We start from the raw sequence: 69670 nt of genomic DNA on the forward strand, positions 1-69670 counted from the left end.
GGGATGGGCCGTGTCCCTCCGCCGGCGCCCAGAGCTGTGTCACTATTATTATTAAGGCCATCATTGCTCTTATTAGGTTTTTATTTTAATTTTCTTCGAAGACAATATATACATATGTTTTGTTTTGTTTTAAATCTGACAGTCCAGAGGCTACACTGCAAAAATGAGTCTCCCTTTCACCCACAGAGGCCCTTGGCCCGCACCAAGACCAGCCTCCCGCAGAGCCTGTAGGTGTGCACCCACGGCAGATGGGTCCCTTCCTCTGTGCTTTCCGTTCCACGAGCCACACCCATTGCTGCTCAGGAAGCCGGGCCTTGGGGTGGCTTGGGGTCTGTTCAAAACGTGACGTCACAAAATGACAGGTCTTCCCGGAACCAGATCAGAACACATCTGCCTTCCCAGCAAAATTAGTTGCATCAGACCCTTTGTGGTTCTGAAGAAAGCTCTAATCCGATCCCTAAAGTTACCCAGGGGCTCAGAAGGCTGGAGGGGATCATGGCCCCCCGACAAGCCCAGCGCCAGCCTGCACCCCCTCCCGCAGCCTCGTGGGGCCAGAGACAGGGTGGCCCCTCACCTGGGAGGGGCCAGTCCTGGGTTCCACGCTCCAGGAAGCAGGTCCTCTCGGGCCACCACCACTGCCCCAGGCTCTGGGGGACCCAGGCCCTGAGCCCTCCGCCCCAGCCGTGGCCCCGGCACCAGGCACGATCTCAGAGTTATATTAAGGAGTGACAGCGGCGTGGGGATGGGTGTCTGTAACCAGATAAGACCAGCAGGACACAGTTGTCAGAGGAGCCGGATTTATCCTGCCCCGGTCAGCTGATGGGTTCCAGTTACAGCCCCGGCGGCGGCCGGTGCGTGAGCTTGCGGTCCACACCCGGCAGCTGCAGGGGTTGATCGGGAGCGCGATTTTCCTGGAGAAAGGCACTTACCACGCGCAGGTTGAAAATAGCCACGAGCAGAGCACCGAGGGGCCGGGGCCGGAGAGCAGCCCTTACGGTCCCGCCCCGACAGGACAGGCCCTGGCCCGGCCACTCCCAGACCGGGGGTGGGAGGGACGCACGCACTCCTGCTGACCGGGGCCGTGTGGCCACATCACCACCGGCCGGTGCACAAAAGGGGCTCAAATGGCCGCAGCCTTTGGGAGAAGGCAGCGCCAGAGAGGGGAGGGGAAGGGGTGGCCGCCCAGGGCCCCCTCCCAGGGTCGCACACCGGCCACCCCCCTGCTTTGGGAGCCGCCAGCCCGCACCCGCCTCTCTGCTCTCCGCCGCAAGCTCCCAGCAAGCGGGAACCCGGGCATCCCGCTCTCCAGCAGACCAACCCCGCGTGTCCTTGGCTACTTCCCGGCTCTGCTCCAGGGCTGGCCAGCCTGCCCATGGGCAGTGGGAAGGGGCGGCTTTTTTGGGAAGTCTGTGCTGTGGGTGCTGGCCCTGGTGAGGAGGGAGGAGCATGGCGCCCGGTCACAGCTATTTAAAGGCCAGGGATGGACAGGTGCGGAGGCCGGGGCAGGAGGGGGGATGTCTGTGTCAGGTGTGAGGGAGGGGCTGGCATGCAAGCCTTCCCCCCAGGGCAGGAGGCACCCCAGGGGCTCCTGGGCACCCCCTGCACACTCCCCACTGGGGCCAGGGCGGTCCCGCTGCGTGCTGTGGCAGGAAGGGAGAAACCTCAGCGCCCACCGGTGAGGAGGCCCCGGGGTTGGGGGGCAGCAGCCAGGACGGCCTGTCCCCTCCCGGCTCAGCACCCGCACGGAAGCCAAGTCAGGCCTGCAGCGCAAGCTGGCCCAGGCTGGCCTGGAGGCCCAGAGGCAGTCTTCAGGCCCCCGAAAAGGCCAGAAACACTTGCCCCCAGGGTCAGGAATGCAAGCCTTTTATGTCGTTCCTAGTTGGGCTTCAGCCTTCCCGCTAAATCATCATCATCCTCGTGACGGTCAGAGGTCCACTCAGACCCTCCTGGGTCAGGCCATGTTCCCGCCACACTCGCTGTAAGACCCTGGGCAAGTTCGTTTATCTGAGCCTCAGTTTCCTCATCTTTAAAATGGGCGGATGGTGGCAGCCCTGCCCAACAGGTACACCGTAAACAGTGGCCACTGCAGAGCCCCTGGGAAGACAGAGCAGCCTGGCCTAAGTCTCACTAATATGTAGACGAGTGCCACAATCCCCCACTCTCCGGAAAGGGCCCCGGGGAGGCAGGCGAGGGAGGGAGGACAGAAAGGCTAAAGGGAGGGACTCTGCCCCGGGCACTGTGGGTCTCACCCCTGCCCCACCACAGCTCCATCGGGCTCCCCAGGCCCACTCTAGCCTGACTCGGGCCTGGTTGGGCTGGGGCAGCGGAAGAGGCTGAGGGTCCCACCCCAGGACCCCCACCCAGGTGCTCAGCGCCTAGGCTCTGCGGTGGTGACAGAGCACAGCTGGGCTCCACCAGGGTCCGCTAACGGGGGTTTCATCCTGCAGTGGAGGGGAGGCGGCTCCGAAAGCACCCTCGGCCGGTGGGGCTCCTCTGGGGGTGGGGAGCAGAGCACAGCCAGCCAGCCAGCAGGGCAGTGTCTCCACCCAGCTCCACACTGGACAGTTCGGGACTCGCTTGCGTTTGCAGTTGGCTCCTTCTGCAAAGAGGAAGTTGCCTTGTGCCTCTTGCCCATCGACTCCATTTCTGAGCTGATTGAATGCAGAGCCCAAGCTGGCGTCCAGAAGCCACCGGGCCATTGGGCCCCCGGGTGTGTAACGGGCAGTGGGCGGAGCTTAGCCTCCACATGGTTCATCTCACCCAAAGGCTGGCCCCGCTGAGATGGGGCCCCGCCTCCCCCTCCTGTCCCCAGAAACCACAGCCACTAAGTCACGTCCACACCCCTCACTAGGCAGGGCCCACCCCGGGAGCCCCCATGGCCCTGGCCGAGAGGGCAGGGCAGGGGTCCTGGCAGCACCCCGACTCCCTCCTCAGTGCCGTGTTCCCAGCTGTTTGTGGGGTGGCCCGGAGAGCCCTGAGGACCTGCTGTCCCCATCGTCCCGAGGGGCGGCCGCTGCAGCATCCACGTGCCCTGCCGGAGGCCTGAGCACTTCCGCAGCCCCTGCACCTCCCGTTCTGCTGCCATCGGTCTAAGGCTGCCCGGACAGGGATGGGCTGGGGCTGGACCTGCAGGCCAGCTGGCCAAGGGGCCCAGGATGGGGGGAGGAGTGGAGGGCCCCCGACCCCTGTGAGCACCAGGAAGCCGTCCCCAGCACCTCCCAGCTCTGAGGGGCACGGCCCAGCCGGTCCCGCAAGGAGGTGGCTCGTTCACCTGGGAGCGGGGACCCCTGACAGAGGCGAGGGCTCACCTTATCCACGGAGGGGGGTCAGGAGGCTGTGTTTGGAGGAAGGAGCAAGGGTCTGGGTGAAGAGAGGAGAAGGGGGGACACAGAGAGACCCAGAGAGCGGGGGGCGGGAGGGCATGGAAGGGGAGATAGAGCAAGAAAGCGAGCTCGGAAAAGAAGAAAGGATGACAGGAGACTAGACGTCAGCACCTCGGAGGCAGGAGCGAGTGAGGAGGACGGGGGGACGACGAGGGACGACAGGGGCGGGCACCCCGGGGGGCGGGCGTGGCGGGGGCTTGTTGCTCCTCCTTGGTGCAGTTAAATCGCCCGACTCCCGGGACAGACACTCCGCTCGGCCAGCATCACCAGGCCACGTGGCCATGCGCCCACCCGCGGCCCCGGGAACAGAGCCCAGAGCAGCTGGGGTGGGCGGGGGAGCCCCACATTTCACAGGAGGCACGGCCCAGCCAGGGGCGGGGTGTGGAAAGTGTGCCCAAGGTCACCGGGCAGAGGGGTCCCAGATCCTGGGAGGCCACTGGCCTCATGGCTGGGGGGGTGGGGGAGAAACAGGGGGGGGTGCTGACCAGACATTAGCCAGCTCTGCCTCGTCGCACAGAACCGCTCAGCCGGCTGCTATGGCACAGCCAGCAGCGCACAGCCCCGGGGAGAGCCCAGGGCCGGGCCCACTCCCCACCTGCTGGGGGCAGGGCCCGTGGTCACTCCCTCCAAGAGAGCAGGCGAGCCTACACCTGTGCACCCCTGTCCCCCAGCATCTCCTCAAAGACGGGGCACACGTGCACACACGGGGACTTTGCAGCAGCCTGTCACAGCCGTGCAAGCTGCACGCTGTTCTGTAAAGGACGGGCCAGCAGGAGTACGGGGGGAGCTCGAGCCAGGAGATGGGGGCGGGCAGCCCGGAGGGGCCCAGCACCACTGGTGGCTGGAGAGGAGAGGACCGGGGGGACACGCAGGGGGTCTGGGCTGTGGTGGAGCTCGAGACGGCCAGAGCAACCACGATGCAAAGAGGGAGCAGATACGTGTCCAGTGTCCCCGTCACCTGTCACCACCTGGCCGGCCTGAGAAGCCACCCTCTGCCTACACCCCCAAAGCCTTGGGAGAAATGGGCTGCCACCCACGGTGCTCTGGGAAACTGAGGAAGGGTCCACGTCCACCTCTGGGGGGTTCAGTAGGGGAAGGGGAGGGGGCTCGGGCTGTGAGCTAAGCTGGGAAGTCTGATCAGAGGGACATGGGGCTGGCGGGCCCCCCACTGCACCTGCTCTGCCCCAGCCTGTACCACCTGCCTGAGGCCCTCAGATCAGCACACAACCTAGCAAGTCAGAGACAAGCCCCCGGGGCCCTTCCAGAAAGAGCGGATGAGAACGCCGGCAGGAACGGAAGGCCCTCAGATCAGCACACAACCTGGCAAGTCAGAGACAAGCCCCCGGGGCCCTTCCAGAAAGAGCGGATGAGAACGCCGGCAGGAACGGAACTCCTGCTGGACACATCGTCGGCAAGTGGAAATGAGGAACCTCCCAAAAGGAGAGGCAAAGTCATGGCTGGAAATTAGGGGGGAAGGTGAGGGAGCCAGAGTCTCGACGCGGCCAGCAGGGGTGTGAGGCTGGCGGGAGGGCGGTGCCCCTTTACAGGCCGCAGGTCCCAGAGGCCGCCCCGGCCACGCAGCGCCCGCTCGCCCAGCTCTGGGAGGAACACATCCAGCCTCCGGGCCCAGCCAGGCGGGCCCTGCCTCCAGCCCTACCCGACCCAAACCCGCAGGGCCAGCTCTGGTCTCAGTTCAGCCTCTCTCTTCTTACCAGGCCCCTGCAAGTCCTCCCACAAGGCCAGGAGCAGGGAGGCCCAGCGACGGGAGGTCCCAGGCTGAGGACACATCTCAGTGTCCCCAGACTTGGTTCGGGGACCCATGGGTGGAAACGCAGCACTGAGGGTCCAGTGGAGGGAGTCAGGGTGGGCCTGTCCTTAGCAGTGGTTAGGGTCCCCCCAGGAGCTTTTCGCCAATGGAGGGCTCACCTGGCATGCCCGCTCTGACTTCCCCTAGTGGCTTGCTGGATGACTGTGTCCAGAACGATTCTGAGGCTGCGTCTGGGCTCAGCAGTAGAGAGTGGAAATCGATTGGTGATGTCTGACGAGGGCATAGGAAGAGCACAAGGGTGTGAGTGCTGGCATCCGCCATCTCCACACTAATAGGTGTCTCATCATTCCCAAACTGAGCTGAGCAAGTGTTAGGAGGGCACGGGAGCAGAGCCCTCTTCCTCTGACAGGCAGCGTCCTCGGCCTGCAGTAGCTCTGCCTTCATTCCGTTGGGGTCACACACTCCCAAGGACCCGTTCCTCTTCTTCCATTTAGACAACGGCTTCTCCATTGACTGGCTGAGAACCAGGCCATCAGCAGAACGCTTTCCCATCGAAGCTGTCCCCTCCCACCATCAGATCCCAGCGCTTCTAATAGAACATCAGAATGCGCCGTCCAAGAGCACGCCCTTGACCCCCACCTTCCATGGCTCAGGAGACTTTTTGGGGCATTTTTATAAAAATAACATGCGTGTAAATACAAATAAAATGGACTTTGGCTGTTGAAGCTGGCGTGGAGGAGGAGAGGACCAGGGCCCTCACCTGCGCGGTCTTACCCCCAACTTCCCCACGGTTCAAAGCTCCCAAGTGAGGGCCATGCAGAGTGACCCGCACTTACCTCCCACTGGACAGATGGGGAAACTGAGGCCTGGACAGGAGCAGGGATGGGGACGGGGGAGGAGACGGAGGGATGGAGGGAGGAAGGGCAAGGACGCCCATGCCCCCTCCCCCCGCCCCTCCCCCTCACTGCCTGGTGGACCACAGAGATTCATGGCCCTTCTTGTTCTACGAGCCGCGTTCCGCAATCAGCATGGCTCATCAGACAGCTTTCAAAAATCACCACTCATAGGACTTCCCTGGAGGGCCAGTGGTTAAGACTCCGCGCTTCCAATACAAGGGGCGCGGGGAACTAAGATCCCACATGCTGCACAGTGCAGCCAAAAAAACAAAAAAAAAAGATCACCACTCATAAATTTCCAGGTAAACTACATTGCTTTTAAAAAATAGTATTAATGTAGGGGGGAAGAAAAGACATACATGTAATTTCTCCCGATTTATTCTTGCCTGTCATGCTAGCGGTACAATCTCACCTCCAAGTCTAAACCCAATCCCGGCCTCTCTCAGCCATTTGTGGGACCAGAGCCTCCCGGGGCAGCACCCTCCCGGCCGGTGGCCGCACGGGGTCCGCGCTGGGGCAGGGAGCTGGGGCCAGCAGGCCTCAAGGCCACAGAAACGGACTCGAACGCAGCCCCGCTGCCCCGGGCTGGGCTCCTGTCCGGATCACAGAGGCGGCAGCAGGTTTGTTCCCTGGTGGGCGGTCGGAGGATGTGGGCAGTTGGGGGTGCAGGCGGTTGTTGGACTCAGGCCGGAAGACCAGACCCAACACTGAGACCCACACAGCACCTGGGGCCAAGGGAGAGGTGGTCAGTCTGCACGAGTCCAGGCACTTCCCCGGGCCACTCTGGGACCCTGGACCCACCCCCCCAGGGTGCTATTTGGGGAAACTTTGAGACCCTTGGAATCGGCCCCTGCTAGGCAGTGTTCTCTGAAGACAGAGTGTCTCACCTGAGACCAAACCCACATGAAATGGGCAAACTGGGAGGAACTGTCAGAGCGGCTTGGGGACCAGGGCTGTCTCCCTGCCAGGTGGCTCCACGGGCCAGGTCAGGTGGAGGGACAGGCCAGCAGCTGGGCCCCTCGTCCTGCGTCTGCCCCGGGATGAGTCCAGGCCTCGTGTCCAGGCCGGTCCAGGGCACGTGAGGGCACAGAGACCCCTTCACAACTGGTCCACATAAAGCCCGTTTCCTCAGGGCCTGGGCATCCAGCCCCTGCTCTCAGGCAAATCTGCTTTCCAGGGGCTGGAGGAGGGGACGCGCGCTGCGGAGGTGACCCTCCCCGGCTGCGCCTCCGCCCTCCAGGACTTTGCTGGTGACCGGAGCTGCGGCCGGGCTGTGTGGAGCTTGGCCCGGGAATCGCTGTGTCAAGAAGTTCTCGTCCAGCCTGGCAGGGCCGTGCCTGGAGCTGCTGCCAGCGTGCCCCACAGCCAGGCGTTCCCTCGAGGTGCAGCGGGGACATGGGCTGGCCCAGTGCCCTGAGGGGCCTCGCCTGCTCTTTGGGGAGGTCTGGGGGCGCTCAGGCCAAGACCCTGCCTCCGAGACTCCAGGAACCCCCTGCCGAGGGCAGCCTCTGGGCCCTTACTGGATCCCGGGCGGGCTTGCTGTCTCCCCCGGACTGCTCTTCCTGACCCAGCGCTGCCCCCGGGGCCCTCTGAGAAGGCCCTGGTGACAGAGGGTGCCGTCAGCGTCCTGCAGCTCAGCGGGAATGATGCCTGTCTGATGAGGAAGCCATGCCCCCACCTCTCTGCTCAACATTCGCAGGGGAGACAAGCCCTCCTCTCTGGGTTCCAGGTGAGGACTCAGGAAACATAGACTAATGGGGGGCACGTGGTCCCGACACTGCCGTAACACCATCCCCAGACCTGCTCTGTCTCCAGGTGGATGGAGCTAGCAGAGGGCATATTCGGGGTGTGCCCAGCGCCCGTTGGAAAGGCCTTGAGGGACCAGGGCAGATCCCTTCTCTCCAGCCTGTCTGCACTCTGTTGTATGAGCCGGACTGGACCACTCGGGGGTCCTCCCAGGCCCAGTGCTCTGAGGCTGACCTGGAGGAAGAGCCCACCATCACCCCACGCCCAGTGGACACCCCAAGGCAGGTGGGTGGGCTGGTGGGCAGCTGGGCAGCTCCCGGACTTCCAAAGGTCAGGAGGAGACAGAGGCCGGTGGAGAGAAGTGCAGGCGTCCTCTCTCCCTTCACATGACTCGGGCAGCAAGTCTCACAGGGCCAGGGAAGGGCCCCTTTAGCCCCTGTGACACAAACCTGATTGGGATGCCCAGGGAGCCAGTGGCTCCTGCACCCACGCCCACCTTAACGCCGCCAGCCCCCGCCTGGCATCCAGGATATGCCCCAGGCCCCTATAGGTGGGTGCATGCCCAGGCCACCCAGGAGGGAGGGCGGTGACCACAGGCCCCTTTCCCATACGGCTCCCACCCCCCCAGAGAGGACACTCAGCCCACTGGCAGCTCCTGCGTCTGTGTCTCCTGTCTGACACTTTTGTTATCAGAGGAGCCAGGGGCCGAGGGCCCGAGCCTGCTGATGGAGGGCGCTGACCCCATAGCGCCCTGAGGTCACAGCCCTGTCCAGAGCTCTGGAGGCCTCTGAGGAGGTGACAGCAAGGGCAGGACCAGGCCGCTGGGGATCAAGCCTTCCAGACGGCGGGAATTGCAGGTCCAAGGCCCGCGGACCAAGGCAGGAACGAGCTTGGGAGCGGTCCCATGGAGCCTGCCCCGGGGGGGCCCAGGATGCGGTCCTCCCCTGTCTGGTGAGGGGGTTACCCACCCAGGCTAGGTGGCCCTCGGGGTTGTCGGGAGCTGGGGGAGGCGGCTGGGGCACTGCATCCTACAGGGTGGGGGCAGCACCAGCAGGTAAATGTGCACTTCACCCTCTGCAGCTTGGAGAGCCCGGTTTCAATGTTTTTAGCTTAAAAATATTCCTATCAGGGCTTCCCTGGTGGCGCAGTGATTAAGAACCCGCCTGCCAGTGCAGGGGACACAGGTTCGAGCCCTGGTCCGGGAAGATCCCACATGCCACGGAGCAACTAAGCCCATGCACCACAACTACTGAGCCTGCGCTCTAGAGCCCACGAGCCACAACTACTGAGCCTGCATGCCACAACTACTGAAGCCCATGAGCCACAACTACTGAATCCCACGTCCCACAACTACTGAAGCCCGTGTGCCACAACTACTGAGCCCACATGCCACAACTACGGAAGCTCGTGCTCCTAGATCCCATGCTCCGCAACAAAAGAAGCCACGACAATGAGAAGCCTGCGCACCACAATGAAGAGTAGCCCCCGCTCGCCACAACTGGAGAAAGTCCACATGCAGCAACGAAGACTCAAGGCAGCCATAAATAAATAAATAAATAAATTTATTTATTTTTAAAAAAATATTCCCATCAGAAAGTCCTTTAAGACATGCATCAGTGACAGGGCCTTGTCATGTCACCCGCCCGGGGTCTGTCCTGGGATCCACCAGGGGCTGAGCAGGGTGAGGGAGGAGTTCTGTGGGATCAGAGGTCCCTGGGCCCCCCTACCTGGTCTCCCGCCCTTCCCTGGAGCTATTGTTACCCCCACTGCACACACCGGGATGTGGAGGTGATGCCCAGGGGCAGCCTGGCCCCTAAACGCTAGGTCACAAGGCCACAGAGCCTGGAGGGGCCAACCAGGTGACCTGGCACAAGTCACAGCCCCCACCCCCAGAGGGGCTCGCCCCTGTCCCGCAGCCATGCAGGAAGCATTTACTGAGCGCTCACTGTAAGCTCAGCTCTGAGCACACGACCTTCTTCTGCACACAGCACTGAGGCTCATGGGGGCCAGGCAGGTGGCCCCTCTGTGTGCCTCCAGCGGAGCGGGGACACGTCCCCGCCGAGGGGCAGGTGCTCTCAGAGCAGCCCTTCTCTGCTGGCTGCACCACATTCAACAGTTTCCCCTCCTCCACCTGCGCTCAGACCCCAGATGTGCAGCCCCAAGCACATTCCAGGACGTCAAGGGGCTGTGGGCAGAGACCCCTGGGGTCCTGACAACCAGTCAGGGTGGGCACGCCAGGGCAAGACCGTGAGACGGGGGTAGGAGTAGTCTCAGAGGGGACCCAGCACGTGCGGACTTACAGTCCCTTCCCATCGGCGAGGCTCTTCTAAATGGGAAGGCAGAGGGGCGCTGAGCCACAGCCTGGCTGGAGCCCCAGCTGAGCCCCATTGGCCAGGGACCCTCCTCCCCAGGAGTGCGGGGCTCCCACCCCGGCAGACCCTGCATTCTGCCTCGCCAGCCAGCTACTGAGGGTCCCGGCACCCCAGCCCAAGAGGGCACACCCTGGGGGCTCCTCCTGGTCAGGCCACCCCATGCTCAGCAAGTGCCCTCAGGCTCTGCCTCAGGGGTGCTCGGCCAGGGCTGGGGGCACTAACTGTGCCCCTCTGAGATCCCACCCAGGTTGCTGCTCGCAAACCCCTGGGAAGCATCCAAAGGGTGCTGGGGTCACACAGAGTCAGAGAGAAGATTCTGGTTCTGGGCCAGCAGCCGGCAGGTGGGCAGCCGTGTCCACTGCTCAAGGCTGGTTTCCACCCAGGTCAGGGGTGGGGGTCCCCGCTTTACAGCCGAGGAAACCGAGATGCCACGTGACACCCCAGCTACTCGGAGAACCGGGGCTTCTGGGTTTGCATGGGACTCGTGACTCCCATCCCACAGCCGTGCACGCAAATGCTCGCTCAAACACACACTCACACGCACAGACACACCCCCATGCACAGATGCACGCTCATTTCTACACTGATACTGTAGGACACACACAGAGACACACACAACTCACACTCACCCACCTTGCAGGGTAAGACGTTCCTGCACACGCATGAACACAGGGTCAACACTCAGACGCACACTCACACAGACACACACAGACACGTGTGCACACTCACGCTTGCACGCACTCTCGCACCCCCATCAGAAACAAGACCTTGGGGCGCCCCCTAGTGGTGACACCCACAACACACACCACCCCAAGGAGAAAAGTCCCACCTTCCCAGGGCGTTTTCTCAACCAGAGGGCAGGACACAGGACACCTCCCTGATCCGAGATCAGATGCGGGGGCACCGCTGTGACCCAACCCTGAGCTTGACCTGCTTCCAGAGCTCCTGACACCGCCAGATGACATTTGCGTGAATAAAATGATGTTTTCTCCCATAAAACATTCTTAAATCGTGTTAATATGTGAATAATGGAAGTACTTAAATTTATTTTCCCAAGAATGTCCTTGTAAAGAGGAGACACTGCCCCACCCAGCGACCCTCAATGTCTGGGCCTCGGGGGTGGGGGGCATATGTGCGGAGGCAGGACCGTCCCCATTGACTGTCAGCCAGGGTCCCCACGTCCATTCCTGCCTCCACCTCTGTGACCTGGACCCCCTCCCTTGTCTCCCCCTCCCCACTCATGTCCCCTGGGCCAGCTCGAGCCAACAGTAATTGATAATTCATAACTGCAGTCTCCTTGCCTTAAACAAAGATCAAGTGTATTTCAAAGCAAACTTGGGCTTCCAGACAAGTGGTGGAAAGGCAAGCTGCTCCCTGAAAAACACCTCCGTCACTCCCTCCAAACCCTGGTAGAAGCCCACACCACTGCTTCCCCCTCCCTGAGTGATGGCTCTTATTAAATGTCAGAGAGATGGCACCTTCTCCAGGCTCGGGAAGGGTCACGCGTCTCCCTGCCACCCGCCCCCCGCCCCCGTTCTCACGCCGTATCTTCCCCTGACTCTCATCATAGATAAATTTACTTCTTGCATACAGATGTTTTGCTGGAAGAAATGATTCCTCCCCCAGTGTCCCCTGAGTGTGTCTTGGAAGGAAGGGCGAGAGGAACAGGAGGAAAGCTCAGGCCAGGCAGGGAAGGGCTGACCCTCCTGGCAAGGAAGCCAGTGAGCAGCACTCATAGTGGGACGGGCCCCGGGCCAGGGAGGGAAGGCCTCTGGGGTCCCTTCCCTCGCTCCTGGAGCCCACCCTCCGCAGAGCCCTGCATGGGCTGCTCTGAGCTGCTCACATGCTGTTCCCTCCGCCCCGATGCTGTTCCTCCTCTCCCCACTCACTCCTCCTCAGCCATCCTCCGTCCGCCCGGAGACCCCGTCTCCTGCCGTCAGAGCTCGTCACGGTGTGAGACGGACGGACGTGTGTGTCTCATGAATGTCGCCCTGCCCCTGGCGGGCAGCCACAGTGGCCCTGAGCCCTCACCTTTATCAGATGAAGCTGCCCCGTGGACCCGTGACCAGGCACGTCACCAGGCCCTGGAGCCCTGAGCAACGCCCGGTGACTTTTCTCGACGGGTTGGGGTGGGGCTCTTGCCCAGGTCCCCAGAGCCCAGCTCTCCAGCACCTGGCTCAGTCTTGGGAATCCTGCTTTGAGGCCCAGGGCGGGGGTGACGCCTCAGGGACTGCCTTCCCTCCCTGGTCCAGGAGGGGCTGAGATGACAAAGCTGCAGGGAAGGAGAAGGCTCAGCAGCGGCCAGGCCGGATGGCGGGGAAGGAGGTGGGCGTGACGACCCCAGTGGCTCCAGGGAGACCTTTGCGGCCATGGCCAGTTCTGGATCCTGAGCACCGAGCCTGGAGGCCCTAAAGCCCTGGGGCCTACCTGTGTCTCGTCCAGCCTCTCCGCAACGCCCCTGCCCCAAGTGGCCACTAGGGGGCGCCCACTGCCCGACCGCCAGACCCTTGGCTCCAGGCAGACACCCCCAGCCAGGACAGAGGGGCCATGGGAAGGGGGCCTCCCACCCAAGACCCTGCGGGGTCCCCTGCGAGGTCGGCAGGAACAAGGGTGGGGTCTCCTTGACCTTGAACCTGAGGGGTCGGCCCGCTCGGCCAGGCCCTCCCCATGGTGCCTCCGTCATGGTGACCACCCAGAGCGCAGGTATAGCAGGCGACTCGCCCCGTCCAGAGGTAGGCCCGCTCCCGGAGGTGGGTGCCAACCTCGGGCCAAGAACCACCCTTCAGATGCTCCAGGCATCTGTGCACAGAAATCATCCCTGCTGACCTGAGTCACCCTCACTACCCCCGGGACAAGCCCTCCTGCAGGGGAAAGGGGGAGGGGAGGCGGGGCAGGGCCAGCATCCAGGGTGCCCACCTGCCCTGGACCTTGGACGGCCTGGGAGGGAGAGCACCGGGCTCGACCTTCCCGGGGCCCAGGCAACAGTCAGCCCCAAGGGGCCAGGTGACCCCCCCGGACAGGAAGCGTCACCGGTCAGTGACGGCTGTCAGTGGTCCCTGCTTGGGCGCCCCTCAGGCTCCCAGCTGCCTGTCATCCGTCATGTTGTCAGCACACATCCTGGGCCTTTCCAGGGCAGGCAGCAAGGGAGACCGAGTGGAGCCTGCCCTTGGTGGTCCACACTCTGCCCCGGAAGTGGGAAAGAACGAATGGCTGGGGCTGGGGAAGGGTCTATGGGGGCCAGCCCCAGCAAGGAGGGCTTCTCAGAGGAGGCGACACCTGCAGCTCGTCCTGCCGGCACAGGAGGCTTCCCTGGGGCCCTGACGTGCCTCCTTGCACTCCACGCAGGGGTCACAGAAGATTCCGGAAGACGAGGGTGCCATCATCTACCCTCAGCTTCAGCCACAGTCTGGCCACCCCAGGGGGCTGAAGACAAGCTCGCTGGTGTCTGTACTCCACAGGCCCCCCGGGCCTCTCCTGGGCAGGGGGTGTCACTGAGCCCTTGGAGGTGGGCAGTGACCCTCCTGACCCTCCCCCCGTGGCACATGCAGGGTGGGCTTGGCTTTCTCGGCAGACACTGTGCGCTGTGGAGCGTTCACTATTGGACACTCGGAATACTGTGTTCCGGGAAGTTCCACAGCTATATTTAGCCCGGTAGCTTCTATGCCCAAGGCTGCTCAAAGGAGAAGAACCAGGTCCCACACCCTGACCCCAAAGGCCCCATCTGCACCCAAAAGCCAGGGCCGGGGCCCCAGGGCAGAGCTCCCTCACTGGAGACCTGCTGTGTCTTTGGTGCGGAAAGTGGACACCAACACGCCCATTCCAACTGCAGCCCGTCCGCCCCCCAACAAGTCCTCGGTACCAGATCGAGGGGCGCCACGTGTCTGCGGTGGCCCCAGGAGCATCTTAATTCTGCCGTCTGGACGGCACCCCATGGGCGAAGGCACAGGAAACCCAGAGCCGAGGGAGGCGGGAACTCAGGGGCGCAGCTGTAGGAAGTAGGCTGTGGGGTGGCAGGCTTGGGGCCGGGGGGTGGGGATCTGCGGAGCCTGGTGAGGGACCGTCCCTCTCACCCCTCCCCAGGCCAAGGGGGCTGTGGGCTTCAGGAGTCTCTTAAGGAGCCAGACTCTCCGCTGGGCCCCTGGCCCTGGGCCAGGCACCCCACAACCGTCCTGCTGAAATGGCAGGGGCTCAGCACTGGCCCCCTCCATTGCCCCCACACTCCAAGGCCTCTCTCAATGCTCTGGACCCTCCAGCTCTCAACCCTCCCTCAGGAAGCTGTAACGTGTGCCTGGCTGGGCCTGCTGGGGGGAGCAGAGGCACCCACGCTCAGCTTGCCCGTCCCCCAGCTCCCCACTACCCCATAATCAGTGGCTCCTGGAGGACCCCCCCCACCTCCAGGGCCTGGGCTCCACAGGCAGATGGAGCTGGGCTGGCACTGTGGGGGTTGCAGGCAGGCGGGGCTTGGATCCAACTGGCCCAGTGCAGCTCCAGGACTGGCTGAGCTCGTAGGCTGAGCAGCGAGGGGCCCCCACCTCCTTCCTGGGGTCTGCAGGGTCATGTGGTGTCCTCCAGTCTCCCCTGCCCCTCCTCAGTCTCTTTCTCTTCTTCAGCTCTGTCCCACCCCAGGGCCTTTGCACGTGCTGTTTCCTCTGCCTGGAAGATGCCCCGGGTCTCCCCATCGCTGCCCTCGTGGTCCTGGTTCTCAGCACCGAGGTCCCCTCCTCCGGGAGGCCTCCGTGACAGCCCATCTCACGTAACCCTGTCCTCTGGTCCATTTCCTCCGTGACCTCCTCGCCCTCTGCCATGATCGGGTTCTGTCTCTGTTTCCTTGTTACTGTTTCCCCCTCCTATAAGCCCATGAGGGCAGGAGCTGGTCTGCCGTCCTCTTTCTTTCTGTCCCCCACACCTGCCACAGAACAAGGTCCACACCTGCAAGGGTCTGGAGGGAAGGTGCATCCTCCCAGCCCACCCCTCACCTCCCAGGTCTGGGGGAGCTTCAGGAATGGCCCGTTCCATGGGCAAGGCTAGTGCTCAGGCCCCCACCCTCAGCAAGAGGGGCCTAGGGGAGAGGTGGTCCTGTCCACCCGATAAAAATAAACAGATTCCAGGGCTCCAGAACCCCTGGGTCCTTAGGGAAAGAAATTGAGCCCTTTGGGGAAGGACAACAGAGGTTCAAGCAATGGGCCATTAGTAGGTGAGGACCGAGGTCCTGCCCGGCTGGTGGCCACTCCACCTCCAGGCTCCAGGCTCCTGCTGCTGCTCCGCTTTCTCCAGGAAACTCCTACTCAGCCTCCAAAGCCCAGCCCAGAAGCCCACTGCCTTGGGAAGCACCTCCAGCTGCCACACTCACTTGGGCCAAGTAAGGGAACTGGCTCAGAGCTCCAGCCTCAAGGTCAAAATCACACTGAGAGAGAATTCCCACCCAAACCTCAGCAATACCCTTGGCAGTTGCCAGAGCAGAGGTGCCCAGCAGGGACAGAGTTCTGAGCAGCGAGAGGCACTCTGGTTGGGACCCAGAAGGGCTTCCTGGAGGAGGGGACACCCAGAAGGGCCAACAAAGAGAAAAGGGGGAGACAGGGTCTTGGGGAGACATGGCAAAGTTTAGGGTGACACTCACGGGAGTGAGAAAAGGAGGGAGAGAGGGAGTGAGGGAGCAAGGGCAGGGTGGACACACCCCAAGCTGCCCCTCACAGTGATGGAGCAGAGAGTGGGGTGGGAGGCTGGAGAAGCCGGCAGGGAGCGCTGCCTGCCCAGGTGGCTGCAGACCAAGCCGGCAGGTGCAGGTTGGCACATGCGTCCTGCCCCCAGGGGCCAGGCCGACCCTGTGGACAGCAAGGCCCAATTCCTGGTTGGCCAGACCCCAGGGAGAGCATCGAGGGGTCCTGCAAAGGCTCCACTGGGCAGGCAGCTCACATGGCCACCGCCTGGTCCGGGATACCCCACCATCCAGCCCAGGACTGAGCCACCCAGGGTATCTCCTTCTTCAGAGGGACAGACAAGCGCCCCATAAAGAATGATCCTGTCACAGCGCATCACCCACCCATCCTCCAACAGCCCGGTGAGGAAGGGACAACCCCGAGCCCCACTTTGCCGATGGGGAAACTGAGGCACTGAGCGGCTCAGGAGGCGGTCACTGCAGCTCCTGAGTCCACGTTCTTAGCTCTGTCCTCGGCCCCGCAGGAGCCTGCTTCCTCCAGAATCGCCCAGGGGGCTGGATGTCCGTTCCTGAGCTCAGCACCCCACACTGGGCTCCCCCTTCCCCCTACTCTGTAACACAGGAGTGGGGGAGACGACCAAGGAGCCCTGCGCCCATGTCTGCTGTCTGTGCCACACTCCTCTCCACCCCGGGCCCATTTCCCCAGCCGGAGCCAAGAGCAGGAACGGGTGGGTCTGTGTGACGGAGCTGCCCTGTGAGGATGGAGCTCAGCTCAGCTCAGCTGCCGGGAGAAGCGGGTGTGGTTAGCACCAGGGCTCCAGGGAGCCCGTCAACCCGACTTTATGGCCAGGTGAGCCATGAGTCACTGCCAGTTACGGGCCATGCCATGTGCCGCTTCCCATCTGGGGCACCCCAACTGCAGCTAGCCCTCCGCCCCCCCAGTCTGCAGTCAGGGTGCTGCCAAAGGTCAGGACAGCCTGTGCTGGGAAACACCCTCTCCAAGGCACCACGGGCCCAGGCGCAAAGTCCAGAGCTGCCTGCCCGCTGGGCCAGGGCGTCTGTCCCAGACGCGCTCAGCAGGGCAGGAGGGGCCAGGAGCGACGCTGGGCAGAGCCCGGAGCCCGCGATCCAGAAAGGCCCAAGTGAACCCCAAATGGTCAGGTTGCATCAGGACAGCGGAGGCTTCCAGCTCCCTCCCTCACAGTCAGGGCGATTAAGGGTAAAACAGCCCCAAGGTGCATGCAGGACTTCACCCACCCAAGGGGCCGAAAGTTTCCACTGAAAACCTTGGGCTGGGGAGGGGAGGAAACAGGCCTCAAGAACGAGGCGGCCGCGTCCTTCGGCACTTCTGGAAAAGGATCTGGCAGCATTTACTAAAATAACACGTCCTCAGAACTGTCCCCAGCAAGCCCACTTCTGGGAATTTATAAAGGTTCCCAGACATGCCAGCAGGCCACTCGACACAGCAGGGTCCGTGGGCCAAGAAATCACCCTGGATGCACCAGAACGTCCGTCCCCAGGGGCTGGCTAAACACACCATCACACGTCCCACCACGGAATTCCGTGAGGCTGCTCAAAAACATGTGCTCACGTGGAAGGATTCCACATAGATGTTCAGGAAAAAATAAAGCTAATGGCAGGAGACGCAGGTTTGTTCAAAATAAATCAAATGAGCACATTTCAGGACTTCCCTGGCAGTCCAGTGGTTAAGATTTCACCTTCCAATGCAGGGGGTCCATCCCTGGTCCGGGAGCTAAGATCCCACATGCCTCGGGGCCAAAAATCCAAAACAGAAAACAGAAGCAATATTGTAACAAATTCAATAAAGACTTTAAAAATGGTCCACATCAAAAACATCTTTATAAAAAAAAAAAAAAAAGAGCACCTTTCCATAGACTGACATCTGTGTGTTTGTACAAAGGGGTAGACAAGTCAGGAGGGAGAGCAGATCCTGGGGTCTCCAGGGCGGAGGGGAGAGAGAAGACGAAATATCATTGGTTTTCTTTCAGAAACGGTTACTGTGGACATAAATTACTTTTCTAATGAATAAAAAAGGCCAAAAGGAAATCCTATGGAAGGCTGTGCTTTGACCCAAAAAATTAAAAAAAAAAAAAGATTCCTCTGCCTGACACACATGCTCCCCAGGTGTCTTCCCACCATCAGCCAACCCAGTTCCAACCACTTGCTCACAGCAGTCACTCTCTGTGTGCCTCAAAACCCTCTCCTCTGAAAGCCCTTTCCTCTCATGTCATTCAGCAAAGTCCTACTCACACCTCAAAGCCCTATCCAAATGCCCTCTCCTCTGCACGGCCAACAAACACACTTCTGTGGTGGATAAGCCGCTGGACCTGCCCTAGACAAACAAAATGAAGGATGTGCTGGACCTTGCTCTAGGTGGCCTCTTTTTGAGACTGGAAACAACACACATGTATTCAAAAACTGGCAGGTTGGGGTCCCAAACTCACTTCCTAATGACCCCCAGGGCCTCCTGGTTAACTGGTCAGTGGCCACAGGGTTGGGCAGCTCAGGGCCACACCTGGGAAATGGATGGTAAAAGGATGCCTTCCCTGCCCCACCCAGGGCCAAGAGGAAGGTGCCTGGTGGAGAAGTGCCAGCTGGCCAAAGGTCGTGTTTCACTTTTTCCAGGGCTGTTGCCTCAACCTACAGTGTTCAGTCCTCAGAAAGGGAGGCCAGGCCAGCGCCAACCCTGGGATGCCCCCAGCAAGGCCTCAGTGGGACGGGGGACAGAGTGCAGGCCTGGGGGTCAAGAGGCTGGAGAGAGCTGTACCTCCTTGTGCAGATTTGGGCCAGTTCACTTCTCTGGACTCAGTTTCCCTATCTGTAACACCAAGAGATGTACCAGCTCATCTTTCTGTGGATCCAGGCAGGCTGACCCTTCCCAGAAGCAAAATTGCTCCAGGTGCAAGTCTGGAGCTTGGGGACCACTGGAAACGACGCTCTGCAGCTACAGAGGGGTCTATGCAGTGAGACTGTAGTGAGTGGAGATCTGGGAGCTGGGGGACCAATGTGAAAAAGACCCTTGCCCCCAAAGCAAGATGTCCCTCCCCAGAGGAGCCTCCTCACCCCCCTGCGGCCCCAAGTTGAGTTGAGAAAGGTGACAGGAGGGAGAGGGAAATTTATTTTCCCTCCATCTCCTCCACCTCCATCTGAAACTGCCCACAGGGGCCAGGATGGGGGCAGGGAGGGAGGTGCTGGTGTTCTCCAGCCAAGGCCAGAGGATTACTCAGCCAGATAAGCCCCCAAGAAGACTCTGGCCAGAGCAGGCTCACTTATCAGACCTGGGCAAAACCAACAGAGGAAAATGCTACAACAGGGCTGGGCAAACACCCTGCCCTGCCCCTCCACTCTCTGCAGCCCTCTGCAGGGCCTTTGCTGCTCCTTGCCCCAGCAGGGGGACTGGCCCTGACTTCACAGGCTTATCTCCATGAAAAATATTCGCCTCCTTGAATCAACGGAGCAAACACTGCCAGCTGCCGGCTGCATGACTTATCAGCCCTGTAAGTGGGCAAAGTGTGAACAGCCTTTGAGGAGAAACCAGAAAGGAGCTCAAAGGAGGTTGCTCCGTGGACAAACTTGGGAGGTCCAGCACATCCTTCCACCTGAGCCCAGAAAAGGTACAAGTGGCGGGGGACCCCACTCCTCCCACCCTCCTGCTGAGACCTGACTTCCTTGGCCAAGAAAGGCCTCTGTGGGGCTGCTCCTTACTCCATAAGCTTTAAGTGAGCACCATTTACCAGGCAGACCCACAGAGAAAACAGACAAAAGCAAGATATGGCCCCTCCTCATAGGGGGAGCAGGGCAGAGGGTGTGACACACGTGCAAATGATAAATGCATAACAGACACGTTGTGCATGTCGTATTGCTTAGTGCAGCATTGCTAAAGAGCATTGGGGGAACATCAGTCCTGTGAAATGCTCCTCAGAAGAGGGCTCACTGGCCAGTGCCTCTGGACAATGCTGGATGCCGCTCTCCCAGCCCCAGCCCAGCGCTCATCAGCATATGAAAGGTTAGAAAGTCCTCCCAAATACCTTTGTAAGCCGATTTCACTTTGTTTCATCCTCACTCTTAATCCCAGACAAGGACTGCCTACCAAGCCACACGATCTTGCTTTCAGAAACCTGAAAGCTCCACATCCTCCGCTCATTCAAAGAGTTTAAGGCCCAGAGAGGGTGATCCTAGGTCTGTCCCCACATGGAAGGAGCTACAGATAGCCCCGAGGGCTCTCCAGGTCATCCCTAAACCTTCCAACTTCATGATTACCTCTTGATGGCAAAGCTATAGAGACCCTTCCCCACCCAGAGAGGGGCTATGCGTTTAGCATACACTGGTTGAGAAAATACTTAAAGACCCAAAGTTACAACTAATCAAGCCTCTCTCGAAGGGGTGTGAATTTTACGTGTGGCTTCAGGGGCACAGACGCAGTGGGAGTTGTGTGCACACAGGGACTTGAGGGCGCCGGGTGCTGTCTCTAGAACCACCTCCAGGCTGTGAGCCTCTGTGACTCTGCTGTCTTCTTAGCACACAGGTATTAGTCCCTTCTTTAAAGACGCTGAGGCTCGGGGAGGGACAGGGTCCTGTTCAAACCAATCAGCTAGTCAGTGACAGGTGTCCAGTCTCCTGAGACCAGGTCAAAGGAGCCTCTTGAAAACCCTGTGGGAAGTCTGGCCTTTCAGTGTAATAATGGCTGAATCAGGGGTCGGCCGCAAGGAGATCATGCAAGGAATGGGTGAGACAGTAGGGAGAGGTGTGGTCTGTGGCGGCTGGGAGTGCCCCTCGCCTTTTCTAAAGGTGGAACTCTTGCCTGGTGGAAATGCTATGATTTTTTTCAAGAGAAAAGAAATCTGGATTTTTATTTAAACTTTTCCCATTTTTAAAACATGGTGGGCAGCTGTGCATGGCTGCCTGTTTGCAACCTCTGATCTCAATGTTCTCAGACAAGAGGGAGCCATGGGCAGCTGGAGGTCCCGGGGACGGGGTGGCTGCTCTTCAGGCCCTGTCTGAACTCCCTGGACCCCTCCACACGGCCCCATCCTGGCGTGAGCTCCTGCGCGACCCGTGTGTTTCCTGTGTCTGCCCCACGCTGCCAGGCTCACCTCGGTGTCCCCAGGCCTGGCCCATCACAAACTTGACCAAGGCGTCAGAACGTGTTCCTCCTTGGCCCAGCCCAGCTCCAGCAGGCTCTAACCGGGAGACAGCGGCCCCCCGGAACAAGGGTGGTCCCCCAAGAATGAGTGCGGCCATGTGCCAGGCACCCCTCCCAGCTCTTTGCCCCAGACCGGTAGCGTGGACCACCAGGCACCCAGACCCAGGCCAGATGTGGGCCTTGGGCCCCGGGGCTCCTTTCTGTAGCCCCAGGGGAAAGAGGGGTGGGGGGGCTGCTGGGGGTCTCGGCCGCCTCTGGCACATCCCCACCATCAGCAAGCTACGGGGTCTCCAGCCCACGAGATGCCAACAGCCCCTTATCTTCTCTCCAAAGGAAGCCAGACCAGGGCAGGGAGATTCCGGGACCTGGGACGCCAGCCCACGTCTGCACTGGGAGAGACACGCTGGTTTCCCTCGGAACGATCCAGCTGCAGAGATGTCCCAGCTGCCGCGGCGGCTGCACGGGAAATTCTTTGCACGTGAGGCACGGGGCTGGCGATCTCTGGATGGGGGTTCAGAGGCAGGCGCAGGCTGGGACGGGACAGAGTCGGGCTGGAACCAGGCGGCCGCCCTCGGGTCAGCCTGGAGGGGCGTCCACCGAACTGCCGGACCCCCCTCCCGACTGAGGCGCCTCGGGACTGAGCTCCGCGCCTCGTCAGGCCCAGAACTGGGTCTCCCCCGGGGGTCGATGGGGCACCGCTGGCCGGCGAGACCTCCCTCCGGGCTCTGGTGGCCAGGACAGAAGCAGCGTCGCCTCTTCCCACCTTGCCGTCCAGGGCTGGGGACTTTCCAACAGTGGTGTCACTTCCTGGCTCCGCTCCTGCCGGCCAGGGCGCCTGGCGGGCACTTTCCCTCTCCTGACAACAGCCCCCCCCTCCGCACAGATCAGGAGAGTGAGGCCAGAAACATGACCTGACAAGGGGTCATGACCCCACACCCCAGGAGGGACCGGCCAGCCCCCAGTTCCCAGAGCTACCACTGACCCAGCCCACCCACTGGCCAGCATTCAGCAGAGGCAGACCCGGGACCCTCACCCTGAGACACAACCGCCCCCCCTTCCCAAGAGCAGGACCCAAGGCGGGGAGCCCAGGGGACAGGGCTGGGCCTGACCGCCTCCAACGTGACATCCAGCTCCCAGCTCGAAACTGTGCCCAGCAGCGGACCCCAAGTGCAGCCTCACACAGGCAGGTCTCCTGGGGTGCCCACAGGCAGCAGCCTCTGGCCGGGGCCCCAGCTGCCCTCCCCAGAGGACCTGGGCCCCAGAGGGGAGGTGGCGGCTCCCTCCTGCCTGTGAAACACCCGGGGAACCTGCTTGATCCCCCTAGCCCTGCCCACCAAGCCCCTGGACCAGCAGGACATAGTCGGGGGCACTGGACGAGGCCCCTCAACACCGAGGGGCCGGTGGGCTGGCCCCTGCGACTGGCTACTGGGGAACGCAGGGCCTCCACTGCCAGGAAGGAGGTTTCCGCTAAAGCAGGGCCTGCCTACCGTGCATGAAGTCCTTTCTCGGCCCCGGAGCCTCCTTTCCCGCCATCGGCTCCCTCTCTGCTCAGGCAGAGCAAACGTGTCCATCTTTCTGCAAACCCAGAGGGGGCTGGCACTATGCCTGACCCGAAGGCACCCTTGCACCCTCACTCCCCAAACATGTTTTCCTGCAGCCATTGGAGCTTCTTCAGCCAAACTCTATAAAATGTGATTTATTTCCCATTGCATTTCTGTTTATCTATTTGTTCATGGTGGAAAATATGGGAAATGCAAAAAACATAGAAGATGAAGATGAAAGGCACACGTGGTCCCAGCCAGCAATCGTCCTCTGCAATCCAGACTTTTTGACGCTTTCGGAGCCCTTTTAAGGCCCCTGGATTCTCACCGCGGTCCCCTCCCGCCAGCAGGAGCGAGGCTGATGGCTCTGACACTCCCTGAAGTCTGTACATTGAGCAGACACGGTTGGGACGCGATAAACTTTCTGCTCTTGGCTGGGGGACCCACCGTCCTGCCAGCAGAGGCAGGCGGGAGGCCGGCTCCTGGGCCGTCCTCCCCCGCGGGCCCTGGGGGGAAGAACCGGGAGGCAGGCCTGGGGCTCCCTGCCCCTCCTCGCAGCGCCTGGGGGACCCCCCAGCCCAGACGGCTGCCTCAATGGGGGATGTCCTCAGGAAGACAGTGGAGAAGGGCAGAGGGCGAGGGCCAGGGCAGGAGGCAGGGCAGGAGCAGAGAGAAGCAGTGAGGGAGGGGCTGGGAGGGAGGAGGGGAGGAGGGACAGAGAAGGAAGAAGGGAAGAAAAGAAAGGGAATTTTTTAAAGATGAGAGCAAAGGGCGCAAATCAGGGAGACAGAATGGAGAGGAATGGGCGCCAGCACCACCCCAAGCATCAGACAAGGCCCCTGCCGCCTGCCCGGGCTGCACCCACCTATGAGCGCCTCCACCTACTGGCCGCAGGTGCCTCCAAAAGCGAGCCTGCCCCCCAATCCTGAGACGGCCCACCTGCCGCAGCCAAGCTGAGTTACACAGACGGTGCCCTGGGCCGGGCTAGCCCCGCGGACCCCCTCCAGCCCCCAGCCCCTGGAGACGAAAGTGAGAAGTGAGTCCCACTCCCACAATAAATCCCCAGCAGCTGGTCACGGGCCGGGATCATCACCCAGCCCCGTCTGCATCCCCAGGTGAGTCTGCCATCTGGGAAACCCCGGTGGGGGCCAAGGCAGCTCACTGAGAGAGGCCCTGACAGCCCCAAACCTGCGCCTATTGGGCCGAGAAGGGAGATTCTGGAAGCTGCTTTCGGAGGGACAGCTGCAAACTGCAAACTAGCAAACTAGAAGAGTGTGCCCCACGGTGGGTTTCTCACGGACCTGTCCCTCCCCCCGCCCCCCGTGATCTGAATTCAGGCCTGGGCCTGGCCTCCGAGGGGTATCCGGGACTGGAGAGGCCTCTCATGGGGCACAGACAAATCAGGAGGTGCTGGTCCTACCCTGGGAGCCGGAGCTGCTTCGGCCTCCAAAGGGAGTAATCTACGGGGGGCGCAGGCCTGACACCGAGTAGGCACCACCACAGACCGCCCACCCGCCCACCTCCCTGGCCCAGTGACAACGGATGGCAGGGCCCCTGTCAACCCCCAGCCCCGCCTCTCACCCACCCAGACCAGCGAGGAAGGAGGTAACTTACATCCTGCAGGCTGAGGGGGAGGTGGCCCAAGGGCCCCCAGCCGTCCTGGCCTCCGAGGGGCAGACCCTGCCTGAACCGGGAGGGCTGGTTGTGCTGGGGCCACCCGCTCCTTAGTGTTGCCAGGTAAGACCCAGGCCGCGCAGTTAAAGGTGAGCTTCAGGTAAACCGCGAGCACATCCTCAGTGCACCTGTGCCCTGGGCATCGCATGAGACATACTAACTCGAAACGTTATTGTTGCTTATCTGATATTCAAGGTTAACTGGGGGCCCGGTATTTCTTTTTTTTTTTTTTAACATCTTTATTGGAGTATAATTGCTTTACAATGTGTGTTAGTTTCTGTTGTACAACAAAGTGAATCAGCTGTACATATACATATAACCCCATATCTCCTCCCTCTTGCATCTCCCTCCCTCCCACCCTCCCTATCCCACCCCTCTAGGTGGTCACAAACCACCGAGCTGATCTCCCTGTGCTACGCGGCTGCTTCCCACTAGCTATCTATTTTACGTTTGGTAGTGTATATATGTCCATGCCACTCTCTCACTTTGTCACAGCTTACCCTTCCCCCTCCCCTTATCCTCAAGTCCATTCTCTAGTAGGTCTGTGTCTTTATTCCCGTCTTACCCCTAGGTTCTTCATGACTTTTTTTTTTTTTTTCTTAGATTCCATATATATGTGTTAGCATACGGTATTTGTTTTTCTCTTTCTGACTTACTTCACTCTGTATGACAGACTCTAGGTCCATCCACCTCACTACAAATAACTCAATTTCATTTCTTTTTATGGCTGAGTAATATTCCATAGTATATATGTGCCACATCTTCTTTATCCATTCATCTGTTGATGGACACTTAGGTTGCTTCCATGTCCTGGCTATTGTAAATAGAGCTGCAATGAACATTTTGGTACATGACTCTTTTTGAATTATGGTTTTCTCAGGGTATATGCCCAGTAGTGGGATTGCTGGGTCGTATGGTAGTTCTATTTTAGTTTTTTAAAGAACCTCCATACTGTTCTCCATAGTGGCTGTATCAATTTACATTCCCACCAACAGTGCAAGAGGGTTCCCTTTTCTCCACACCCTCTCCAGCATTTATTGTTTCTAGATTTTTTGATGATGGCCATTCTGACCGGTGTGAGATGATATCTCATTGTAGTTTTGATTTGCATTTCTCTAATGATTAATGATGTTGAGCATTCTTTCCGGTATTTCTATTTGCTAACTCTGGCCACCATTACTGTGTCTCCTGTCTGGGGGCCCCCCTGGCCTCCACAATACCTCCTTGCCCAGACCCCAAGGGCCCGAGGGCCGCTGTGCCCTCAGTTCAGCCGCCAGACTGTGGCTTTCCCTCCATCCACCAGCTCTTCCCCTCAAGGAGAAGCTCCTGCATCTTTGCCGCTGTCAAGGGGGAGGGTGAAGGCAGGGCAAGGAGGGCAGGCGAGGGCCCGAGCCCCTGCCCCATGGGACCAGGAAGGGAGCTGGGACCAAGGCCTGGAGGCAGCCCTTCCCCAGCCCCAAGTGGGGCAGCTGGTTGCTCCCCAGGGTGGGGGGAGGGGGAGCTGTTATGTTGAGCCCCCCTCCCGGCTGTATGGCCGGGGCCCTGGGGGGGCTGACCCTGGGAAGGCTCTGCGCGCTCCCTCACGGCCCAACCCCCACCCGCCGCTGTGATACACACACCTCCCTCTCCCCTGGAGGAAAGTTCTCCCATCGGATGCCCATCACCGTCTTGCAGGGTCTCAGCGAGGGTGGAAGGGGGTGATATGGAGAGAGCTCAGTGCCCAAGTGGCACCAGGAATGCTCGGCAGCACAGGTGGGGAGAGCGGGGCCCCCACCCTCTTCCCTGGGAGCCTCTGGCTCACTCTGCACCCCCCACCCCCCAGACGTGCCTTCCCCCTCGAGGCTGGCAGCAGGAGGAGGCGTCCAAGCCCTTAGTCACTGTCATTCACCAGCTTCGGTGCCCAGGTCTCCTCCATCAATGGCTAAGCAGCAGCTACGGGCTATCGGGATGACAACTCAGTGGGAGATGAGGACAATCGGCTTTATCACCCACAAGAGTGAGTCCCACATGTGGGTTTTTCCAGGCCCCCCCAGCTGACGTCACTTCAGAAATGGGAAGGGAGAGGGGGAGGGAAGGGGAAGACAGGCGAGGTGCTTTCTGAGCCACCCTACATCTTCTGGGTGTTTTACCTCCTGGGGTTTCCCTAAAAGGCCTTCTCTCTGTGAAGATGGAAATATGCACGCATGGGGTGCTTGTGTGGGTACATGCGTGTGCCTGCGTGTGCAAGTGTGTGTGTGCATATGTATGGATCCATGTGTGTAACATATGCGTGTGACTCGTGTGCACTGATGTGCATGTGTGTGTTCCAGTGGGCATGCCAGCATGTTTGAGTGCGTGTGTGCCTGTGTGTGCAGGCGTTGCACACGCGTTTTCTCATACGTGTACAGAGCACCTCCAGGAAGACATAACGGGAACAGGCCACACGGGTGTCTCTGGGGAGGCCACTGGGGACAGAGGACCCCGGAGCGACAAGGCGGGTGGCCACGGGACCTGGGGACATGAGGGCTGGCCCGGCTGCGTCCTGGGTCTGGGCGCCGGTTACTCAGCCACTTGGCCGTCGTCAGCCGGTGTGCTCCACACCAACAGGAGCGGCGATCAGAGGTGAAGTCGGCGAGCGACCCTGGAAGGAAAGAAAGGGAGCGACCAGGGGCTTCCCTGGTGGTCCAGCGGCTACGACTCCGCGCTCCCAATGCAGGGGGCCCGGGTTCGATCCCTGGCCAGGGAACTAGACACCACATGCTGCAACTAAGAGTTCGCATGCCGCAACTAAGGAGCCCACGTACCACAACTAAGGAGCCCGCCTGCCGCAGCTAAGACCCAGCACAACCAAATAACTAGATAAAAGAAAGGGAGCGACAACCTCAAACCGCACCTTTGCTCCCAATCAGGTACAGCTGCAAGGAGAACCTGGAACCGCTGGGCCGGGGCAGCTGGACCAGCAGACGGAGAGCAGGTGAGCAGGTGAGGGGAAGGACACCTCCCGGGGGCCTTCTGAGGTGCTGAGTGATGCCAAGAGCACATACCCCTCTCGTCCCACTGTCCCCGCCTGCCCTGGACCTTAGCGCCACGTCTGGCCAGCCGACCTGACCAGAGGGTGCGCCCGTGCAGGTTCAGAGCCTGCCCGAGAAGGGGGCAGCGGCTGGTGGGAACTGGCACTGGAGTCCAAACTGTGCTTGTCGACGGTATCACCGCCCAGCCTGCTGGGCAGGGCAGCTGGGCTCTTCCTCAGGGGGGGCACAGCACCTCCCCGGGAACACACAGCCCAGACGCTCAGGCCCAGCCCTGAGAGCCCGGCCCTCCCCAGCAGTGCCTCAGCGGGGCTCTGCACACACGACAGGACACATCGCCGGAGCTGAAGGGACCACCGTGAGGCCCTGACCCTGCACCTCCCACCTGTGTGGACTTGGGGGGGCCAGTTAGTCCCACACTCTGAACCTCCGGAGAAGGGGATTAGAGCTGCCTTCCCCGCAGGAGGCGCAGCTGGGCTCCTGGCGGCCCGCTGAGCTCGCCAGCAAAGGCGCTGTGCTTGTGGACCCTGGCGCCGTGGCTCCTACCGTCCACCGGAACCTCGTGTGAACATGGGAACACGGGGTGCGGCGCCCTGGTACCCAGGAAAGCCCCTCAACAGCCCATGGGCTGCTGCACAGGACGCTCCTCCTGGCCACCCTGACCAGCCAGGACTCTCCACGTCACCAGAGTGTGTCCCACACGCCCTGCTCACCACCCCACTGTGAGCTGCAAGGGGCAGGGGCAGGGTCGGGCCTGTGCCCTCACCCAGGACGGCCGGCACTGGGCCCCCGGGGACAGAGTTGCAGGCTAATTTTCTGAAACCCCAACCACCTGGGCTGCTCCTTACTTCTACCATGTGGTTTCAGCATGCCATGCGTTCCCAACGCCCGTAGCGCCGTCCAGCAGGACGTGGAGGGGGGGTGTTTGCCCACCAGAGGGTATGAGCCCCATGGGGTCGGGGGAGATAAACAACGATCCTGAATCCTGAGCCGCTGGGGGCAAAACTGGGAAGGACAAGTGAGAAGCCCCCTGCTGTGGGAATGTCACCGGCCAGGGAGCCACAGGGTGGGGGCCGTGGGTGGGCACCACGTGGCAGCCAAGCACTGCAATTCCACAGCAACATCTGGTTGTCATTCTTATCTTCTCTGGCAAAGTCAGGGGCCCACAGTCACGGAGGGCCCAGGACCCTCACGACCTCGTTCAAGGAGGGGCCGGCGGCGGATCTGACGGGGCAGCCGTCCATCACCGAGGCCGGCATTGGTGTCACACTGTTGTTTTATTACCCCAGGCCCAGCCTGGTTACCAGGCACCCAGAGTGATGTCACTCGAGGTGAAGTAATTTACAGCTAATAGATGGGAGGGGCTGCCTCAACCAGCCGTCCGTCCATCTGTCCATCCTCACTCGAGCTGCAGGGGGGGCCAGAGACCCCTGCATCACTCCCCCTCCCCGGTGGTCAGCCGGCCATCTCCCTGTCCCTTTGTCTGCACTGTGGCTCCACGCCCTCCCTCTGCGGGGAGCTCCTAGGCCTGTGACAGGACATTTGCCAACACTGCAGTCACACGCACGTTCCCACCAACCAACGGAGAGATGAACCGGCTTGAGCGTGATTACGTCTCCCCGAAAACAAACTCGCCTGAGTCCCTCCCCGGAGGACCCCTCTCTACGAGGGTTGTCTGGTGACCTGGCCGCGAGTGCCTGCTGGGAGGGCCTTTGAAACCAGACTCGGTTACATAAATGATACGGCACCCGTGAACTCTGTTTTCGTTTCCTGCTCCCCTTTTCTCGGCAGCCAGCTCGAGGCCCGGCTGGGTCATCCACAGTGCGGGCTGTTTGTAAGGCCCAGCATCTCCCTTTCACCAAGCCTGGGGGCAGGGTGGGCGATGACGCGCCCACCCAATCACACAGACCCTCTAAGGGCTGCAGGACCTAGACCGGGAAGTCACGGACCGCGGTGGGGGGCAGCGGCCCAAGGAGCAGGCAGGCAGCAGGGCTGAGGAGAGGCCACAGGGCAGAGCAGAGCATGGCCCAAGAGTGCCCGGGAGTGGGGTTCCAGGCCTCAGCCTCTGCCAGGCCCTGGCCCTGGTTCTCTCACCTATAAAATGGGTGTGACAGCTCACAGGAGTCGCCCCAGCTCACCAGACGGCGGTGAGCTTTAAAGGAGTTAAAACAGAAGCTCCCGGGCTCAGCCAGGCATGTGAGGGACCCTCGGGAAATACCAAGGGATGATGGTGACAATGACAGTGACAAAAGCAGCCACAGCTCAGGGGCCCCTCCCCCTGGCCGTCGCTGCCCCTCGCCCCAGCTCCAGGCTCAGTCACCGGCCAGAGGGGCAGGTGGGCCGAGGCCGGCCTTGGGCTCTGGAGCTCGGGGGTCCCTGCAGGAGAGGTACACACACCTACGCGTGCACAGTGAGTTGTACACCTGCAGGGTGCCACATCCGGGCCCATCCCCCTCAGCCCCTCCCACTTGTATCCCCGGAGGGCACCCACCCCAACCTCCCTCGCCTGGCTGAGTTCTGCAGTTCCGGTTGGTGTCAGAGAGGCTCTAGCACCCTCCACCTGGACCCCACCTCATTTCCCCCAGGGGCAGCAGGTCCTGAGGCTCAGGGGTCGGCAGACACTCCGGGTCACACAGCCCTGCGAGGGTGGAGCCGAGAGGAAGAGGGGCCCCCGCCGGGGACAGCAGGCAGGGGAGGGGGCTTTGAACTGGCTTTTCCCGGCCCAGAACAGAGGGCACACGGGCTTACCCGTACACCTGGGGAGGACGCAGACCTCCCTCTGACCTCGCAGCCCGTCCCCACCCCAGGCCTCACCCGACACAGCCAGCCAGGGCCCCCTTCCCCAGGCCCCCACTACAGGAAGGGCGGGCCCCGGGGCTGCGGTGACCCAGACAGCCCTGCCCTAAGGGGCTAGTCCCCGGGCCCTGCACCCCTCCCTGGGGCTGGACAGACGCTCTACCTCCCAGAGCTCACAGCCCCCAGTGGCCACAGGTCAGCGTGTGCATAGCAGGCAGCCTGATGGAGCCTTTCTTGCGAGGGGGCAGACGCCTCTGGGGCTGCCCTGAGGCGTCCAAGGAGAGGCCTGGGTCCCCCTCGGGAGCTGGTCCAGAGGCCCCGACCCTTCCTTATCCCCCGGATGAGGTCTGTTCTTTTCCATCCATACCTGCGTCTGAGTTAGGGGTTCCCAAGCTCAGGGGCTGGGAGGAGGCAGCCGCTGGGCAAATGACACCCCGAGCCCAGCTGTGAGAGCCTGCCCCCAGCCACTAGGGCCCTGGCCGCCACTTCCCCCAAGGCCCCCGCAGGCAGCCCCTCACAGGCCTCGAATCATGGATCTCAGCTCTGCCTGGTCACCAGGGGGTTAACAAGCCAACCCTCTTATCTCCCCGGGGCTGGGGTAGGGTCCCCACCTCACAGACGCTTCCCCCAGGGCAGCCCTGGCCAGGTCCCAAGAGAGGGAAGCCTGGGGGAGACGAGCGGGGGTCACCCACGGCTGACCTCTGGGGCAGAGATTCCTTCTTCCCGTGCCTCTCTCGCCCATCCCAGTAGCCCTGCTCTCAGGGCCCCCACCTGGCTGCAGTTGAGCTCCTGGGGCCCCAGCCCTCTGCTCCCCTCACTTGGCCTCCCCTCAGCATCTGCCCAGTGCCCGCTGAGTGCCCATCCCACTAACTGCTCCCCAAGCCAGTGTGAGGGGCAGGCACTAGTGTCACCCCCACTTTACAGATGAACGGAGATACAGAAAGAATAGCAGCTCACCCCAGTTCACACAGCTTGAGATGGCAAGGCGGAGCCCGAAGGAGGTTGGACTGCTTTGAGTTCATGCTCTGACCTGCTTCCCCAGAGCTTCCCACGAGGCTCAGGGTCTGGTGGGGAGGCAGGGCAGGAACACACAACCACAAAACATGATGAGGTAGGAGGGAAGGGAGAGAGCAACTTATCAGGAAGGCCACAGACAGGAGGGGACTTGCAAGCTGGGCATTGAGGGATGTGTAGGAGTTCAGCAAGTAGAGAAGAGGGCAAAGGAAGGGTCCTCCAAGTTGGGGAGCAGTACGGGCCAAGGCCTAGGGGAGAGGCAGGCTTGCAGCTGGATGGGCTGGCAGGGACTGTGAGGTCCTGGGAGACTGGGACACCCGGCTCCCTCCCGGGGGGCCCAGCAGGCCTGGCAGGGGCAGTTGCATGGAAGGAGGAAGACAGGTCCTGTAGCATTAGAAGGTGACTTGGGGGGTAAGGGAGGCTGGGCAAGGTGCAGGTGGGTGGGGAGGGAACTTGGCTTTGTAGTTTCAGCTTAGATGCCTCTCTTTTTGGTTCAAGTAGCAGGGATCGTGAAGGGGTCCAGATGCTGTCACAGACAACCAGTGCCCCTCCCACCCTGTCACTGTACCCCAAGGCTGGCAAGCATCAGCAGGGTGTCCAGCCTGGTGGGATGGGGAAATAACACCAGCAGCCTCTGTTTCGACTGCTCCAGGGCCGTGAGCTCACATCCCACCTGGGGAGGCTACTGCACATGGAGACTCACCAAGTGACAGCACAGCCCTGCACACCCAGCAGACGGCCCTTCATCTGGTCCAGCCTGGGAGGAGCCTTCAAAGAGTAAATATCCTTCCGGAGAGACCAGGGATTTAGGGGCAGCTTCTGCCACCCAACCCCCACCTCAGGAAATAGTCTCAGCCTTTTAATTATTTTAAAAAAACACACATCCATTTTAGCGATTTGTTAATACGGAAAAAGTGACCAGAGATTGCCTCCTTATGTATATTTTGCATTCTTAGCTTGTTTTAATTACCTCGTTTACTAGCTGTGTGACCTTGGGCAGGTTAGCTAACCTCTCTGTGCCTTGTTTCCCCATTTGTAACAGGAGTAATAACAACATCCTGTACCTCATATGACTGGTGTGAGAATCAAACGGAAACATCACAGGGCAAGGCACAGCACCCACCTGACGTTGGGTCTCCTATTCAGGACTTCACCGGATTTATGCCAAGCAAAAAACACAAGTCCCTCCCCCCTCCCCTCCCCCACAGCCCCAACAGGGTCCCAGGTTTGCTGTGGATCTTCCATTTTTCCTTGGATCTTTTTTTTTTTTGAGTGGAGGGGTGTCTCAACCCCCATCGAGCTGAGACTCCCCTTTTACACTTCTCCTCACCCCTGGTGCTGGCGGGGCATCTTCCGGTGTCATTCAAACTCTCCCTACCCTGGGCTCTGAGGACCGCGGGGGCAGCACGGGTTCTACCGACTTCACGGTGCCACGGCCTCGGCGCCGGTTCTGCTGACGGACCTCGCTGGTGAGACCGCAGTCTTGAGCGCGCAGGGGCCCGTGGCACAGCGAGGTTCCAGTACCCTGAGCTCTCGGGGACCTCTCTCTGCTCTCCTGGGGCCCTGCCCACTGCGAAAGAGAGAAAGCCGAGATCCACTAGCGGGGTCTGCAGGGAGTAGGGCGGGGAGGGCCCGCTTCGGACCCCCAAGGGGAGCACATGGGGAGCAGGTACCATGGGAGACCATCGCGGCAGCGTGGACCCGGGGCCCTGATGGCGGGGGAGGGCCTGGGAGCGGTGGGTAAAGGGGATACTTGACTCCTACTCCCCCTCCCAGTGGCACACTGCCAAGGCTTGTGAAGAGTCCAGAGCCCGCCTGGAAACTTCCGTGGGGTCCCCAGCCCAGGGTGAGAGTGGGGGCCTTGCCTGCCACATTCCAGGGGCCCTGGGTGGCCCGATGTGCACCCCGAATTACAGTCTGGTGCCGGAGCACATGGAGAGGAGCGAGTGCCAGGCCTCCCCACCCCTCCGCAAGGCGAAAGTGCCCTGGCCCTCGTGGAGTCGCCTTGGCCCCAGTCAGCGTCCCGGACCTACGTACAAGAAGGGACTCCAGGGACGGCCCATTTCTGGCAACGAAAAACAATCACTGCCCCAAGCACAGCAGCCCGGGTCCCTCTGGTGAGCCCTGCTCTTCGCTGGCTCTGTGGGGAGGCTTCGGTCACCAGTAAGCAAAGCGGCTCGGGTGGCCCGTTTCACCAAGGTGCTGGCACCATCGGGCCCACCCAGGGAGTGCCAGGAGCCACCTCCAGGCCCACCCATCCCACATGTCTGGTGCCTGGAGGAGACTCTTTGGGAATCCCCCAAAGTGAAAGGCCCACCTAGGGGTGGAGGCAAGAAGCTGGGCAGGGACCTTGTGGAAAGGAAGTGCATCCAGATGGAGACTGCCCACCCAACCTGGGCCCCCCCCCAGCTGGGAATGAGTGCGGCAGTTGCCCTGCTTGGTAAGAAACTGAGGAAACCGTGGGACTCCCGCTGGACTTTGCGGGGGCAGTGGCCATGGTACAGCGGTTTGAGTTCAGGGAAACGGAGTCAAGCGGCCCCTTTGGAAGCGGGACCCCTGCTCTGGGCCCCAGACCAGGGGCGCATTGGGGGGTCTCTACCACTGTGTCCGTGGTGGCGAGGCCAGGTTCACGGACTCATCCACAGACGGCACCAGACACTAAGCCAGCCTTAGCGGAAGCCTGGGACTGGCGGAGGGAGGGCTGTGGATTTGCGAAAACCCCGAACAAATTTAGAGAAGCCTTCGCGCCGGGACTGCTCCGGGGCACCAAGCACCTGGCTGGTTCGTGCCGCCTGCGTTGGCCGGGACTCGGCGTTGGGTGCCCCGCGCGGTGCTTCCAGTCGCCTTTCTCGCGGAGCTCCGCGCGCCCAGCCTGATCCGGTCACGTGGCAACGCGGCCGCAGCCCCGGCGCTGACCCCGAGGGGAGGGCCCCGCGAGGGAAGGGGTGGTGCGGCGGGGGCGGGCCGGGGCGGGGCGGCCCGGAGGGGCGGCCGGAGCACCGGGATTCCCTGCGGAACCGCGCGGACCCCGACTCCCAGTCTCCAGTCGGCCTGTCGCCGCCTGCCGCGCCCGCGCCCTCTGCGCCCTCCGGTCCTCACGACCAGCCGGTGAGTACCCAGCCGGGCCTGGCCGCGCGCCCCTCCCCAGCCTGGCGCCTTCCCCCAGCGCCCAGACCCTGCGTCCTGCGGACCTGCCGGGTTTCTCCATCTCAGCGCCCACCATGACCACCCGGGAACCTCCGAAGCCCCGGCTGTGGAGGAGGTGAGCTCGACGTTCCCGCTGCACCCGGGATGCCCCCATGAGCCGCTCCGAGCAGCCCCCGCCCCCTGCCGTCTGTCCCCGCAGGCTCCAGGACCCGCCCCAAGAACCGCCGGGCTGGGGAACGAGGAGCGTGGCCTGAGCAACAGCACCTGCGGGGCACAGCGGCCGTGACCTCGACACCCGTCCCTCTTCCCTGCAGGTCAAGGCCGCGCCAGGGAAGATGTACCAGAGCCTGGCGCTGGCCCCGAGCCCCAGCCAGACCGCCTACGCGGATTCGGGGGCCTTTCTGCACACCCCGGGCGCCGGCTCCCCGGTGTTCGTGCCGCCGGCGCGCGTCCCCTCCATGCTGCCCTACCTGCCGGCGTGTGAGCCGTGCCCGCAGGCTCCCGCGATCGCCGGGCATCCCGGCTGGGCACAGGCAGCCGCGGCGGACTCGTCGGCGTTCGGCTCCGGCAGCCCGCACCCGCCAGCCGCTCCGCCGCCCGGGGCCACCGCCTTCCCCTTTGCGCACAGCACCCCGGGACCTGGCGGCGGCGGCGGCGGCGGCGCAGGGGCCCGGGACGGCGGCGCCTTTCAGGGCGCGATGCTGGCTCGCGAGCAGTACCCGGCTCCGCTCGGGCGGCCCGTGGGCTCCTCGTACCCCACCGCGTACCCGGCCTACGTGAGCACCGAGGTGGCCCCGTCTTGGACCTCTGGACCCTTGGACGGCAGCGTCCTGCACAGCCTACAGGCCCGCCCGGCTGGCCTCCCGGGCCACGGAGTCACCTTCGGTGAGTGCGGGACTGGGAGGTGGCTCCACTGACTGGGGTCCTGGGTGCTGGCCGTACTGGGGTGCAAACCCGCACCCTACGAAATGCACCCCCCCAGAGTCAGGGCTTTCCCAGCCGGGTCCGACACCAGCATGGGGCGGGCCCAGAACCCCCGAGACGCGTAAACCTGGACGGAACGCAGCGGCTGCCACCCCGAGATGAAAACACCGTCCTGAGTTTCTTTTTGCACACCTCTATATTTCTACTTTTCATTCATCCAAACCCAATATTCTGGGATCGTGCCATTTAGAGCCTACGTCTTAAACGTTTTTATGAAAAGTTTTGGAAATGATTATTTTTTAAAGCTCAAAATACCAGTTTATCTAAGTAAACCACCACATTCATCTCTGTTCTAGAATGTTTATGTATTCTAATTTGAGACCCAGTTGCAATCGCTCTCCAGGGTATAAATTTGAGTAATCGGACTCCAGGCCCTTAAAGCGGAGAGTTGCTCCCCATCCCTCCCTCCTGAGTCGCGGGCGCCACCGACTCTTTCTCACCCCACCCTCAAAACTGAGGGCCACGCCTTTTTTTGCTGCCCCAGTCTTTTAGCCTACACCCCGCCCCCAGCTCCTCAGCGCAGGAAGCGGGATCCACTTGGCCGGGCCGCCAGGGCGCCCCACGCCTGGCGCCCACCCCTGGCCAGGCGATGATTGATCCCCGCCCCGCCCCCACCCGGCGCCCAAGTGTCTCCAGCGCCTGGCCAGGTCTGGAGGGGGCCAGGAGTCCTCGCCCCAGCAGCTCAAGTGGGAGGACGGTGCTGAGACCGCAAAAGCTGACAGTGAAGGCACCGCGGTCCTCGTGGGATCCCGCAATCCGATTCGGCCTCACTGCCACTGCCCACCCTCCAGATCGACCCACTTTGCAGAGGACAAGGCCCTCGTCCTCTGCCAGTGTAGACGCTCCTGCCTCCCCAGAGAATCAAAATTACCAATGCTGGTGCTGGATCCTGTTCAGAGTGGGGCAATTCCCTGTCACCCGCCCCGAGGTTGGATTTATTCACCCTCCCCCCACCTTTTAAAGCAGCCCTGAGGAGTGATTGAGACCTGGCATGAACTTCACTGTATGTAAACTTAAACTTAGAAAAGAAAGTTAGGTAAAGTAGATTTTGAAGCAAAATAAAATAAAGGCACAAAAAGGAAGGGAAGGAGAAGGTGCTGCGGACATGGCGGCTCCCAGGAAGGGGCAGAGCCTCACCCAGCAGCCGCCCGCCTTCCCGCAGCGGCCGACCTCCTGGAGGAGTTCCCCGGCGAGGGGCGCGAGTGTGTCAACTGCGGGGCCCTGTCCACGCCGCTGTGGCGCCGGGATGGCACCGGCCACTACCTGTGCAACGCCTGCGGTCTCTACCACAAGATGAACGGCGTCAACCGGCCCCTCACGCGGCCGCAGAAGCGCCTGGTGAGTGCGGGCAGCCACAGGGCAGGAGGGGGCGGCGCTTCTGCGGCCATGGCCTGGGCGCCAGGGGAGCCCCAGGAGGCCCGGGCGGGGTGGCAGCGCCTGGTCCACTGTCACGGGCCCCCTGGGCTGGAGGCCACGCACTCGCCGTGTCTGCGGGGTCTCCCAAGCTCGGCCCTGAGCCTCCTGGGCAGGGGATCGCTCTGCCCCCGCTGCGGGCTCGGCCCTGTGGCTCCAAGGGGCTTTGGGCTGGCCAGGGCGGGGGGGCGCAGAGAGGCAAGGTGACCTGACCCCAGGGAGGGGACTGGAGGGGAAAGTGGCTGCTGAGTGCGGGCTTTGTTGGAGGACGTTGAATGTTTTGGGGGAGGGACCCTGGGCCCGCTGCCTCTGATACTGCGAGGATGGGACGAGACCAGGTCTGTAGCTGTTCCCTGGGCGAAACTTGTTTTCACTTTTGGTTTCTTCTGCTGTATGGCTGGGTGGCCAGCAAGGGACTGGGAGCCCGACTTCTGCCCCCAGCACGGCAGAGTCCCAGAAGCAGCGTAAAGGTTTCAAGTTCCTTTGTTCTCTACCATTTCACAGGCAAATCTTTAAATAGTTTTTTATTTTTTAATTTTATTTATTTATTTACGGCTGTGTTGGGTCTTCGTTTCTGTGTGAGGGCTTTCTCTAGTTGCGGCAAGCGGGGGCCACTCTTCATCGCGGTGCGCGGGCCTCTCACTATCGCGGCCTCTCTTGTTGCGGAGCACAGGCTCCAGACGCGCAGGCTCAGTAGTTGTGGCTCACGGGCCTAGTCGCTCCACGGCATGTGGGATCTTCCCAGACCAGGGCTCGAACCCGTCACAGGCAAATTTTGATGCTCAAGTAATTTTGTAAATAAGTGGCAGGGCCCGCCGATGTCGGCCAGCTGTCCAGTCAGTGAGGCCGCGGTGGCTCCCAGTTCCGGGTCCGGGCAGGGTTGTGTTTCTGGGCTGATGCTGGTGTGAGCCCTGTAGGGCCAGGCGACTGGTTCTGGTGTGTCGGGCCCCGAGGAGTGTGGAAGGGCTTTCCGTGGCTGATGCTGTGGGATGGCCGTGCCATGGCTGCTGGTCTGGGCCACGGGGCGGTCGGGTGCTGGCCTTTACTGGAAATTCGAAGGCCCGGCTATGGCAGCGCCGGGGCCAGACGCTTTGAGGCCCCAAGCTGGGTGGGCAGGAAGCAGGACTGACTCGGTCGGGCAGCTTGAGGGCAGCCGCTGTTTTCCTTCCTCTGATCTGGCCTGGCGTTTGGGGCTCTGCGGGTCCCCCAACCTCCCTCCACCCATGCTGTGCCTCTCAGAGGAAGGGGGAGCGAGTCCACATCACCCCAAGTCTCGTCTCTGCCCCTGTGATCATGCCCCCAACCCCAGGCGTGCTGCACCGGCCTGATGTCTGGTGTGGCCTCAGGGAAGGGGAAACTGAGGCCAAGGGACAGGGTCCTGGGGGCTGGGTGCAACCCAGACCTGACCCCGAGCAGCAGACCGGTCCTCTCCTCTGGCTCCCTGCACTGTCCCCGGGCCAAGCCCTAAACTGGGTGCCGAGGATGCACTGCTGAACGGGAGATGCAGGGCTCCCTGCCTCTACCCACACCCCTCGCAGGGCTCAGCTCCCAGCAGAAAATTCCTGACTTGGCGGGGGCGGTGGGCCAGGGCCACCATCTCCACCCTGAGGCGTTTACCGTCACATCAGCCGGATGACCACCCGGGGCTCCGAGACACTGAGTGACTTCCCTGGGCATGCAGCCCGCTGACGGCCAGCCCTGGGCTCGGACCAGGACTGTGGCCTCAGGCTCCCACGAGCGCCCCACTCAGGCTGAGCCCCCTGCCCCAGCCCTGGGTCTTCTTGCCCAGGCCGCTGCGAGATGAATTCAGGGGCTGCCCCCTTGCCTGCTGGGAAGGTCAATTAGACGGCGTGTGCAGAGCACTTGGACGGCCGTGGCCGGTGTGGGTGGGCTGGCGTCGGCCACTTGGCCTGGCGAGGCCCGTTTCGTAGTTGAGGACGTGGGATGTTCCGCTTTGGGGGGCCCCCAGGGTGAGGGATCCCTGCATGCCTGCTTGTCTCCCCGAGGCCACAGGGTCGGCCCGGCCCTGGTCACCCCTGAGTCCAGGCCCACGTGGATCTGATTGTAGAACACGCCCAGGAAGCGTTTGCCCAGTGGGGCTGGGCCCGGGGGCTTTCTCAGGGCCCCTCTGCTCCCCGTCCCTCCCTGAGCAGGATCCTAGGGGGTTCCTCTGACTGGCTGCGGGGGGCCCACCTGTCACTCAGGGCGGGCGGCCCCACCGCTTGCCCGGCGGCTGGTCCTGGCAGGGCCAGGCTCACTGCGAAAACCCTGAGATTCTTGCAGTCCTGAGACCAGAGCCCGGGCCGCGTGCTCCTGGCCATGGGGGCTGGGCCGGTCACCCCAGACTTGCCCCCGCTCCAGTGCCTCGGTCCCCCTCGCGTGTGGGCAGAAGTGATGCCCCGGGAGGGCCTCTCCAGGAAGAACTAATCCTCCCCTTCTTTCAAATAATTCCAAACGTCCTAGAAGCTTGTCACCAAGAATACAGGAATGTGACGGTAACAAGCGTGCCCGCGTTCCCGGTAGGAACCCGTGTCTTTTTTACCCTTTGCCTCCCATGTGCCTCCTCGGTCATAGGCTGGGGGGTTACACCTTTGACCCGAGGCTTCCATCAGTGTAGACGAGCAGGGAGGGTGGTCCTGTCCCTGCGGCCAGGGGCTCTACGAGCACCCCTCGGCCCGGCCTGACCCCAAAACGTCGGAGCCCAGCAGCCAGGGTCCGCGGACGGCAGGCCCGTTAGCCCGAGGCCGGTTCTGACGCCAGCTCCGGGACGTGGCCAGTGCCACGGAGGGCCCAGCATCCTTCGAAGGCTCACCGACCCATGTGCTCCTTCCTGCACAGCCCACCTCACAGACTTGTGTCCTCAGCACGCTTTGCCCCGAGCAATGCCGGGCTCCCACTCTCCATCAGGTTGTGTCCCCGCGTCTCCCCTGCCAAGAGCGTCCAGAGGACCCGTTTGAAACGGGAGTATCTTTGCGGCTCCACCACCTGCAACCTTTACTTTCCCAGCCGCATCTCCACCTCTCCGCCAGCCCCCCACCCAGCTCTGCGCTGCCCACCGCCCTGATTCCCCTGGATGCCCGGATGCTCGTGGAGCCTGGAACTCAGGCAGGCTCTGCTGCTGGCTTTGAAGTTGCACTTCTTTTGAAAAGAACAGACCAAAAAAGAAAAACGAAACGAAACCTGGAGAGGCCCCGCAGTTAGGGGCCCTGAGAGTGGCCAGGCCTGGCCGTCTGTCCCGACAGCGAGTGAGGAAGGACAGAGGGAGGCTCCGGGCGTCCAGGGGGTGCAGGCAGCCCCGGGGACGTGACCCCTGAGTGTGTTCAGCCAAGGAAGGAGGTTCTGTCCACGCCGGGACCACCCCCGCACCTCTGGCCCCTCATTGTCTGAGCCTCAGTTCCCCCCGTAAAACGCAGGCAGCTGAGGGGATGGAAAAAGATAAATGAGCAAGCACTGCGAGAATTTTTTCAAGGTCATTCTTTTTTCCCATTTTCTTGATTTTAATCTAATTTCCAGTTTCTCGATTTTAATTTATGCTCACTGGAGAGAGGTTCCAATGTGGCTTCCAGATTCCCCTGCACCCCCAGGGTCTGGGTGATGGGTTCACACCACCTGGGCTTGTGTCCTGCCTACACGCAGTCCAGCTGCTGTAGCTTCTCCCCAGGACCCACAGCAGTGCATGTAGCTCCGCTGCTTCCGCAATGCACAGGCGACCGTGGGGGACGCTTGGGGTGCACGTGTGTCTGCGGTCGTGCCCACGTGTGTGCAGCCTTGCGGTCGTGCTGTTGGAAACAGTGCTGACGTGAAGCCTTCGTGTGGGTCTCTTTACACCGTTGCGAGAGTGTTTCGGTAGGAAGGATTTTAGTAGGAAGTGGCCTGATGGCCGGCCAAGGAGACAGCATTCCTGTGATTCCTACAGGAATGATGCTAAAATTTTGGGGGAATGTGAGATGGCAATGTGAACTCTAAGGGAGCAGCTGTTGGTAAAAGACCCTGAGGGTCCCAGCTGGATTGGGAGGAGGGGCCTCAGGCCATGGTCCCCCCTTTGGTCTGAAGGCACAGCTGGAGTTGGGGACCGCGATGGGGCCCAAGAAGGTAGGTTAGGGTCACCAGATAAAATACAGAATGCACAGTTAGATGTGAATTTCAGATAAACAACGAATAGCGTTTTAGAATAAATATGTCCCAAATGTTGCATGGGGCATGCTTACACAAAATATTTGCTGCTTATCTGAAATTCACATCGAGCTGGGCATCCTGTTTGTTTGTTTGCTAAATCTGGGAACCCTGGGGAGGTCCCAAGGCCTCCTCCCACCTTAGGAAGATGGACGGACTCGGGGTCAGGGGATCCTGGGCCGGGGCGGGCAGCAGGGCTGGGAGTGGGCCCGGGAGAGCAGGGGGCCTCCGTGTGGGCACAGCTCCCCGCAGCCAAGAGGCAGGTGGAAGGGAGCAGAGAGGGGGAGACTCGAACTGTGTCCAGTAAAAGCAGCTGCTTTCTAGACAAGATCAGGATGTGGCCGCCGTCTTCCCAGGGAGGCCCTCCGGCTGGGGGCCTGCTTGACCCCAGGGCCAGGGCTGCTGCCTCAGAGTGTGTCCCACCATCCGTCCCTTCCGCTTCTGCTGGGCCTGGGCCAGCCGCCAGCTCTCTCCACTCCAGCAGGTGCACAGGTCCCACCCCTAGGAACCCTGGGGAGACCACTGGAGATGGGGCCAGGCTGGACATCAGGCTGGACACACAGCCGTGGCCTAGAGGCCGCCGGCCAGAGGATGGGGTCTCCCCAGCCAGGCCGGGAGCTCCCGCCCTGCCCTCCCTCTGAGCCTCCAAGGCCTCGTCCCTTCCTTGTCTTGTGGCCCTTTTGTCCCAGATCCTGGGGCAGAGTCCTGCCTGGAGACCGGAGGCCGAGCCTTAGATTAAACAGGGCGGAATTCCCTGGAGCCTCTGGCGGCCGCCTGGGCCTGGGGGAGGGGAGGGCGAGGAGGCGTTTCCAGGTCTGCGTTTTCTTGGGAACAGCTGGTGCCGGGGGCTCCAGACGGGCCCCACTCTCCCTCCCTGGCCAGTCACGGGGAGAGCCTGTGCCCTTGAACGGCTGACAGCCTGGGGGAAGGGGGTGGGCAGGAGACGGTCGGCAAGTCTGGCAGCTCGGTCAGTGCAGAAGGAAGGACCCCAGAGACGGCAGACAGACGGGGCAACTGAGGCTGCCGCCGACAGCTCAGCCCTACCCCGGGACAGATTCCTTTTGTGGCTTCTTTCGTCCATCTTGCTTTTGGTTGCCCTCTGGCTCGGTCCTGGGCTGGAGAGTACTGAGGAGAGAACACACGTCCTTGGGACGATTTTGAGTGTGGAGTCTCACGGGCTTCTGTCCTGGTGCCCCGGGGTGCCACTGAAACACCGTAGCGGATGTGACTTGGTCTGACCGCGGCTGCCACGGGGAGGTCGGGGTAGAGACCCTGCATCACTGTGGTCCGGGTGAGGGGGCAGGGGACTGGACCAGACAGGGGCCATGCAAACGAGGGAAAAGGTCAGACAGATTCAGGGCATCTGAGGGCAGGGGCTGGGGAGAGGAAAGGGCAGACCCCCGAGGATGAAGTCTGGGGGGATGGGGCTGGGGAGGGGTGTGCCACCTGCAGGCTGTGCTGGGGGGAAGGGAGGGGCTTTGGGCCTGAGGTGCCTTGGGGGGCCCTGGGCAGCAGAGAGTGTCTGGAGCTCCCAGACTGCAGGGGACAGGACCCCATGCACACACCGAAATGTGAGTCGGGCAGAATCCTTGCCTGGGAGAGAGGGGCTGGGCTCTGGGAGCTCGAGGACCTTGAGCTGGTGGGAGGACCGGGGTCAGGCCTCTGACAGCTGCTCCCCAGCCAGCCAGCCAGCTCGGCAGAGCCCCTGGACCCCCGGGCTCGTTAGGCCCCGATTCCTGGGTGAGCACTGTCTGGGGCCCGCTGGGCCCCCACGTGCAGGGAGGTTTGGGGACCCTGGTTGGATACGGACCTGGGAGGTCGGCCTCTGGAAGGTTCTGGAAGGGCCGTCTTGCCCCAGTATGAGGCATGTGAGCAGCAAGGCAGGGGTGGGCATCGGGGACCCGCAACCCACAGTCCGCTGCAGAGCTGCTGAGCTGAGCATGGGCTCAGAGCGCCAAGTCTTGGGAGGCAAGGCCCAGAGGGACCGGCAGACCCCCTGGATGTTCAGCCCGGGGCCTGACCCGAGGGCGGCACTGTGACTCCCAAGGCTGTGCTCCACCACAGAAATACGGGGCTAAGGCCCAGCGTTGGTTAAAAAGAGGCCGCAACAGACACCCAGCTGCCTGTCTGTGCTGGGCTCTTCACGAGATCCTGACCCCACAGGAGGCCTGTGGCAGGTCTACTGTCACCCCCATTTTACTGATAGGGAAGCTGAGGGCCAGAAGGGTGAAGTGACCTGTCCCAGGGCTAGCAGGGCGCCAGGTCGAGGCTCCGAGGAATCCCGGGCAGGCCTCAGGCCCTTAGCGCCCAAAGGCCTTCTCACCCAGCCCCACGCGGCCCCCAGCCCCGAGCCCAGTGTCCATCCCTCCCGCCCAGGTGCACCTGCCCCGCTGAGCCGAGCAGCAGGGCCCCAGCCCCCAGCCCTGCTCAGCCCAGCCTCCTGTCCACAGTCCTCCTCACGCCGGGCCGGTCTCTGCTGCACCAACTGCCACACCACCAACACCACGCTCTGGCGGCGCAACGTGGACGGCGAGCCGGTGTGCAACGCCTGCGGGCTCTACATGAAGCTGCACGGGGTGAGCGGGACCCTCCCTGGCCCGAGACGGGGCTGAGGAGCAGGGCAGGGGTGTGGATCAGGCTGGGCCTGAGCTGAGCGTGTACACGCCTGTACACACGTGGCCCCACTGCCTGCACGTGCCCGCGTGTCACTGTGAGGCCCGTGGTACAGATGGGCTCACAGAGGCCGGAACATCACTGTGGCTTCCCCGCAGCCGTTCAGCCTGGGGCAGAGGCTGGACACCCCCAGAGCCCTCCTGGCCCCCCGGCTCCCGGAGGCTGGGGTGGGACGGGCCTGGAGGAGAGTGCCAAGCCTGGGGGTAGCAGCTCCCCAAACAGGGCCGCAGGAGTGACCAGCTCTGCAGGGCTGAGATCGGGGCAGGTGGCCATGCCAAGAGGCCCCAGGGGTGAGCACAGACAGGGAGCAGCCGTTCACCACCTGCCAACCCCACCAGGTACCGCGGCCCCTGGCGATGAAGAAGGAAAGCATCCAGACACGGAAACGGAAGCCCAAGAACATCTCCAAGGCCAAAGGCTCCTCAGGTTCATGGGCCAGGGCTGTGGGAGGCCGAGAGGGAGCCCAGGCCCCCAGGCCCTCCAGTGAGGCACACCTTCTCCCTATGGAATCACTTTGAGTATCTCACATTCCACCATTAGAGATTCACATGTTTGGTGCAAGCATCATCGTCCTGAAGTGCAAATAACCCCCATTGTCCTGGGATGGTCTGGTCTGGGGAGGGGCTGGGGTGGCAGGAGTTCACCCAGCCGTGGGGCAGGAGGTCCAGTGGAGGAAGCCACACCCAGCACCTCCAACCCTCCCCCCCCACCTGCCCCCGTGACCAAGGCAACCAGATCTGGCAGCTTCTGTAAATGCCCTGCCTTCCCTCCCAGGATCCGCAGGGAACACCACAGCCTCCCCACCGGCCTCTGTCCCTGACCTGGAGATCTCAGCTGCCACTTTGAAACCTGAGCCCAGCCTGGCATCCCCTTCGTGCCCCGGGCCCAGCGTCACCTCCCAGGTAAGGAGGTCAGGGTGGGGTGGGGTGCCCAGAGCTGGCTCCCAGGCACCTCCTGGGGGAACCCTGGCACCCCAGCCAGGTCAGGGCCCCCATGGGCCCCTGCCAGAAGCTTGGGGCTGGACACGCAGCTGGCCGCTGGTGCCAGGAGCTGACCTGTGGCCGATGCCGGCTGAGAGCCCCTGTTGATCCTCCCAAGGGGTCCCACCCCCATTCCAGGAGCTGAGGAGGCCCCTTAGGGCAAATCGCCCTGTCACAGGGCTCCCGACCTCAAGGGAGCCGGCCACTGTTCCCGAGCCTCACGCGTGCCGTGTCCTCCCTGCAGGCCTCCCCGCAGGTGGACGACACCCTGGCCCCCAGCCACTTGGAGTTCAAATTCGAGCCCGAGGACTTTGCCTTGCCATCTGCAGCCCTGGGCCCCCAGGCCGGCCTCGGCGGGACCCTGCGCCAGGAGGCCTGGTGTGCGCTGGCCTTGGCCTAGGTCCCCGGGCCCCCACCAGGACCCACCTCGCTACTTCTTTGCTCCAGCTCAGCAGAGAGACCGCCAGGCCGGACGCCGGAAGAGACTGGAGCCAGCCGGACCTGGAGGACTTCTGTGCAGACGGCAGTCGGGCCCCAGAGCAGGAGGAAGGCTGGTGGGAGAAGGGCTTGAGCCCCTCCCCGGACAGCAAGGGACCCCCAAATGTAGGGCAAGGCTCTGAACCATACCAGCCACTCTGGCCACGGCTGACTGGGGCTCCCACACCGACTTGACTTCTGTCCTCAAGGCTCACCATCATCATGTTTACAGGTTGCAGCCGCTGGAAAAACCCCACCTTCCTGTTGTAAAACCAGGATCACAGGTGAAATCACTGAGGCCGGGCAGGTAACAGGGATGAGGAGGGCAGCCAGATGCGGGGCCTCCTCAGGCCTCGGGCTGTCCATTTCCCACGTTGGACCATAGAGCCATGGCACAGAGACCTTGCCCTCCTCGGAGCACGGGATGGCCAGAGACAGATGTGCAGGTCGTGCACTGTACCGGGACGCCACCCCAGGGGGAGGCCGTTCACATCGTGGTCATCGTGGGCTTGTATTTATTTGGACGGTTTTCCCAGACCGGGCAGTAAAGGGCCTTGTTCTGACTGAATCTGTGGATTGTAACCATTTCTGATGGGCAGAGTACCCGGGGCCCAGTTCTGACCCACGCGGGCACTCTCGGGGCTGGTGGTTGGGTGACCACAGGTCCTGGCTCACCTGGGACTGCCCCAGCAGAATTATCAATAACACCCCCTTTCGCGTACAAAGCCGTCCCCTCCCAGGGCTGGGTGATAAATTAGTTAGTCGGCGCACTGGCTAGGGGCAGCTGTGCCCACGGGGCTGATGAATGGCTACTAACAGCCTGAGGGCAGAGGCAGGGGGGAGGGGAGGGGGCTGCCCTGCAGAAGGGCCACAGCGTCCCTCCGTCCCATTGCTGCCCTTCACCGACAAGAACTTCGGATTTTTCCACGGAAGCCAGAAACCTGGCTTTTTTTTTTTTTAATGTAAAGTCTTCCAAATGAAAGCTTTCCCCCCCCCAACTCCCAATTCGATTCAAAAATCTTTCAAATTTTGCAAGCCATCGAAACCAGCCACCATTGCGCCTTCCTATTTAAAACATCTCTTTCATATTTAAAAATCCTCCTCCTTGGTGGCAGCTTCCCGAATGTGTTCCTTCATCCTGAACTTGTACCTCGAGATTCAACCAGCTCAATTTCCACGTGTTGTTGCCTTTTTTTTTTTTTTTTTAAGACAAATGCCGCCATAAGAAAAAAAATGTAAAATAAAGATTTCAATTTTGCTTGCCTCTCCCCATCACCTGTGGGATTCCCGGCCTCGCCTAGAAACGCATCTCTGGGGGCCGGGCTGCTGGACCTCACTGGCCGCTCTGCGTCACGTCAGGAGCTCTCAAGGGCATCAGTAGGACTTGACGAGACCCGTGAACACTGGGTGGCTTCGAGGTCACCACCAGCACGAGGGCAGGACACTGGGTGGGGCGGGCAGGGCCCAGCCTGGGGACCACACTGTGAGAAGTCATCACTTCAGGGTCAGGCAGACTCGGGTCAAGTCCCTGTCCTGCCCCCTACTGCCCTCCTGGCCCGGGGTAGGGGGACACAGAGCAAGCCAAGATTTGGGCAGTGGTGGCCCCAGTGGCCCCATGTGGGTCTCGTGCCTCTGACTGGGGCACAGCAGGTAGCGTTGGGTGAACCCTGGGGACGCGGGGGCACAAGGCATGAATCAGGCCCCCTGTGTTGAGGGCACCGGCCCCTCTCACCATCTGGGTGTCCCCACGAAGCCACAAGCCTCTGTGCCTTGGTCCCGACTGTGATCGGGGACCCCCACCCTCCCACACGGAGGGCTGCAGCACGGACCACCCAGATCCGGACGACCTGAGGGGCCAGTAAAATGCAGACACTCAGGGCCGGGGGTCAGATCGGTGACGGGCGGGACCTGGGGACCTGCACGTTCACAAGCTCTCAGGTCCCTTGGCAGCCACACTGAGAGCCACGTGACCAGGGCCAGGCGGCAGAGGAAATGCCTCGGGGACGGGGTCTGGAGCAGAGCACAGCCAGCTCTCTCCCGAGCGGGCTGGACAGGAGATGGGAACTGAGGGGCCTGCAAGGGCTGTGCCTGTGGGTGCCCGTGCTGGGTGGGCCAGAGGTGAGGCCGCTGCCATCTCGTCCCCGCGCCACAGGCCTGGGGCCACCTTCCCAGCAGCCCACCCACAGATGAGGAAAAAAGCACAGAAAGGGTCGCCCCGCTCCAGGGGGCAGAGCCCCTTGCCACCCCTTATCCCGCCTCCTCTCACCCCTCTCAGGGCTCGTGATGGGGCGTTGGGCCCCGAGCTGAGCGGGAGACCAATTATTGAATTATTGAACAAGTGGCAGTGGCCTCCGCGGGCTGCCCCACCAGGCACCCCCGGAACCTCTCAAAGGCAAGACCAGCCCAGCCCTTCTCAGGCACCCAGGGGAGAGGGTGGGAGGGGGCGCAGAGGGGAAGCAAAGGCCCCGGAGGAAGGAGCCACAAGGACAGGGACAGACGAGGTGGCCGGGAGCAACTGGCGAGGACCACGTGGCCACGTGACCACTACTGCAGTCACGGAGGGAACGGCCCTCCGCCGGGCAGGTGCCACTCCCTGTGTCGCCCGGCGCGTCCCTGGATCTTCCCTCCAAGGGGGGGCACCAGTCTCCCTCTTCCCTGACGAGAGAAACCCAGGCACCTGAGAAGTAACCCCCGGCTCAGAGAGGTGACACAAGGCGCGGGGCTCCAGCAGCGCCCTGACCAACCCAAGGGATCTTCCTAGAGGTGCCCACGGTGCGACGGGCAGAACAGGCAGGGTGGGCAAGAGGGGCTGGATGCCCCGCCCACAAAGACGGGTCCCGAGGGAGAGGGTTTGGCAAAGAGGGAAGAAGCGAACTCATCCTCCGTTTTCATCCTTTTTAAGGACGCGCCCAGGGTGAGGGGGGCTGAGCCTCCACCTCTGGACCTGAGGAGCTCTAGGCAGAGCTGCTCAATTGAAGCCCTTCTCCCCAGTGCCTCTGCGGGTCCCGGAAGCTGTCAGGACCTGGAGCCTTAATATAGCCGCCGGGCAACCCCCTTCCTGCAGCTCTTCCTCCCACCAGCCCGCCTCAAGGCTCTGCCCGGCGCCCATGAACAACCGGATGGACTGGGGAGGCTGGTGGGAGTGGGCAGTTGCAGGCCGCTTATCAGACGACAGGACGGAAAGAAAGACCACTTCATCCGCGCTGCCTGGCCGCCCGCACCTCGCTTCCCACATCTTTCAAGCTAAAGCAGACGTCGGGGGCGTGGGGGAGGGGTGCCATGGCTCCTCCAGCCTGCAACGGTCCCCTCTGTCCGCGGGAAGTGTCTCCTGAGCCCCCGCTGGGCCCTGTCCTGGACGACTGGAGAAGGGAGAAGACACCCAGCGCCCCCTCGACTGGGGTTTTTTGATCCAGAACTGTTTCCAAAGCATCCCTTCTCCTTCCCACTTAAAGCCCTTAACCCATGGCCTCGCTCCAGACGCGGAACAGGGAGGCCAAAAGCATCCCAGGGCAGCCCTGCAGCGCTCACACCTGGAAGCAGACGCAGCCACCCCGCCTGTGCCTCCTCGCAGAGGGTGTCAGGGTGGTGACCCCAGCGGCTCCCATCACCCTGGTTTTCCGAGTCTGGCTGCCGTCAGTCAGCAGTGTATCCACTGCCCTCAGCAGGCGCAGGTTCATCCCACGGACCCTTTCCGTGGAGCGTCACCACGGCCTCCCGCAAGCCGCCTGCCCCAGCTCAATCCCTCAGGGCAGCCGGGGCCACGCGTCCAGCTGTGCCCAGACCCAAGAGCTTCCCGGCGGGGCTGGGGCTAAGGGTAGTTTCCCCTTTGCTACCGAAAAAGATGGCTCTTTAAAAACGGGGGCCAATTCTCTAAGGTGCTTGTCTGAAAATGTAACGTGCTTATTAAGAAGGGAAAATCGTTCTTTGGGGAAAGCAATGCAGGTTACCAACTTTTTATTTGACCAAGTAAGGACCTTTCTTGGAGAAGACCAGTTGCTGCTGTCACCAGCATCAAAGACAGGCCATTCTGCCACCAAGCACGAGGGGCCAGCAGGCTCAGGGACGGGGCAACGGATGTGCAGTCCTCCCTGCCCTTCCTCTGCCACAAGTCCGTGGGCAGTTCATGGGGCTCGGGGCGGCTGTTCTCCAGGGTGTGTGGACAGGCATTCAGCAAGAGGCTGACCGGGCTCCCCATTCCCAGCCCCCACGTGGACCCCCATTCAGCAGAGAAGAAAGGAGGCCAGAGAGACCTGGCACCCCCCGAGGCTGTGAGGCTGCAGGCCCTGGGGTGCCTCCCCTCACGCACCTCGGTAGGGGCTGAACCCACCCCAGAGAAGAGGGGGCTGGTGAGCCCCACAGTCCCACTGGAGCCGGGGCGGGGTGGCCGGCCCTCCATGGCTACGTGGAAGCCACAGCGGGCAGCCCCCCCTGCAGTGCCCTGCGAGGCCCGCCAAGATGTTGACACGGACGGCTCCAGCCGCCTTATTTATTATCTGATAAAGGGTTCTCGGCACCGCGGGTGGACGGCGTCTGGCCGCGCTGGGGCCTGGGGGAGGGAGGAGGCTGGGTGGGGGGACGGGAGGCCAGAGCAGGCCTCCACACTGGACTCTGGGGCCGGACACACTGAGGAATCTGGATTTTCCTTCTCCTTCTCCGGCCAACAGCCTGCCTTCTCCACTGCCAACGAGCCAGTGAGCCAAGGAGAAGCTCTGCCCTTGTGCGGAGCGGCCCGGGGGACCTCCTGTTTGGACGTCACACCCCCTGAGACCCGCGCCCCCCGTGCTGCTAGGCCCTGCTCCCCCTGGTTCCAGGAAAACCCCGAGCTTCGGCCCTCCTCTCCGTTCACCCCACCCCCCCACCCAATTACTGCTGCAGCCCATCCCGCACCCCTCTGCTTGGCCTGGAGCTCAGACTTTCCATGATGCAAATCTGGGCCTGTTTCTCCTTTGCTTCCAAACACTCGGCCCAGGTACTGCCCCAGCAACTGCACAGATGGCCCAGCCATGACCGCCTGGTGGCCCCAGGGCCCCCTCTCCTGGCACCTGCATCCACTCTTGGGTACGGGGACCCTTGCCAGCATCCAGACACGTCACACCTCTGGGTCTTTGCACGTGCCGTTCCCTCTGACTGTGACGCCTTCCTCCTGTGCGCCTAACCGGTGACGTGGTACCCAGGGGTCGAGACCCCTGATGCCCCCCTCCTTCACAGAGCCTTCCTCGGGCTGTTCTAGGAGGGTCGTAATCCACAGGTCTCCACCAGGCAGAGTTGTCACAGAGCGACCCAGATGACCCACAAGAGGGGATCCGTTAAATGGCCGAGGGAATGCGTGTGGTGAGCCCTTAGAGAGTGTTTGACAATTACAACTTATTCTAATGTTTTTTCCCCGAACCTTCTTCGAGTCGGCTTTTATAACCACGAAGAAGACAACAAAGGCGCCCTCCACGGGCTCTCCATGGCCGGCCCTGCCCACCAGCGTCACTGCCTCTTCGTGCACTGTGGGCCTTAGGGGACGCCCGCAGGAGGCTGCATGGGAGGGGGTGGGGGGGGCGCTCCAGGACAGGTGGGGACCATCTGAGGCCCCCTGGGTGCCTGGTCATCCTGGAGACCAGCCTAGAACCCACGTACATCTCTCCGCACGGGGACCTGGGCAAGGCAGGCGGCGGTCACTGCCCCAGGCGGCCTGTGCCTCCCCCTTGGCAGTGATACCTCTTGCCCGGCCAGTCGCTTCTTGTCTGTCCATCCTCACCTTGAAGGTCAGGGAGGCCCTGCTCGTCTGCACCACTCCAGGCAGGGGCCCCCGCCCCCTGGTGCTTCTCCCCGGCACATCCTGCGGCCTCCCCGGCCCTTGCCCACCCCGTGACCACAGATTCGGATATTCTCGTGCCCTCCTGGTCTCGTCCACTAGAAGCAGCTTCCCTGAGCGCAAGGGCCTCATCCAGCCCGTTGCCCCGTGTCCGGCGATGAGCCCAGTGCCCGGCCGACACTCAGTGATGGAGGACTGAATGCACGGGTGGACCATGTGCCTGGCCCCTGCTGACTTGTAGGGGTGGGCTGGCAAGTCACGGCCCCCCACAAAGCCCATCCATCCACCCTGTGGGTGGCGGGCTTCTGACTGTCTCTGTCACCCTTCGGGGCTCTCAGTCCTGCTGAGGATGCCAGGGACAGGGAGAGAGGGGGTGAGGCGGGGTCCCCAGGGGGCCTGGGGGAGGGGCGTCCCCAGAAGCACGTCCCCAGAGGAGGATTTGTTGGGGCCGGATCCATGAAGGCCATGTTCCCAGGCCCGGACAGCCGTGTGCAGGGACCGGGAAAGGAAGGGGCCACTCAGGGTGCCACACGGCCGGCAGGCCTCGCCCCAGAAGGCCTGTGGACACTGGCCAGGCTGCATTAGGCTGGCTTCTGGTTCCCAGAAACTTGGAATTGACTCCAGGCGGGGGAGGTGCAGGAGGCCCCAACGTGCTCCGAGAGCTTCACATCTGACCTCTGAACTAATTACTTCTGAGTTGTGTCTCCTGTGTGTAAAATGGGCCAAGCGGCTCAAGGTTACACAATTTTCAAGTTCAGTTCTGGCATTTCTTTGCTTTTTAATATGCAGAGGACCTCAGAACACGGCCATGGACAGGGACCCTTGATCCTGACCTCTGGGAGACCCTGGTGGCAGGAACACCCACCGCAGGCCGCGTGCACAGAGGGGGGCGAGGCTGCCCACCTTTCCGGGGAGAGAGGAATGAGGCAGTGAGGGGCAGAATGGAGACAGACACAGAGAGACAGAGGACAAAGTGCGACGTTGACCCCTGACCCCAAGCGCCCTCGGGTCCGGCAGCCACAGCCCCCCTCTCCTGGTGGCCTGTCCTGGGGCATGTGTCCCTGGGGCGACACTGGGGGCAGGGAGGCCCAAGGAACACCCGGGCCCTTTTGGCCTGCAGAGGGAGTGGCGGGGAGTGACAGAGCCCCTGCTGCAGGGAAAGAAGGTGAGTTTTCCCAAAGCTTTTGAAGGACGTACCCCAAAACCCTTCATGCGGGTCGGACCCCAAAACCCTTCATGCGGGTCGGCCAGGACTGCTGACCCTGGGCCAGGACCCAGCTGCGTCCCTCACATAGGAGTCCTTCCAGCAAGTCCAAAATGGGCCGGAGGTGGGGGGCTGGTAGCCAAAAGAGTGTGGGAGGGGCCCACAGTGCTGGGCCGGCCAGCCAGGAACCCTCCCACCTCCCCACTGGGGAGCTTCTCTGTTGGGGCACCACCTGACCGCCCCCCACCCCAGGCAGAACTCAGAGGTCACCCAAGGGCACGGGCCAACTTGAGGCCAGCAAAACGTGTCCCACGGGCCCCTGGGGCTGGGCACTGGGCTGGCGTCCCCGTGGAGGACGGGCAACGGTCCTCAGCTTGACTGTGGCCCCCACTGGCCCATCTCTCACCCTTGGGGGCAAGGGCTCAGGGAAAAGGGACAGAAGAGAGCCTGGGGGTTGGGCAGGCAGGCTGACCCTTGGCTCTGGTCACAGTGGGTGGCATGATTTCCTTAGCCAAGTCCAGAAGTCCGTCCCTGACACGTGGGAACAAAATTAGCTGAGATGAATGGCTTTGGGTGCCTCCCCTCCGTGACCCCCTGCTGGGCTCCAGAAGGATGGGGTGGGGACAGTCGCCCCCCGAGAGCTCCTCTGAGTCCCTCAGTACAGAGTCCAGAGCCCTGAAATCACGGCCCGGTGGTTAGGGAGAGGGTAATGTGTCTCTCTGAAGCTTTTAAACTAAACACAGAAAACCCTTAATACGGCAGCCTCCTTAAATCAACAGCTCTGAGCCAGCGCGTGCCGCCTGCTGACGACCGGGAGGTTCTCCTCGAAGCCGTGCCAGGATTTTCTGGAGAAAGATTTAAGGCCCGCCAGCCCAGCCCCGTGAACCTTCCTAACTAAAATACTGGGCCCATCCGCTTCCGGCCTGCACGTCATTTAGAAGCAGCCACTCCCCAGGTCACATTCCGAGCGGTTTCCTGCGCTGTGGCCCCGGGACTCTGCGGAGAGCCTGCGAGAGTCCCAGCCACGTGAAGATAAATCTCCCTTGTTTACCTTATGAACGAGAGGGGACATTAAATACTCAAACGAAGTACATCTCCGCACTCCAAGGCCAAGAGACACTTAGAGCGCCAGCCCTTCACGGGGGCCCTTAGAGCATTCAGAGCCAGGTCCGGAGGGGCGGGGCGGCCCCACAGGGTCTCCGGGCGGCAACAGACCCACCCCTCAGGCCCACAGGGTGGTCTGCAGCTCCCAGGACCGGACAGGCAACCAGACCAGCACTAAGCAGGCTGGCGGAGGGCAGGCCCCGGCTAGGGAATCAGTGGCTGACATGGGCCCCAGCTGTCTGTGAGCAGGGGTGGGGACGGGCTACGGTGCGGGTGGTGTAAGCACTGCTCAGGGCCCAGCTCCCACCCCTGACCCCCACCCCGTCTACAGGGTGACAGCGCGGGGGCCCATCCTCCACACCCTCTCCACACCGTCCAGGGGGTTGCAGGGACCACGCAGCATTACTGCCACCAGACAAAACACAGGCCAAGCCCCACAGCCTTCTCTCCATCTCCCTCACCCACCGCAGGGCTGGTGCTGGTCTGGCTCTGGGGCGGAGAAGGAGCCCCTTCCTGGGTCCTCCCTGTGGGCCCCCAAAGGGAGATGCAGCCCCTGGGGACCCAGGAAGAGAGAGGCTGTTCTCAGACCCTTGGGACACCCCTGGCCTGCTCCATCACCCCCTCACATCCCTCTACACCACTCCCACCCCCTCCCTGACTGTGGGACCCCCCTGCACCCCAGCCTCAGCCCTGCTCAGCCCCTCCCTGAGACTCAGCTACCCCACCAGCCCGCCTTCCCCAGAGCCCTCACACAAGTGGTTGCTCCTCTGACAGCGCGGTGGGCTCCCAGCCTCTCGCCCCCTCCCGCCTCCCCCAGGTCACAGCTCCGGGCTAGGCATGCAACAAGTATTCCATAAAGACCAGTCCTGGGGGCTTCCCGGGTGGCTCAGTGGTTAAGAATCCACCTGCCAATGCAGGGGACTCGGGTTCGAGCCCTGGTCCGGGTAGATCCCACATGCCGTGGAACAACTAAGCCCGTGCACCACAACTACTGAGCCCGCGTGCCACAACCACTGAGCTCATGCACCTAGAGCCCATGCTCCACAGCAAGAGAAGCCACCGCAACGAGAAGCCCGCACACCACAACAAAGAGTAGCCCCCGCTCGCCGCAACTAGAGAAAGCCCGTGTGCAGCAACGAAGACCCAACGCAGCCAAAAAAACACCAGTCCTGGGCAGTGGGCAGGCAAGGGATCAAAGGGGCCCGGGCCCGCCAGTCCTGTGGAGAGGGGGCTGGGCGCCCCTGCCTCCCCCAAGACCCTGACAAATCTCACGCTCCCCCCCCCAACCGAGACACATCTAGAAGAACCCTGTCAGGGCTGACAATAGGCTCTAAAAATACCCGATGGCAGACAGGATTTCCCAGGAACATCGTAAGTTCTGTCCAGCGGAAGTTATAAATACTAAATAATGTTAATTCGGAGTCATTAGTCATCCAGGGACAGCCTTGTCCTTTGTGGCGACAAAGGATGTTTTTCCAGATTCATAATTTATTACTCTTTACAGTTAAATCCAGCTACAGGCAAAACAAGGGAAAATGAAAAAAGCAGGGTCTCCCCTGGAGCCACTGGGAGCCGGGGCCAGGCGGTGCCTGGACCACCTCTGTCCTGGCCCCCAGCCTGTGGGCAGCCCCTGCCTTTGCCCTCACCTGCCCCAACCCATCAGCAGCCCTGACTCGGGCTCCCCCAGGTCTGAGCGGTGCTTGACCTCCCCAAAAGGCCAGTCCTGGTCTGCCTCCTAAGTGAGGCTCTACTTCCTGCACGTGACTCTGCCCCCCTGGCCGCAGGTGACCTGAAGCCTCCTCCTGCCTTCCTGACCCCCCTGACGTCTGCCCCCCCACACCCAGTCCTCCACGTAAAAGCCCTACGGCTCCCCAGGGCCCAGCAGGATTCACACTCTCCCGCCCTCTAGCCTCTGCCCGGCGCCCCGTCTCCCACCTCCCCGCCCTTACACTCCCAGCCGGGGCTCTGGGCTGTCCCCTCCTCAGACTGTCCCCACTGGGGTCCTATAGCCCCCTGCCGTGGCCACCCCTGCATCCGGGGCCCAGCGCAAAATTGGACACCCTCGGTCCCCCAGGGACACGACGGCTAGTGCAGCAGCCTCTCCAGGGGAATTCAGAGGCTGCCTGCCACCACCTGGGGAGACATGGGGGGGGCTGCAGGATCCCGACCACACAGGCCCAGCCCCCCTCCAACACTGGGACAGGCATGGGTCAGTTAAGAGCAGCCAGGTGGGGCTTCCCTGGTGGCGCGGTGGTTGGGAGTCTGCCTGCCAATGCAGGGGACACGGGTTCGAGCCCTGGTCTGGGAAGATCCCACATGCTGCGGAGCAACTGGGCCCGTGAGCCACAATTACTGAGCCTGCGCGTCTGGAGCCTGTGCTCCACAACAAGAGAGGCCGCGATAGTGAGAAGCCCGCGCACCGCGATGAAGAGTGGCCCCCGCTTGCCACAACTAGAGAGAAAGCCCTCGCACAGAAACGAAGACCCAACACAGCCATAAATAAATAAATAAATAAATAAATAAAATTTTAAAAAAAGAGGAGTGTTTGCAACTTCCTATACATTTAAAGAGCAGCCAGGTGGTCAAGAAAGGGTGGCCCACATCCCAGCGCCCTGGGCGGGGCAGTGGGGGCTAATGGCCCTGGGGACGTGTGCCACATGCAGGGTGCATGGGGATACCAGTGCAAAGGTCCCAGAAAAAGAAAAACAGCCATAAACCAAAGGGCAGCGTTCCACCGAGCAGAGGGTTCAGGCGGCGGCCGGTGCCCAGGGTGGCAGGAGACTGTAGGTGCTGGGACCTCCCAAGGCCACCGGGCTCGGGCAGGCGAGCGCCAGGTGGGGACACCGGGCCAGAGGAGGCAGCGATAACGAAGCAAGGGGGTAACCCAGCCTCTGCGGGGATGCTCACGCCTGTGGTGGCCAGGCAGGACTTCGGGTCAGGGTGATGGCCGTGAGGGGACAAGCCCGGGGGCAGGCAGGGCCGCACATGCACCACTCACGCCAGGGGCTCCCAGGAGAAGCCCACTCAGGTTCGAGGGGAGCAGCAGAGACCCCCTGCTCGTGGGAGGAGGGTCCCTGCCCCTGTGCCCAGGGAACGAATTCTGAGTTTCTGCTTCCTCTCTGGGCCCCTTCACAGGGTAGCCCAGGCGAAAGCGATGGGCGTGGGATAAAGGGATGACCCTCCATTTCCCACGAGGGGCCAGCGCCTGTGCGCCGGGAGCAGGTGCAAAAGGCGGACGGGCAGGCATGGCAGGGGGCCGCCCATCTCCCCACCGCTCGGAGTGGTGGCGCCATCAGCTCACAGCCGCACCCCCTCCAGAAAACGGCCCTGGGCAGGGGGAGCCAGGACCTGCCTCACGATGATGCCCATCACGCGGGGGCAGCCACGGCCAGGGACAGATGGACAGGGGCAGGGGGACCACCCCTTATCGGTGGTGGGACTGCCTCTGGGCTTTTCCTGCTCCGGAGGGCCCGCGACCCCCAGGGGATCAGGCTGAGGCTGGTCTCCAAGACCAGCCAGGACCGCCTCCTTGCTTGGCGTCCCCTGCCTCATCCTGCGTCCCGCTGGCCCTTCTCCTGAGAGCCCTCCCAGAGGGTCACCACACAGGGGTCTCATCTCAGGCGCTGCTTCCAGGAAACCCGACCTACCGGGTCCCAGGAGTTGGAATAAAGCCTGTGGGAACCAGGGCTACGTCCAGGACCAGGTGTCCCGGCACAGGCTCTTCCTGACCCTGGGGGTCCCAGCCCCGTTCTCTGCCAGCCACATACACAGGTCATATCCGAGGCCCCCTGCACACAGGGTCCAGAGCTGAGGGCTGCTGAGTCCTCCCACCGCCCCAGGTCATGAGCCGAACTGTCGCCACAAAATTTACATTGAAATCCTAAGCCCTGTATCTCAGAATGTGACCTTATTTGGAAACAGGGTTTGGCCAGGTGGCCAGACGGCATCCTCCCCATCCCACAGGTGAGGAGACTGAGGCCCAGAGCCCGGAGGGCAGGGGTCCCTCACCCAGGCCCGGGTGGGTTGGCAACAGTTCCCAGGGCCCCGCCCGCTCTGGTCGAGGGGGCCCAGGCTCCGCTCTGCAGCTGAAACAGCAGCCCCCTGACCCCGGCTCTCAGGGGTCGCCCGTGCGTTTCCGTCAGGCCGGTGCTGCGAGCTGAGACGTCCCCGTCTCAAGTCCACTGGCTGCGTGTCTGCCCGCCGTCCAGGCTGGCGCTGTCCAGTGCGACTGCCACTAGAGCCACACGTGTGGTTTCGATGTGCTAGTGGCCACGTCAGAAAGGAAAGAGAAGGGGCACGATTCATTTCCGTAACACGTTGTAGCCCCGCGATCCAGTGCTCGGCACACGGTCACACAGAAAGCGCAAATACGATCTTCCGCATCCTTGGGCTCCAGCCGGGCCTCTGTGATCCGTGTGTATCTCACACCGACCACGCAACAGCCACGTGCGGCTCTGGGCCACTGTGCTGGGCCGTGAGGCAGACACAGCTCCAGGGGGCTGGGCCCCTCGCTCCTGTTTCCTGTTTCCACCCCCAAACCCAGGACAGAGCGAGCGCACACCATGGACGCTTGGGCGTATTAGCTGAACAAGTGAGTGGCCCGTGGCTGAATGTGCAGCCGCCCAAGCTGGCCTCGAGGCCGGGGTCTGTGCCTGCGTGGGAGGGGGGCAGCCTGGCAGGGTGTGGCTCGGGGAGGGGGGCGCCGCACCTGGCTCCAAGCTGCAGACGGGACACGACCTGGGCACAGGGAGCCAGGTGCGGGGGAGGGAGCTGGCCCTGCCCCCCTTTGCTGGAGGTGTGGGAGAGGCAGAGGGGAGGGGGAGTCGGGGCCCCTGGGTCCCCTCCATGACACTGGGCGTGGCGCGGCTCCATCCCAAACCCCGGCCAGCCGACTGCGTGGTTACTTTCCTCCCCAAAGAGGAAGGCTGAGACAGGGTTTGCAGACAAGCCCTCTGAGGACAGAACCCCCCGGCACAGCCCCGCCAAAGTGCCCTTGTCAGTGACAGATGGGGTGGATTTTCCACGCAGCCTCCTGGCGGACACCCCAGAGCGGTCCAGCCACCTGGGTGGGGTGGGGGTCGTGCCAGCTCTGCTGCCAGGCCGAGGTGTCTGCTGATGCCCCCAGGGAAGGAAGGGCCTGACGGGGAGCCAGAGGCCAGGCGAGGGGAGACTCACATTTTCCGATGAGAGCTCTACAAGCAGGGCTGCCGGAGGCCCGGCTGATAAGGGGAAGGGGCCCCTTAATCCCCTCCTGCTCTGCCTCTTTGCACGGTGGTCAGTCACAGCCACGGGATGGGGACGCAGGGCCTGCCCAGGGAGGTCCAGGCCAGGAACCAGTGTCACATGTGCCCCCGCAGGGCCCTGGTCAGCTCCAGGCTCCAGAAACAGGCCATGGGTTCCTCACCCATTTCTCACCACCCACACGGGGCTGAGCAAGCCGGGTTGCAGAGAGGATGAGGATGAGGGCTGCTTGAAGGGAGGAATGAACGGATGGAGACGCTCGGGGCCCCAGGGGAGCACCTGCTCTGTCCCATGGAGCCAACAGGTCCTGCCGTCCAGGCCCAGCGTGTGCCTCACCAACGGGGCCAGCAGCCACCAGGCCTGGTCCCACGCATCCTCCAAACAACCAGCAGCAAGCCCGGATGCACGATCCCCACCCCTACACGTAACATGTCATCAGGGAGGGGCAGGTGCCGGCTGGTCAGGAGCGAGGACCCAGGCCACAGCACACGGGTCCCTCCCAGCTCTGCACACCCTGGCTGTGCGGCCTTGGGCGAGTCACTTAACCTCTCTGTGCCTCCGAGCAACCCTGCTTGTTACTGCAGAGATCAGAAGCCCTCCCAGGCTTTCAGCGGGGGCTGGACAGAGCACAGGCGGGGGCTGGCCACGTGGGGACATCTCCTGGACACTCCACTTCGTGCAGAACACCAAGCTTCCAAATGAGGTGCTCGTCCAACCGCCACTTCTCGGGTCCGCGTTCCCGGGGCTGACGCATGGGCGACGTGCTGGAGGGGTGAGGTGGGGGAGGGCTGGTGGCGAGGGCCGATGAGTCCACGTGGTGGCCACGTCACCCACGCTGCCCTTTCACCTTCCCAGCAGCCCCATTCCATGCACGAGGGCACGGAGGCCCAAGGCTCGGGCTGACATGCCCGAGGCCCCCAGCACCGGGTGTGGCCCCCCCCTCACTGTCCCCTGGGCTCCAGGTAACGTGTGTGCACACGGCAGGCACATTTGGGAGGCCTGTGGGCGGTCTCACCCCTGGCAGACTCTGGGGCACCGTGGACAGGAGGGGAGCCTTGGGGAGGCCGGGCCCCTCCTAGCAGCCCAGCGCCGCCCTCCTGGCCCCTTCCAGCCAGGCTCTCGGACACATGGGGCCCCCAGCCAGCCAGCAGAGCTGGACACATGGGGCCAGTAATGAGCAGCAGGGCTCCTCCCCACAGTCACAGGAACAGCGGCTGCCCCAAGGCCGAAGAAAGGTCTATTGACTGGAACATTCTCTCTGAAACTCCCGAGCCAGGCCGGGGTTTGTCACTGTCCTGAGGAATCACGAACCCCAGGTGGGAGGGTCCTGGACCCTGGAAATGGGCTGTGCTGGCCCCTCCCCTCCACCCTCACCCCACCTGCCCCTTGGTTCACGTGCCTCAAGTTCAAGGGGAGCAGCAGAGACCCCCGGGGGAGGAGGGCTCAGGTGCTAGGCCGTGTGTCTCGGGAAGGCCTGGCTGCCCCGGGTTAGGGTGGCCCGAGGATTCTGGAGCCCGAGGGAGGCAGTGGGGGTGAGACCTGGCCAGGCCGATGGGGGCAGACGGTCTGTGCCCGAGGGAGCGAGACCCGGGAAGCCCCGGGCCGAGAGGTCAGCTTGGACCCTTGCCGGCAGAGGCTGACATTTCCTCAGTTACTAGTTCAGCCAGAAATATTTACAAGTGCCCGTCACGTGCTGTGTTAGTGTCCTGGGCAGCTGAGGCAAAGGACCACCAACTGGGCAGCTGACAGCTACAAAAATTCACTCTCTCACAGCCTGGAGACCAGAAGTATGAAATCAGGGCCTCGGCAGGGCTGCGCCCCCCTCCAGGGGCTGCAGGGGAGGGTCCTCACCCCCTCCCAGCTCCTGGTGCTGCGGGCCGTCCCTGCGTCCCTGGGCTTGCGGCCGCATCACTCCGATCTCCACTCGGTTGGCCCGTGGCTGCTCCCTGTGTCTCTCGTGGACGTCTTCTTTTGAGGACACCGGTCATTGGATCAGGGCCACCCTTGTGACCTCGTCTTGACTCCATCACATCTGCAAAGACCCTATTTCCAAAGGAGGTCACGTGCACAGGTTCTGGGGGTCAGGACCCCAACATACCTCCTGGGGACACAGTTCACCCTCAACAGCTGCCAGCCCTGCTGGGTTCTGAGGGGGAGGCCGTGAGGGAGGTGGAACCCCTCCCCTCCTGGAGCCAATACTGGAGCGGGGGCAAGACCGACAAGGTGGGGAACAGCTGCTTGGCAGGTGCAAAGGCCCTGAGGCAGGTGCAAAGGCCCTGAGGCAGGCACCCGGCTGGCGGGGGGGAGAGAGAGGGGAGGGGGCAGGAGAGGAAAACAGAGGGTGAGGGGCCAGTGCCAGCCTCCCGGCTTCTCCTCCAAGTGAAGTGGGAGCTGAGGGGGCGGAGGCGAGGGTCTCAACCTTCCATTACGGGGCCTCTGCTGCAGAGCTGAGCAAAGGCTGCAGCAAGGTGATCTGTGCACAGAGCAGGAGGCGGGGCGGCCCGTGAACCCCGCCCCCTGACCACGGGAACCGGACAGAGAAGGGATGTAAGTGCCACCCGTGGGAAGACTCAGCACAGTTCTCGCCACACACACAGCCATGGGCTAGCGAAGCGTCTCAAGGGCCACCGCAGGTGTGACTGGGATGCCCCACAGACCCACAGGTCACTGGGCCTTGGGGAGGGGGGTCCCCAAAGCTGAGGAGTGGTCAGGGCAGTGGCCTCCCTCATTCGTGCGTTCAGCCCAGCCCTGGGCTACTGGGGCCTGGAGGGTGAGAGGGGTCCGTCCGCGTCTCCCCAGGGCTCACGGGAAAGCAGGTGATACACCTGCCTCTGTTGCGTCGCCCCGTAAGGATGGGGGACCCCCACGCACCTGTTCCCCCACACCCCACACGGTCCCCTCAGGCTCCTGGGCTCCAAGCGGCAGGACGCGGCTGCTTCTGCAGGGGCCTCGCTCTGGCCCAGGTCGCCTGGACCTCACCGACAGCTCCCAGCCCCAGGGTGGTGCCAGTGGCGAATGACACCCAGGTGCCACGTAGGAAGACCCAGAGCAGGGTCCGGACGTCCGGAGCCCCACACGGACACAGCACGTCTTCCGAAGGACGTGGTGTACACGCTGGGGCAGCGGGTTGGCCTCCGCCAGTCAGCTCCCTGGCGCCAGCCATGGACCCCGGGGCCGGGCAGCTGGCAAGGCGCCCAGCAGCTCGCTGGCACTTGCTGACCAGCACAGACCCCACCCCGACGGCCCTCCCTAGAAGGCACGGATGGCAGCGGCGAGTCCTAAGAAGCACCTCCAAGCCAAGAACCCGAGGGGCCCTGCGCAACGGGAAGGGGCCCTGCACCCGCGACCGCCCGGATCCCGCGCTCGCTCGGAAGGCTCTGCCTTCAGCAGGACCGGGATGGGTTCCTCCAAGTCCTCTTTTCCTCTAAAGAGGTCTTTGCTCCTGCCTTTGATCTTCCATAAAGCCCTGCGGCTTCTGCTTCGTGTCGGCCGTGACATTGACAATTGTTTATTAGTTCTAAAATAGCTGAAATTCATGTCAAACATTCCGCATGTTAGAAAAATGTTTATGAAGTGTTATCATGGTTTATGTAACTGTGCGTGTTTGGGAAAGCAACATAGGATGTAAGGACCACACAGGCCTCGGGCCTCAGTCCCAGGCCAGGCCTGCCTGGGCAAGGCAGGGTCCCACTCCCCTCCGGAGGCTCTCACTGCCTCTCAGGGTCAGGGAACTGTCCCCCGGTCCCCCGGCCACCCACCAGTGTCAGGATCAAGGGAGGGCAGTGTCCACCACCTCCACCTCTAGGGCATTACTTAAGCCTCCAGGGGTCTCTCCCACCTGACGGACCCCCGGCCCCAGTCTAGGGGTGAGGACGCTGACCTGTTGGCCTCCCCAGATTCTGAAGTGTCCACTTCTTAGCCACTGGATGGACCTTTCTTTGGTGGCCGCTCCTGTCTGTTCTGGGACACAGGTGCCAGCACAGGCCACCTGGTCTGGCACTAGACGTCTGGGCTTAGTCACGGGCAAGCTCTGAGTCTGCCGACCACTCAGCCCACAACCCTGGACAGTTCACTTCACATCTCTGAGCTTCAGCTGTCTTACCTTCAAATTGGGATCAATACCCACAAGAATGGCTAAAATTAAAAGGACTGACAGGGACTTCCCTGGCGGTCCAGTGGTTGAGACTCCATGCTCCCAACGCAGGGGGCACGGGCTCGATCTCTGGTTGGGGAACTAAGATTCCACAGGCCGCACCGAGCGGCCAAAAAAAAGGACTGAGTGACAACACTGTGTGGGAAAGATTGGAGCAGCTGGGCTCTCATACCTGCTGGCAGGACCGCCGAACGGGGCAACCGCTGCTGACACAGTGCGGCTGTTTCTTACAGTTAACTACGTGCCATGTGACCCGATGCGTCATCCCTCCACTCCTGGGTGTTTGCCCATAGAAAGGAGAACCTACACTCACGCAAAGCCTGCACAAACAGCAGCTCCATTCACCAAATGTGCATCCACGGGGAGCAGACAAACAAGTGTGGCCCATCCACTCAAGGGAATTCTGCTCAGCAAGAAGAGTGACCGCTGCGAAGGGGACGGGTCGGGTACATCTCAAACGTGAGACTCCAACCAGAAGAGACTACCCGCGGAGTGGCTGCATTCACCTCCGGTGGCAGAATGTGGCCTGGCAACTTCGTCGGGGGGCAGGAGGGGGTGAGATTCCCCAGAAAGAGGCCAGAGGCAGCCTGCCAGGCTGGGGAAAGCCCTGAGCTGCGATCTAGGGGTCACATGGTTGGACGTGTTCATCAAAACTCATCGAACTGAATGTTTCAGGCTGTGGGATGCCTTCAAAAAAACGCCTGCCAGGAGTTAATGCTCAAGAACAGTAATTCCTGTTCAACAAGACGTCCTTCGACTGGGAAGAAAATGTGTCTCCATCCCGAGCAAAATACCCGAAAGACGGATGACGGGAACCCAGATGCACGTGCGCGAGCGGTCACAGCGACACTGCTCACGGTACTGCAGGTGGGAGCAGCCCGTGTCCATCAAGGGGTGACGGATAAACTAGACGTGGTCCATCCAGACAATGGGTTATCAGCCAGTCATAAAAAGGAATGAAGCACCAACACCCGCCACCTCGTGGACGAACCTCAAAAACATGATGCTGAGTGAGCACGGCCAGACACGAGCCGCCGCGGACCGCAGGACCCCACTTACAGGAAGCATCCAGCACAGGCACGCCCACCAAGACAGAAAGCAGACTGGTGGTCGCCAGGGGCTGGCGAAGGAGAACAGGGAGTGACTGCTTAATGGACACAGGGTCTCCTTTTGAAGAGATAAAAATGTTTGGGAACTAGATAGAGGTGAAGGTTGCACATCATTGTGAATGTACTAAATGCCCCTGAATTGTTCGCTTTAAAATGGCTAATTTGAGATCATGAGAATTTCACCTTAATTTTAAGAATTAGAATAAAACCTGATCGGGACTTCCGTAGCGGCACAGTGGTTAAGAATCCGCCTGCCAATGCAGGGAACTCGGGTTCGAGCCCTGGTCCGGGAAGATCCCACATGCCGCGGAGCAACTAAGCCCGTGTGCCACAACTACTGAGCCTGCGCTCTAGAACCGCGAGCCACAACCACTGAAGCCCACGTGCCTAGAGCCCGTGCTCCACAACAAGAGAAGCCACCGCAATGAGAAGCCCGCGCACCGCAACGAAGAGTAGCCCCCGCTCGCCGCAACTAGAGAAAGCCCGCGTGCAGCAACGAAGACCCAACGCAGCCAAAAATAAATAAATAAATAAATTTATAAAAAAATAAACATAAAACGTGATCAAGGTTTAGAAGAGCCTAACCGTGGGTGTGCAGTGTTCCGGGTACACGCGGCCGGCAGAGCTCACACACCCCATCGACCGGCAAACCCCGGGGAGCGGCGGGGGAGCAAAGGCACAGCCGGACAAGAGAAGCAATTCACCCGACAACCCATCACTTGACCTCGTGCGCTCCCAGTGCCCACCCTGGGCAGCTCCCAGTGATCACGAGCCCGTGCGAGGGCTGGGGCACGGCCACCCTGACTCCCCACCATCACAGTACCTTCAGGGGCCCCTAATTTGCTCTTGTGTCCAAGGTCATTCAAGCTGTTCAATCAATAAAATAAAGACTTAAATTCTGCACCCCAGAGAGTTTACCATCTGACAGGGAGCACGAGGTAGCCACAAAAATCCCCTTCTGGAAAGAGCTGGGGAACAAGCAAGTCCTCAGACCATCCCGGCCACACCAGAGCCAGGGGACCCGGGCTTGTTGGAGGCCCAGGTGCGGCTGCTGGGCCCCAGCCCTGAACATGCAGTGGCCCCCCCGCCGGGCCTGTGAATATTTGGAAAAACCCTACACCCCTCGCCCTGTCACTGTGCCCTCCAAACCTCCAGAGGACGAGGCTCCTAGCCGCCCCAGAGGGGTTGCCGGAGGCTAGCGGCGTGCATTGAGGGCACCTCGCCCCCAGGACCCTGAGACCAGCAGGGATAGAGACCTTGATCGCCGTTCCCATGTCCTCATTATTTAACATTTTTTTAAGGCCCTAACATTCTGACTTTTAATATTTTCAACTCTCGTTTCTCGTAAAACAACAGTATTAGTATTTCTGAAAAGACACATGGCCCATTAATGTATCTTTATGATGTGTGCGGGATCCGTGGTGTGTGGGCCATGGCTTTCCAACCTCACACTCCGGCCCACGAGGCCTCATTACAGCATCTTTGTCGACACAGGCTCCCTCGCGCGCTGCAGGAAGACGCAGCTTTATTGCCCGCGAGGTGCCGGTGGACAGCCGGGCTCAGGGCTGCGATCACTCCCGTCACAGACACCTCCTCGCCTCCGCTCCTCTCCTGGAACCCCGGACCAAGTCATCCCGCCCTACAGCAACTGTATACAGTTCCCACACGCGCTCCTATAAATTCCCGCAGCCCAAGGAAGCCAGGGCCGCTGTGCGCAGACACACAGCGTCCGGGAGCGCTGCCATCGTGGTCCGGGCTGTTTATATCTGGGGACAAGCAAGCAGAAAAACGAGTTTTCAGCTTCCTGGAGGCCCAGAACTGCTGGCCTGGCTCCTCACGGGCGCCACGGCCCTGGTGACCGGGACGCCATGTCCAGGGGCAGAATCGCCTTCGCTGACGGCCTTGCCCCCTAAGCCCATGGCCTACCTGGCCACAAGGCTGAGGGGGTCAGCGCCCTCCTCGGCTGCTGACCCCCAAACGGCCAACAAACAAAGCAATCTCAAGAGTGCACGTTTGGGAGGTCTCAGCGGGCCAGGTAATGCCCAGGCTCCCCAACACGGGCAGTTCTCCCATCGAATGCCCACGCCCCCCAGGAGGCAGACACCCCAGAAGCCACCATTGTCCCCAAAAGGAAGCTGAGGTGGGTGACAGTCCAAGGCACCAGGTTTGGCCCCAGGCCCCTCTGCCCCCGTCCCCAGAGCCTCCACCCCGCGGCCAGCAAAGGCTGTTTCAGGAGGATGTGGGAGATTCAGTGAAATCCCAACCAAAATCCCAGAAAGTTATTTTGTGGATATTGACAAACTGATTCTAAAGTTCACATGGAGAAGAGGCAAGAGACCTAGAATGGTCAACACAATATTGAAGGAGAGAACAAGGTCGGAGGACTGACTACCCGACTTCAAGACTTCCTGAAAAGATACAGTAATGAAGACAGTGTGGTATTGGGGAAAGAGTAGACACATAGATCAATGGAACAGAACAGAGAGCCCAGAAATAGGCCCACACAAATATAGTCAACTGATCTTGGACAAAGGGCCAAAAGCAATACAATGGAGCAAAGACAGTCCCTTCAACAAATGGTGCTGGAACCACTGGACACCCATCCACAATCAAAAGATGAATCTAGACACAGACCTTACACCCTTCATGGGAATTAACTCGAAATGCATCATAGACCTAAATGTAAAGTGCAAACTGTAAAACTCCAAGAAGATAACAGAGGAGAAAACCTAGATGACTTGGGCCTGGTGATGCCTTTTTAGATGCAACACCAAAGGCAGGATCCATAAAAGAGAAAATTGATAGGCTGAACTTCACTAAAACGAAAAACATCTGTTCTACAAAAGACAACTTCAAGAGAATGAGAAGACAAGCCACAGACTGGGAGAAAATATTTGCAAAAGACACATCTGATAAAGGACTGTTAACCAAACTATACAAAGAACTCTTAAAACTCAGTAAGAAAACAAACAACCCAACTGGAACTGGGCCAAAGACCTAAACAGGTATCTCAGCAAAGAAGATATACAGATGGAAAATAAGCACATGAAAAGATGCTTGCCGTCATACGTCACCAGGGAAGTGCAAATTAAAACAATGAGACACCACTATATCACTCTCAGAATGGCCAAAATCCAGAACACTGACATCACCAAATGCTGGTGGGGATGTGGAGCAACAGGAACTCTCATCACTGCTGGTGGGGATGTGAAATGGTGCAGCCACTTCGGAAGATAGTTTGACAGTTTCTTACAAAACTAAACATACTCTTACCACGTGAACCAGCAATTGTGTTCCTTGGTATTTACCGCAAAAGGATGAAAACTTATGTCTACACAAAAGCCTGCACACAGATGTTTAAAGCAGCTGTATTCATAGTTGCCAAAACTTGGAAGCAACCAAGATGTCCTTCAGCAGGTGACGGATGAATAAACTGTGGTGCATCCAGACAGTGGAATATTATTCGGCACTAAAAAGAAATGAGTTATTAAGCCATGAAAAAACATGGAGGAACCTTAAATGCACTTAACCAAGTGAAAGAAGCCATTCTGAAAAGGCTACATACTGTGTGATTTCAATTCTGTGACATTCTGGAAAAAACAAAATTATGTAGACAGTAAAAAGATCAGTGGTCGCCAGGGCTTGAGGAAGACGGATGAAGAGATAAAGCACAGCGGATTTGGGGAGCAGTAAAAATACTCTGTATGATACTGTAGTGGTGGATACAAATGTCCAGACCCATAGAATGTACGTCACCAAGAGTGAGCCCTGATGTAAACTGTGGACCCTGGGCGGTGACGAGGTGTCAGTGCAGGTTCACCGGTTGTAACAAACGCACCAGCTGGTGGAGGGCGTGGATAATGGGGGAGGCTGTGAACGTGGGGGGCAGGGGGTATATTATGGGAAATCTCTGTACCTCCCTCTCAATTTTTTTATAAATTTAAAACTGCTCTAAAAAATAAAATCTTTATGTTAAAACAAACAAACACTATTCAAAGGTGAGCTATATAAGGTACTGAGATTTTTTTTTTCCCTTTTTGCACAATTTTTGAGCACTCTGGGGTTAATGGTTGTCTTTTTTTTTTTTTCATTCTATATTCTTATCAGTACATAATTCCCAAAGGGATCAGCCATTGTCTACATCTCTTCTCAATCCGGCTGAAGCCCTCTGGGAGACCTCCTGCCGGGCCACCTGGCTGCACCCCTGTCCCTGGCGACCCCGTGGGGACCCCTCTCTAGAGCCCAGCCCTGCACTCCCTTGGCTGACGCCCTGTTTGCTGCAACACAGACCCTGCAGCCTGCCTAGGGAGCCCGCCTCGCCCATAAGAACTCGAGTCCATCTTAATGCCTGGCAACGAGCGCCTAGGTAGATGCTTCCAGTCTTGAAGTCATGGTCTTGGGAACGCAGACTTTGCTCCACCGCCCTCCAGCCTCCAGAGTCACTGAGGAGAATTCTGAAGGCCTGCTGCGTCCTGATCCCTGCCTAGGACCTCTCCTTCCTTTCTGGAAGCTTCCAGGATTGCCTCCTCACGCCAGGTGCTTGGAAACGTTGCCCCAAGATGCCCAGATACGGGGCGTGCCCATCGCACAGTTCTGGCCCCTCAAGGTCCTTTCCTTGTGGACACGTGCGTCCTTCCATTTGGGGAAATTTTCTTATATTATTCCTTCAACTGTGGACAAAATCTGCCAGGGTTGGAATCACTTTGGGATCGCCCTGTTCATACATCCATTTAAGAAATGTGTGTGTATGATCCAGCAATCCCACTCCTGGGCATATATCTGGAGAACTTGAAAAGATTCACACACCCCAGTGTTCACTGCAGCACTATTTACAATAGCCAAGACATGGAAGTGCGCCCGTGCGCCACATCAACAGATGAATGGATAAAGAATATGGGGTACATATATACAATGGAATACTACTCAGACATAAAAAAGAACGAAATAACGCCATTTGCAGCAACATGGATGGACCTAGAGATGATCATACTAAGTGAAGTAAGTCAGACAAAGACAAACATCATATGATATCACTTATATGTGGAATCTAAAAGAATGATACAAATGAACTTATTTACAAAACAGAAGCAGACTCACAGACATAGAAAACAAACTTATGGTTACCAAAGAGAAAAGAGGGGGAGAGATAAATTAGGAGTTTGGGATTAGCAGATACACACTACTATATATAAAATTGATAAACAACAAGTTCCTACTGTATAGCACAGGGAACTACATTCAATACCTTGTAATAAACTATAATGGAAAAGAATCTTTAAAAAAAAAGGAAACGTGTGTGGAGCACCGCCACGTGCCCAGTGGTGGGACAAGGAGATGGCATTCTGAAGTTACCTGGACCATCAATAGGCCACTGAGGCCTGCACCGTGTGAGCCTGTGAGAGAAGGGCCTGACCCAATCTGCAGTCCAGGAGGGCTGCCCTGAGGAGGTGGTGCTTGGGCCAAGACCTCAAGGATGCCCAGGAGTTGGCTAGATGGAGGGGGAGAGCTGGCCACAGAGGATTCCCGCCAGGTGGGCATCAGTGGGCCCATCCAGGAGGGATCAGACCTCAAGGCTCTGAGGAGGTTGCTGGCTGGCAGGGCTGAAGAAGCAGGAGTTTGGCCCAGGGAGCCATTAGCAGCAGGCGGAGAAGAGGAAGGGTCCCACGGAAGGGACAGCCCACCCTGGCCGGCCCTGGGCTGTGTGCCTAAGCTACCCCATCCTTAGAACAATCTGGCTAGGCGGAGCGAGCGGGCCAGCCCCTCTGCAGATTAGCAAAGGGCTCACTGCCCCGAGGCGCCTGCAGCAGATTCCACCCTGAGTCCGTACAACCCTGAGAGCAGGCACCTCCCTCCCCTCACCCTTGTCCTGTCTTTATTTCAAATGTTGATAATTTGTTCATCATGGGATTTTTTTCCTATGAATTTTGATCTTTTAAAATAGTGTATCAAAATATTATTGACCATTTCTTTAAAAACTAAACATGCAACTGCTCTACGAACCAGCCATTGCATCTTGGGCTTATATCCCAGAGCAATGAAAACTTGTGTTCAGGACTTCCCTGGTGGCACAGTGGTTAAGAATCCGTCTGCCAATGCAGAGGACACGGGTTCGATCCCCGGTGCAGGAAGATGCCACATGCCGCATAGCAACTAAGCCCGTACGCCACAACTACTGAGCCTGCGCTCTAGAG

General features: G+C 61.1%; 1 protein-coding gene across 1 annotated transcript; it reads left to right on the top strand.

Annotated features, from left to right (window-relative positions):
- Positions 1-34071: 34071 nt before the first annotated feature.
- Positions 34072-46013, top strand: GATA5 (GATA binding protein 5). Its single transcript, XM_036826332.1, has 7 exons — positions 34072-34126; positions 34480-35050; positions 36312-36487; positions 43186-43311; positions 43747-43834; positions 44183-44310; positions 44633-46013. The coding sequence occupies exons 2-7, from the start codon at positions 34501-34503 to the stop codon at positions 44786-44788; spliced, it is 1224 nt and encodes a 407-aa protein (XP_036682227.1). The 5' UTR covers positions 34072-34126; positions 34480-34500; the 3' UTR covers positions 44789-46013.
- The last annotated feature ends 23657 nt before the right edge of the window (positions 46014-69670 follow it).

Source organism: Balaenoptera musculus, chromosome 15 (assembly GCF_009873245.2).
Source record: "Balaenoptera musculus isolate JJ_BM4_2016_0621 chromosome 15, mBalMus1.pri.v3, whole genome shotgun sequence".
Lineage (NCBI taxonomy): Eukaryota > Metazoa > Chordata > Mammalia > Artiodactyla > Balaenopteridae > Balaenoptera > Balaenoptera musculus.

What these genes read in the sequence shown, in the direction of transcription:
- GATA5 (XM_036826332.1), top strand. Translation starts at nt 34,501, where the DNA reads ATGTACCAGAGCCTGGCGCTGGCCCCGAGCCCCAGCCAGACCGCCTAC. An exon ending in GGGCCACGGAGTCACCTTCG is followed by an intron (nt 35,051 to 36,311) that starts GTGAGTGCGGGA and finishes GCCTTCCCGCAG; the next exon opens with CGGCCGACCTCCTGGAGGAG. An exon ending in GGCCCAGCGTCACCTCCCAG is followed by an intron (nt 44,311 to 44,632) that starts GTAAGGAGGTCA and finishes TCCTCCCTGCAG; the next exon opens with GCCTCCCCGCAGGTGGACGA.